This window comes from Dama dama, chromosome 15, assembly GCF_033118175.1.
Source record: "Dama dama isolate Ldn47 chromosome 15, ASM3311817v1, whole genome shotgun sequence".
In the NCBI taxonomy this organism is placed as follows: domain Eukaryota; kingdom Metazoa; phylum Chordata; class Mammalia; order Artiodactyla; family Cervidae; genus Dama; species Dama dama.
Window position 1 is genome coordinate 97,190,710 of NC_083695.1, and position 71,054 is coordinate 97,261,763.

Below are 71,054 nucleotides of genomic sequence, written 5' to 3' on the forward strand. Positions count from 1 at the left end.
AATTTGATCTCTGGTTTCTCTGCCTCTTCTAAATCCAGCTTTAACATCTGGAATTTCTTGGTTCATGTACTGTTGAAGCCTTGCTTGGAGAATTTTGAGCATTACTTTGCTAGTGTGTGAGATTAGTGCGATTGTGTGGTAGTTTGAACATTCCTTGGCATTTCCTTTCTTTGGGACTGGAATGAAAACTGACTTTTCCAGTGCTGTGGCCACTGCTGAGTTTTCCAAATTTGCTGGCATATTGAGTGCAGCACTTTCACAGCAGCATTTTTTACATTCAGAATAGCAAAGTATTAACCATTATGGAAACCGGCTGATAGGTAAACAAGGATTTATTATACTATTTTTCCCACTTCTTGTTTGAAGTTTTTGCTAATTAAAAAAAATTTTAAAATTACCTAAGATACAACAGTATCATCTGAAGAGTGCCGTGCCTTTGATGCAAAAGAAAGGAAAATAGAGCCCTGAGTACTACAGAAAGACCCAGTGAGAGAGCACTCAATAAAACCATGAGACTTAATTGAGTTTAACCATAGGGTTAATTTCTAGGACAATTAAAATCTGAGTAAAGGTGATAGATGTAAAAGTCAGACTGCAACAGTCTGGAAGCAGTGGTGAAGAATGAAATGGCAAAATATGTATAGACAATGTTTGTAAGGTTTTTAGGCCACCAAGTTCAATTCAGTCGCTCAGTCATGTCCGACTCTTTGCGACCCCATGAATTGCAGTATGCCAGGCCTCCCTGTCCATCACCAACTCTTAAATGCCATAGTAAGTGCCACTAAGTCAATCACATATTTATAAAAGTCACTATATCTTCAAAAGTATTATAACATGGAGAAGACACTAGTGTAGCAATCAAATTCTAAATTCAAATTTAAAACATTAACTGTAGCAGTGTATGTTTTGGTAGGGGAAAAAAGTAATTTTCCAAGTTTAAAGTTGTAATAATGCAATAGAGATAATTCATATGTACTCCGTTATACAAAGTGAAGCCTTTGGAGGCAGATAGAAGCACTTACAGGTCAGAGCTGTGGGCCCTGGAATTCATCCTCACACTTGATCTTTTCCATTAAACTTGCCTCAAACTTATTCACTAGATGTTTCAGGCTTGTTTAACATTTTGAAGATGCCCAACAATTCAATTTAGCTAACATCTGGAGACAATTAATAATAGGGGACATGGGCTAAGACAGCATCAGCTTTCCCTGCAGCCCGACTAATAAATTACTTCCTTGCAGTAACCAGAGGCAGACCGCACTCCTGTCTGCACCTCATTATGTGTTTCTGTTTCTGGTTTGAGGCTTTCCTCTGACCCTCTGCTCATTTATTAAGCAGAAGTGGTTGTTCTGTCCCAAGCCCGCTGGTTAAACAAGAAGTGCTTTCACTCTCCTAAGCCCCAGATCCTCTCTGCTTTTAAGGCATCTTGGGAAGCTGTATCAACTGTATCAAGTGGTAGTTGCTCAGTCATGTCTGACTCTGCTACCCCATGGACTGTAGCCTGCTATGCTCCTCTATCCATGGAATTCTCCAGGCAAGAATACAGAAGTGGGTTGCCATTTCCTTCTCCAGGGGATTTTCCCAACCCAGAGATCAAACCCAGGTTTCCTGCATTGCAGGCAGATTCTTTACCATCTGAGTTACCAGGGAAACCCACCTTGGAAAAAAGATGATCCAATCTGTGTGCATTTTTAATTTGCTCAATTGCCCTGTCTTCAGCCTCTAGTATGATGTTGGTTAGAAGTGGCATGAGTGGACATCCTTGACATGTTCTGATCTTAAGGGGAAAGCATCTAGATTTTCACCAAGAGTGGTGGGATCTGTGGATTTTTTAGGTGCTTTTTATCAGGTTGAGAAAGTTCCTTTTCATTCCTTGTTCATTTTTATCATGAGAAAATGTTGAATTTTGCCAAGTGCCTTTTCTGCATTTTGAACTGGTGTGAGCAGTCTGACTTGAACCCTAACCCTAACCAATCATGGTACAGCCATACAAGGTGTTCCTTCTTGTCATTTAAAGGGCTGAACCATTGATATACATGCTATAATATGGATATATCTCAGAATAATTTTGGTAAGAGAAACAAGAAGACCAAAAAAGAACACATACTATATTGTTCCATTTTTATAAAATTTTGAAAAGCAAATGTATCTGTGGTGATGAAAAGCACATAAGTGGTTATCCTGGAAGGGAAGGTGGAGGTTGGTGTGGAAGAAAGATACAACAAAGAGCAATGAAGGACGTTGGGGGATAGAGGGGTTCATCAACTGACTATGGTTTCACAGGAATAGATTTATGTCAAAATTTACCAAATTGCACATTAAATTTGTGCAATTTATTCTGTGTAAATTATGCTTCAGTAGACTGTTTCAAAAAGAGATTTTGGACCTTAACCTAAGACTGAAATTGTAAATTCATAACATTTCTGGAAGTAAGGTTAGAAGAAAATTTTCATATCTAGGACATATTTCTTAAAGCCTCAAAGGTACTAATTGTAAAAGAAAACAGTTCAGTTCAGTTGCTCAGTCATGTCCGACTCTTTGCGACCTCTTGGACTACAGAACTCCAGGCTTCCCTGTCCATCACCAACTCTTGGAGCTTGCTCAAACTCATGTCCATGGAGTCGGTGATGCCATCGAACCATCGCCTCCTCTATCATCCCCTTCTCCTCCTGCCTTCAATCTTGCCTAGCATCAGGGTATTTTTCCAATGAGTCATTCTTTGTATCAGGTGGTCAAAGGATTGGAGCTTCAGCTTCAGCATCAGTCCTTCCAATGAATATTCAGGACTGATTTGCTTTAGGATTGACTGGTTTGATCGCCTTGCAGTCCAAGGGACTCTCAAGAGTCTTCTCCAACACCACAGTTCAGAAGCATCAATTCTTCAGCGCTCAGCTTTCTTTATGGCCCAACTCTCACATCCATACATGACTACTGGAAAAACCATAGCTTTGACTAGATGGACCTTTGTCAGCAAGTAATGTCATGAAAAGGACACAACTATTAAAAGCAAACAGATCAAAGCTAAATTAGAGTTCATCAACACAAAGACTTTTGCTCTTTGGAAGAAGTCTTTAAGAAAATGAAAAGGCAAGGCATAGAGTTGAAGAAACAGACTGTATGTCTATATACAATACAGTGACACTTTTTCATAGTCCATATTTGACAAAGGACTTCTTTCCTGAGACTATAAAAGCCTTCCACATTTCAATAATAGGGCAAGCCCCGCTCCACCCATGGAAAAATAACATTTGTACAGACACTTCATAGAATTATATATATATGGTCAATAAGAACAAGAAAAGTGCTTGTCATCATTATTTGTGAGAGAAAGGCAAAGGATTCTAGAATGGGGCAGTCAGCTTGGAAGACAATTTAGCTCAGTGCCTTATAACCCAGCAACTTGTTTCTAAGTGTGCACTCAAAGCAAATAAAAATATATATTGGCACCAATAAAAAGACTGCCTGAAAAGATTCATAGCAACTGTTCATATAAGGTTTAAAACTAGAGGCAATACAATGTTTATCAATAGATAAATAGATTTTTTTGAAAATCATAGTTTGTCCATACCATGAAATACTACTATCAAGAAATATGAACACATTCCTAACACTTCGAAAAACATGGATAAATCTCACAGATGTTTTATTTATTTATTTAAAGTTGGAGGTATTGCATGATTCCATTTATGGGAAATCCTAGAAGAAGCGAATAGAATTTAGATGTAAACGCAGTGGTGCTGGGGCAGGAAGCAAGTGGCTGGGGGTGAAACTGAAGCCAAGGGCACAAGACAACACCCAGGAATGTCATGGCTGTTCTCTCTCAAGTGCAGTGGTGGTGACATGGTGTATATAAGCATCAAAATGATAACCTGTGACTTTCAATGTTGATCGCAGTTCACCTTTGAGCAACATGAATTTGAACTGTGTGGGCCAGTTACACCCAGACATTTTTTCAGTAGTAAATATTACAGTCGTTACTAATGATCCATGGTTGGTTGAATCCACAGATGCTGATATTGAGGCTGACTGTAAATTATACTCAGAGTAACTCCCACAGGATTCCTGGATCAACTAGATGTCTCAATAAAGTGGATACAAAATCTTCACTTCAGCGCCACTCAATGGCTCACTTTAAGGTGGGTATTTCAAGTTGCGGGAATTTCATCTCAATAAATGTTTAAATTAAAAATAAAAGAAAAGGAATAAAATCCTCACTAAATGGAAAGAATGATGAATAATAGGTAAATTTAGTCAAACCACAACCACACTGAAGGCCATTATGGGATAAATTGAAGTGCTAAAGGAACATCGTTTTAGGAAGTTTTGGCAATTTATTAACTTGCTTGTGTAGGAAAGGTAGTTATATACATAAAACATGCAAAAATACTCTAGGGATAGATCCATATTATCATGAATGAGTTTAACTGAGGTATTATTAGTAGAAGGCACAATTAAGACAAAAGAGCCTCAGTTGACTTGGTCTGAACAGGGGCTTCCACACAGGCCAGTGTGAGGCTGTGATGCCAGCATGTTGCAGGTGAATGTGGGGAGCGGGGGTCAGGAGGGATGGTCTTCATGGAAGGGCTGTGCTCGCCCTTATGGAGGGAGGCTCTTGCTGCCTACATATCTCCTCAACACCTATTTGGTAGGAAGCTTTGGTCAGGAACCCTCGAGCCACGTTTAATTGTCCCTGAGAGTTTTCTCTTCCACTTTGCCTCCCCAGGGTCCCCAGGATAAACACCTGGCTTGATCATGGAAACACAGAGGTTTGCTTGAAGACCAGTCAAACCTCAACCCAGAGGTGCAGTCAGGAGGACCCTGCAGAGTGACTTCTCACAGGACAGAGAGCATCCGTGGTCTGTCTTACTTACAAAGTGCTGACTTTGGAGCCGCTGTCCAGAACATCCACTGAGGCCACCAGGAGCCAACAAAGGGGAGGTAAGCATGGCTGTTCTAACATGAGTTATTAAGAGAACAGATATTTACTTCTCACTACAAATGGAGTTTTGTCACGGTTCTTGGAACTCAATGTGGAGTTCTGGCACTGTATTCTAAGTGAACTAACACTTCTTCAAATTTTTTTGGGAAGTTACTGATCAAAGATAAGGATATGGTAGAAAAGTTTGGTCTTATGTTCCATTATATAAAAGAATATAAATTATATAAAAAATCCTTTTTTAATGACCATTTTCATTCATACATGTTATTTTTACCCATGTTCAAAACCTGGTTTTCTTACTCATCTGTAATGCAATAAATCTACTTTTGAAATGAAGCAAACTTTGAAGAATCTAACACCCAAATCTATGACTAGGCAAGACTTAGGGGTCCTCTCACTCAGTCTTGGCCTCCAGAGAACTCTGAGAAACTGCTGTAGCAGCAGCAGCCTCTGACCCCTTGTCAACAGTCCCTGACCCTGCCTCTCAAGGAAAGAAAAATACTGACCCAGTCACATCAGAGCTCACCAAGCCCCTGGATGACAAGAAACCACCTAAATAAACATTCACATCATTTGACCTTCAAGTCAGAGCAAAAACCAGGAGAGAAAGTTCAGAGAGGCCAGGACAGTGATAAGAGGGCTGGGCTCTCGGGTGGGGCACAAAGCTTCCACCTTGGGGCTGATGGGCCCTGGGGCATCTCAAGTTGAACAGAACTTGGGCCCAAAGCAGCCATGTTCTGCTGGATCTCAGCTCTCAGGTGGGTGGTCAGCCCTGTAGGATCATTCCCCTGTTCAATGCCTGTGGGCTGTTGTGAGGCTGCCCCAAGCTCCATGAAAGTACCACTTCATTTCCAGACAGTTGGCGTCCTCTCTTGCATGGGGCAGCCCCAGCAGCTCAACTCTTGGCCTTCTCTGGATGGACATTTCAGAGCCCAAGCTCTACTCCCAAATAGCCTGCATGAGTGTGAAGTTCCCTCAAAGTGCATCCAGAGAATCCTTCGCCTGGTCCTCTGTGTGTTGGGGCTGGGGAGCACGTGATTCATACCCTCTGGATGTCAGTTCCTGTACCTGAAATACAGGGATAAGAATACTTACCTCTCCTGCCAGCAGGAAGACAGGCATTAAAATAGTCTCTGTTCAGGAAAATGGACAGGAATCAGACCAATTCTTGATTTTTTTTAAATGAGTCATTCTAATCTTATCATTTAATCTAAGCTGTGTATACAAAATATTATACAGAGAATACATGAATTTTGGCAGGTGGATTAGCCCAGGCAAGGCAGTCTCCCAGGCCAGGTCCAGGCAGGGGGTGGCCAGTGTCTACTGGGGTGAAGTTCCCAGTCCATTCCTGACGTCTCTGATGTAATTTCCACAAGGCACTGGAAGAAGCAGGCAGACTTCCTCATCAGCAGAACTGCCTATTGCCACTCGGCGAAGGTGATAAAGGGAACTTACTGTTTACCTCTCTGACTAGCAGATAAAATGTGGGGAAAATAATCCAAGTAGAGACTAGGTAAAAGCCCTGCCTCTGGGTCAACTTTCACTCATCCACCAATTTTTACAATGACTGATGGTCTGGGAGTCCCTTTTCCTATGAAATTCACTAGCTGTATATACTTTAAGAACATATTGTCCCTTCTCTCAAATTATTTAACGTTAAGTGTAGATTCACGAATCTTTCTCAGTGGAGTTTAGTCCTTTCTTAACATTATTTATTTTAGTTCTCAAATGGGTTAAGACTTTACCAGTTGGAACCCTGTCAGACTGCCTCTGTCTCCTTTTGATGTATTGTCATCAATCTTTGAGCAATTTCTCACATTTTGGCACAAAGGAAGATATTCTGAACTCATCTTGTGCTTTCCTTGCCCCACTCATGGAATCAAACTTGGGTCTTTTTACTGGAGACTGATCTTTAGGGATAAAAGTTTGGATTCTCATAGTTACTCATCTCTCCTTGCTTCAATTGGTCTCAGAGGACAGAGGTAGAAAGGGTGTGCTGTGTATACACACACACACTTATTCCTGTGTCCATCTATGCTTTAAGACATGAGATCACAGGAGAGTGGTGATGGCTTCACTGACATACACATCAGTGAAAAATTTTCAAATTACACCTTGATAGAGTTGCCCCAAAGGCATCAGTGCCTGGGGTCTCCAGGCTTAACACCGCACCATGCAGCCGTTTGTCTCTCCCTTCTCAGCAAGTGGCTCCCATCACCCCTTTGCTGAGGCCTGAGACATACAGAAAGCAGTTTCAGGGTGGATAACCTATGCCATTTTAAAAATCAAACATAAGATTTATTTGCAGTTTCTAAGGGAAATTGTTGTTTAGTCACTAATTTGTATCTGACTCTTTGTGACCCCATGGACTTTAGTCCACTGTTCAGACTCCTCTGTCCATGGGATTTACCAGGCAAGAATACTGGAGTGGATTGCCATTTCCTTCTCCAAGGGATCTTCCCCACCTAGGGATCGAACCAGTGTCTCTGCATTGGCAGGTGGATTCTCTACCACTGGATTACATAATGAAATGCATGCATCGTAGATGAACCATGTGACAGATGTTTTGACAAGTGCAATGCTAAGTAGCCCATCTCTGTCAAATGCAGGACACTTTCTTGACTCAGAATTCCTGCCATGCTCCTTCTTGGTCAGCCCCACTCAAGCCCTCAAAGGCAAGCACTGATCTCATTTTTTCCTGTCAGAGATCAGTTTTGCCTGTTCTAAAATCACATAAATGGAGTCACATAATGTATTTTCTTTGTGACCAGCCTATTTTCACTCCCCTTTGCTTTGTGATCAATGTTATTATGTATTTAGTTCAGTCTCTTCTGTGGCAATGTTCCAGTTTTATGAATATACCTCAGTTTGTTAACCCATTTTTTTCATTGATGTTCCATATTTGGGCTATTGTGAATAAATGTGAGGTGAATATTCTCCATCAAAACAAACCCTATAAAATTTCAGATTTCAGCTTGTCTTACCAGACTCACATCTGCACAGGCTTGTGAGTAGCCTTAGGTGAAAAGCCATAAAGCAGAAATCTTCAGAAAGATCCCTCCTTCCCCAGGTAGATTCCCACCTGACACCTGCCTCCTTCTGAATGCTCTTTGAAGATTTCAAGTGGTGGTTTTAATATTTGACTACAGATGATGCTTATTAGCTGAAGAATGGCCAGTGTGATCACTGCTCTGTTGTTGGGAGCAGAACCCACCACCCACTTGTGCGTTACTGCCTGACCAAATTGACTGTGATGCAAAACCTGGGTTTCCTAGAGCTCCTTAGGCTGGTTCTTGTTGTGACTTTGATTTTGCTAATGAGAGGCATTAGTGTGAGATTTTCAAGTGGTAATGAAGTGGAAGCAATTTTCCATTTCTGTGACAGCAAGGAAGCACGGTCAGACAGACGTACTATCTGTATGGGCAGGGGTTGGCCTTGGCACACCTTCAGCTTGGGTGAGAGCATGCGGGAGTGATAGCGATGCGGCAGCAACAGAGTCCCGATTCTGGATGGAAGCCACCACAGCATAGCTGCCAGATGCTGCCAGGGTCTGCTGAGTACCACTCCTCCCCCCAGTTTCAGTGATAACAGAGCCCCTGATGGCCTTGGTGGAAACACTTTCTATTTAAATTTCTGGCTGGTAAGGGACGAGTTTGGGGTCAGTGAAGAGCCCAATATGGTCATGAAAGTCACTCATTCATTTATTGTTTGAACCTTGATTGAGAAACGCTCTCTGTTGATCTCAGAGGTCAGCATTGAGATAGGAAGAAAAATGGGCTGTGGATCCTACTGTGGAAAAGCCTTTAGAGAAAAGAGTCAGTACATGGAAGACAATGGAAGCTTTTGAGGGCTGTCATGGGAACTGAACAGCAAAAGCTCTTGGGAGAAAAGTGGGGAGAAGATGAGTTTTCTTGAGATGATCATGAGGATGGGAAGAGCTTCCTGAAGTAGGACATGCAGTGACACACCTTGAAGGATGAAGGTCTTTTTCCTGCGGGCAGAGTAAGAGGAGGTGGAAACCAGAGGGTATTTCCAGGGAAGAAGCTGTGTGAAGAACTGGCACCTCCAGGGATTATCAGTTGAGGGTTGGGGTGGGTACTGATGCCTCAGTGAGAAAACCTGCAAGAGGGGTCACGGGGCCATCTCAAGAGGTAAGGAGCATCAGCTCACCTGTTAAGTTCAGTCACACACTTGTGTCCGACTCTTTGTGACCCTATGGACTGCAGCATGCCAGGCTTCCCTGAAGCATCACCAACTCCCAGAGTGTGCTCAAACTCATGTCCATTGAGTTGGTGATGTCATCCAACAATCTCATCCTCTGTTGTCCCCTTCTCCTCCTGCCTTCAATCTTTCCCAGCATCAGAACCTTTTCCAATGAGTCAGTTCTTCACATCAGGTGGCCAAAATATCAGAGCTTCAGCATCAGTCCTTCCAATGAATATTCAGGACTGATTTCCTTTAGGATTGACTGCTTGGATCTTCTTGCAGTCCAAGGGACTCTCAAGAGTCTTCTTCAACACCGCAGTTCAAAGGCACCAGCTCTTCGGTGGTCAGCTTTCTTTATGGTCCAACTCTCACATCCATGCATGACTACTGGGTAAACCATAGCTTTGACTAGACAAAGTAATATTGGCAAAGTAATATCTCTGCTTTTTAATATGCTGTCTACCTTGATTCTAGCTTTCCTTCCAAGGAGCAAGTGTCTTTTAATTTTATGGCTACAGTTACCATCTGCAGTGATTTTGGAACCCAAGAAAATGAAGTCTGTCACTGTTTCCACTGTTAGCCCATCTATTTGCCATGAAGTGATGGGACTGGATGCCATGATCTTCATTTATTGAATGCTGAGTTTTAAGCCAGCTTTTTCAGTCTCTTTCACTTTCATCAAGAGGCTCTTCAGTACCTCTTGCTTTCTGCCATAAGGGTGGTGTTATTTGCATATCTGAGGTTGTTGATATTTTTCCCGGCAATCTTGATTCCAGCTTGTGCTTCATCAAGCCTGGCATTTCACATGATGTACTGTGCATAGAAGCTAAATAAGCAAAGTGACAATAAACAACCTTGACATACTCCTTTCCCAACTTGGAACAGTCCGTTGTTTCATGTCTGGTTCTAAAAGTTGCTTCTTGACCTTCATACAGATGTCTCAAGAGGCAGGTCAGATGGTCTGGTATTCTCATCTCTTGAAGACTTTCCCACAGGTTCTGTGATCCACACAGTCAAAGGCTTTGGCATAGTCAATAAAGCAGAAGTCAATGTCTTTCTGGAACTTTCTCTCTTTTTCTAAGATCCACCAGATGTTGGCAATTTGATCTCTGGTTCCTTTGCCTTTTCTAAATCCAGCTTGAACATTTGGAAGTTCTCGGTTCACATACTGTTGAAGATTTGCTTGGAGAATTTTGAGCATTACTTTGCTAGTGTGCGAGATAAGCACAATTGTGTGGTAGTTTGAACATTCTTTGGCATTGTCTTTCTTTGGGATTGAAATGAAAACTGACCTTTTCCAGGCCTGTGGCCACTGCTGAGTTTTCTAAATTTGCTGGCATATTGAGTGCAGCACTTTCACAGCATCATCTTTTAGGATTTGAAATAGCTCAACTGGAATTCCATCACCTCCACTACCTTTGTTCATAGTGATGCTTCATAAGGCCCACTTGACTTCACACCATCATGGTTATCTGGGTCATTAAGATCTTTTCTGGGTAGTTCTTTTGTGTACTCTTGCCACCTCTTATTAATATCTTCTGCTTCTGTTAGGTCCATACCATTTCTGTCCCATACCATTGTTGTGCCCATCTTTGCATGATATGTTCCCTTGGTATCTCTAATTTTTTTGAAGAGATCTCTAGTCTCTCCAATTCTGTTGTTTTCCTCTACTTTTTGGTATTGAGTACTGAGGAAGGTTTTCTTATCTCTCCTTGCTATTCTTTGGAACTCTGCGTTCAGATGGGTATATCTTTCCTTTTCTCCTTTGCCTTTAGCTTCTCTTCTTTTCTCAGCTATTTGTAAGGCCTCCTCAGACAACCATTTTGCCTTTTTGCCTTTCTTTTTCTTGGGGATGGTTTTGATCACCGCCTCCTGTACAATGTCACGAACCCCTGTCTATAGTTCTTCAGGCTCTCTATGAGATCTAATCCCTTGAATCTATTTGTCATTTTCATTGTATAATTGTAAGGGATTTGATTTAGGTTATACCTGAATGGTTTAGTGGTTTTCCCTACCTATTTAATTTAAGTCTGAATTTTGCAATAATGTGTTTATGATCTGAGCCACAGTCAGCTCCCAGTCTTTCTTTTGCTGACTGAATAGAGCTTCTCCATTTTTGGCTGCAAAGAATATAATCAATCTGATTCTGCTATTGACCATCTGGTGATGTCCATGTGTCTCTTGTGTTGTTGGAAGAGGGTGTTTGCTATGACCAGTGTATTCTCTTGGCAAAACTCTGTTAGCCTTTGCCCTGCTTCATTTTGTACTCCAAGGCCAAACTTGCCTGTTACTCCAGGTATGTCCTGACTTCCTACCTTTGCATTGCAGTCCTCTATGATGAACAGGACATCTTTTTTGGGTGTTAGTTCTAGAAGGTCTTGTAGGTCCTCATAGAACTGTTTATCTTCAGCTTCTTCAGCATTAGTGGTCATGGCATAGACTTGGATTACTATGATGTTGAATGGTTGACCTTGGAAATGAACAGAGATCATTCTGTCATTTTTGACACTGCACTCAAGAACTGCATTCCTGACCTGTTGTTGACTCTGAGTCCTACTCCATTTCTTCTAAGGGATTCTTGCCCACATTAGTAGATATAATGGTCATCTGAATTAAATTTGTCCATTACAATCCATTTTAGTTTAATGATTCCTAAAATGTTGATGTTCACCCTTACCATCTCCTGTTTGACCACTTCCAATTTACCTTGATTCATGGACCTAACATTCCAGGTCCCTATGCAATATTCTTTACAGCATCAGACTTTACTTCCGTCACCAGTCACATCCACAACTGGACATTGTTTTCCTTTTGGCTCTATCTATTCATTCTTTTTGGAGTTATTTCTCCACTCTTCTACAGTAGCATACTGAGCACCTACCAACCTGGGGAGTTCATCTTTCATTGTTATATCTTTTTGCCTTTTCATGTTGTGCATGGGGTTCCTTAGGCAAGAATACTCAAGTGGTTTTCCATTCCCTTCTCCCATGGACCATGTTTTGTTATAACTCTCCATCATGACCTGTCCGTCTTGGGTGGCCCTACAAGGCCTGGCTCATAGTTTCATTGAGTTAGGGAAGGCTGTGGTCCATGCGATCAGTTTGGTTAGTTTTCTGTGATTTTTCACCTGAGCACTCTGCTAAGTCTTGGTGAGCTTCACAGAGGGGAATGAAATGTTAGGATCAGGTGTTCATCCCAGGGCATCACCGTTAACCCAGTTGGGAACATACCGGAGGGTGTTGGAGGGAGAAACCGGACATACAGGTGGTGACAAAAAGCTTGAAGTTAGGTACATATCTGTGAATGAGAGATGGAGCATCTGTGAACATTGTGCAGGAAGCTCTGCCTGCAGGCCTCAGGAACCAGAGGCTGAGAAGTAAGAAAACCATAAAAGGCTCCTGGAACAAATATATTCTGAGAACCTCCCATGACCAGGAACTAAAGCTTGATGTGGTCCAAGCGAGGTCCTGTTGCCCCAAAGCCTACACCCAGGGTTTTGGGTGGCTGGGTGACTAGGAGGATGGGTGAGTTACCTTCTGCTGCTGTAAAACTACACGATGAACACATTTGGGGCAAGGGCCAACAGTTTAGGCTTGAATTTTGAGTTTGAAAGCCTGTAGTTTGAGGCAGAATTGCAGTTCACGGGTCTGGGGTTGGGGGTAGATAGGAGTGATGTCGGACTGAGGGCAGGATCAGCCACAGAAGTAATCCTGAAGTACAAGTTCAGAAAAGATGGAGATGGGAACCCAGGGGGAACAGCTGAAAAGCAGCAGTATGTCCTTTACGGAGATGGGGCTGGAGGCGGGAGCATGGGCCGGGGGAGGGGCTCAGCCGTGGCGCCTGGGAACTGGCTCAGCTGTAAGTGGCTCACAATCAAGGAAGTGAGGACGGGGATGGGGCTAGAGGCACTAGAGGACAGTGTTTCTCGGAGTACAAAATGAAAAGGGAAGTAAATGAAGGGTATATGGCTTTCGGAAGAGTGTTGGGTTTGGAAGTTAAGGAATAAACAGATTCCTGTGAAGCAGTCGGGTCAGCCCTCCCTTTCCAAGACCCGGCTGCCTTCTGAGATGGTCACCTGGGTAGAGTCTGGCGCCAGCGTCGTGTAATCTCTGTCACAGGTCTGTGCACACATGGAGCACGGCCTTGGGGCTGTTCCCGGCTGGGCCACAAGGTCCAACGAGACTCTGGTGACAGAATTCGTGCTTCAGGGCTTCTCGGAGCACCCCCGCCTGCAGCTGCCCCTTTTCGGCTGCTTCTTCTCCCTCTACACCGTGGCGCTCACGGGCAACGGTGTGATCATCGCCGTGGTCAGCCACAGCGCCAGCCTCCAAAGCCCCATGTACTTTTTCCTCTGTAATCTGGCTACCATGGATATTGTCTGCACCTCATCTGTGTTGCCCAAGGCGCTGGCGGGCCTGGCCTTCGAGGAAAACACCATCTCCTTCCCGGGGTGCATGGCCCAGCTGTTCTTCCTCACCTGGTCCGCATCTTCCGAGCTGCTGCCGCTGACGGTCATGGCCTACGACCGCTACGTGGCCATCTGCCGCCCGCTGCACTACAGCACGTGGATGAGCCCGCGGCTGTGCAGGTTGCTGGCCGTGGGCGTGTGGGCCCTCTGTGCCCTCAACGCGTCGCTGCACGCTGGGCTGATGACGCGGCTGTCCTTCTGCGGCCCCAACGTTATCGCACACTTCTTCTGCGAGATCCCCCCACTCCTGCTGCTCTCCTGCAGCCCCACACTTGTGAACAGCATCATGACTGTCTTAGCCGATGCCTTCTATGGAGTCGTCAACTTCCTGCTCACTCTGGCTTCCTACGGCTGCATCGTTGCCAGCATCCTGCGCATGCGCTCGGCTGCCGGCAGGCGGCGGGCCTTTTCCACCTGCTCCGCCCACCTTCCGGTGGTCGCGGTGTACTACTCCGCAGTGTTCTGTGCTTGCATCAGTCCGGCCTCCAGCTACAGCCCTGAGAGAAGCAAGGTGTCCGCAGTGCTCTACACGATGCTGAGCCCCACCCTGAACCCCATCATCTACTCCCTGAGGAACACGGAGGTTAAACATGCCCTGGGGAGACTTGTGCAAGCCCTTCTCAGCCCTGGGGTGCATGGGCTGCCTCCCTGAGACCAGCTTGGAGGAGAAAGAGCTGGCTATCATCCTCTCAGTACCCTTACCCTCCAGTTGGGGCCCTGTGCACCCAATAAGGCCTCAGCTGCAGAACTGTAGACCCAGGTCCTGGGAGGTGGCCTTCTTGCATCCAGGTAAACATCTCTCCACCCCTGGGTGGCCTCCGGGAACCTGACCCTCAACCTTCTTCAAGGCCCCTCTCAACTCAGCTTTTCCTTGGTTGTCCCAACCTGCCACACAGTACTAGCTCCAGCTGAAAGGGCCACTGGCTGTATCTTCTCACCTTCTGTGGTCTCTGCATAGACCCTCCCTCAGTGCACGGTTGGGTCCTGATCTTCAAGTTACCCTGCCACATCCCTCAACTTCCTTCATCTTCCCCAACAGCCCCTCCCTCTGCCTCCTGCAGCTGGTTACCTGGCATCACATGGCCAGGTCCTGTTTTACCTGGGCCTTTAGAGCTTGTCCGCATATCTGCCTGGAGCCCACATAACTCATCCACATTCCGCTCAGCCTCACTCAGCCTGTGTCATGTTCTACCTGGGCCTCATGGAACTATCCCTTGTTTTACCTGGGCTCAGAGGCCTGTCACCTGTTCTGCTTGACCACACAATCTGACTCCTAATCTACCTGGCCTTACTCAACCTTCCCTGGTTCTACTTTGAACTGTAAATCCATGTAACAACTGTCTCTTTGACCGCGTCTTAGTTCTTTTTTATTTTTTTGCCTGTACCACAACCTTGTGGAATTAGTTCCCCAACCACAGAATGAACCCAGGCCAAGAGCAATGAAAGCACCAAGTCCTAACCCCTGGGCCACCAGGGAATTCCCTACATTTTAGTTCTTGTTCTTGGTGTTGCATAGATGAATAACGGGTCTCTTCAGATAAACATGTTCAATCAAATAAAACTTCCTTCAGAGAATGTAGGGAGATTGATGTTTCATTCCCAGTCTTTCTTCTATTCTAAACCTTTTATCATCGAGGCAACATCAGTAAGTCTTAAAGTGGTCATATATCATGAAAGAAGAAAACAAAGGAATAACAAAAAGTCTGAGTATGCAGCTTGGAGTTAAGATAAAATTCCAATGCTCTTATCAACAACCAAACAGTCAAGCTTTTTGAGGCCAAAGGCAAATCCCCAGGGGAATCTGAGGCTGGTGTCCAGACAAAGAGCGGTTTCCCCCACCCCAGGGAAGATCGAAATCCTTGGCCTTGGAGAAGCAGAGCAGGCATGCAGGTGCAGGGTCCCTTAGCAGGCTGGATGCAAGCTGCATCATAGCTCAGGGATATGAGGTTGGAGAGGCCCATGGTTTACCCCCAGAGTAGGGGAGCCTGTGTGGTCAGCCTTACCTGGAACTCTCTCTGCCCAACAGTAGAAGTGACTGTTTTCTGGATGTCCATGGCTTAGACTTAGTAATGGAGAAACTTAACATTTTCTAAGGAAGGGGTGAAAAATAACAGAGAGGCTGCAGGACCTGAGAAGTCCTGTTCCTGAGTTGAGGAAACTCTACTTCCTTTCAGTTTGTGTCCTGGTCTCAGCTCAGACAGAGCAAACCATTCACAGACAGCATCAATGTGTGCACCACAGCTGAAATTGCACGTATGAGCCATAAAGCCTAGTTAACTGTCCCGGGATGATTAACATCTATATGGGAAAAACAAATTTTATCCTTAGCCCCTACCATATGCAAAAATCAGTTCCACATGACTTAAGATATAAGTACGAAAGGCAGAACTTTAAAAATGGCAACTAGCCTTCTGATCTTTCTAGGGCAAAGACAGATTTTAAAGTAAAAAATGTGCCAATTCCAAAATAAAAGACTGATAATTTTAAACTGTTTATAAGAAAAATTCGACAAATAGTGTGAAAACATAGCCCAAAGAGAAGGAAAAATCAATGCAATACATAAAACTTAAGAAGGATCATTAACTAGGATACATATACATTCCTACAAACAATGAGAGAAAGAAACCACAAAGGAAGAGTAAGTACATGAGTAGGCATTTTACAAAAGAAGATACAAGTTTGAAGAATAAACATTCATGAAGAGATTCTCTACTTCATTCATAATCAGAGAAATGCACATTGGGACCAGGATTAACTACCATTAATCTGTTAGATGGGTAAACATTAAAAAACCCATTAGTACTTAGTGTTGCAAATGGACAGGACCACTTGGACAGCTGATAAGAGTTTTTATTGTTGTTTAGTTGCTAAGTCATGTCCAACTCTTCCCAACCCCGTGGACTGCAGCACACCAGGCTTCCCTGTCCCTCACCATCGCCCAGAGTTTGCCCAAGTTCATGTCCATTGAATCGGTAATGCCATCCAAGTATCTCATCCTCTGTCTTCAATCTTTCTGCCTTCAATCTTTCCCAGCAGCAGTGTTTTTTCCCAATGAGTCAGCTGTTCGCATTAGGTACACAAAATATTGGAACTTCAGTTTCAGCATTAATCCTTCCAATGAACATTCAGGGTTGATTTCCTGTAAGGTTGACTGGTTTGATTGCCTTGCTTTCCAAGGGAATCCCAAGTTTTCTCCAGCACCACAGTTTGAAAGCATCAGTTCTTCAGTGCTCTGCCTTCTTTATTGTCCAGCTCTCACATCCATACATGACTACTGGAAAAAAAACATAGCCTTAACTATATGGACCTTTGTCGGCAAAGTGATGTCTTTGCTTTTTAATAGGTGGTGCTAGTGGTAAAGAACCCATCTGCCAATGCAGGAGACATAAGAGACACAGATTCGATCCCTGGGTTGGAAGATCCCCTGGAGAAGGGCATGAAAACCCACTCCAATATTCCTGCCTGGAGAATTCCATGGACAGGGGAGCCTGGCGGGCTATAATTCATGGGGTCACAGAGTCAGACACAACTGAAGCAACTTAGCACTCAAGTTTGACACAGCTTTCCTGCCCAGAAACAATCATCTTCTAATTTCATGGCTGCAGACCCCATCCACAGTGATTTTAGAGCCCAAGAGAAGAAAATCTGTCACTGCTTCCACCTTTTCCCCTTCTATTTGCCAGGAAGTTATGGGACCAGATGACATAAGTTCAAATACTTAGGAAGTCACATGGTGTCATGTATCATGTAGCCCTTGACACACCTGATCTAGAGATGCTCTTGCAAAGTGTTCCAGGAAGCATGCATGAAAATGGTCTGAGCAACACTCTTTGCAGCAACAGAAACATGGGAGTGATCTGATGGATAGTGGACCACCCTGGTCACTAACTGGCACCTGCAGCTCACAAGGTGCATAGAGGTTATGATGGAATCATGTCTAGAAACACAAAAGTAAGAAAAATGAAACAGTACAAGTAATAAAACTATTGAGAAAATTAGAAGGGAAATTTGGGACAGTGGTCACCTCAGAAGGGAGGCAGGGGGATAGGCAGGCAGATGCAGTTGGAGGGGATGTGGCAGTTCTGGTTAGCAGTGGATTGCTTGGTGTGGATTATGTTTTTATACCTTAATTTGCATCAAGCATTTCTTGTACATTCTTTTCAACTTAGCAGTTAAGATATCTAGGTTAGTGACCACACCATTGTGCTTATCTGGGTTATTAAGGCCTTTTTTGTTCAGTTCTTCTGTGTATTCTTGCCACCTCTTCTTAATCTCTTCTGCTTCTGTTAGGTCCTTACCGTTACTATCCTTTATTGAGCCCATCTTTGCATGAAATGTTCCCTTGTTATCTCTAATTTTCTCGAAGAGATCTCTAGTCTTTCCCATGCTGTTGTTTTCTTCTGTTTCTTTTCATTGTTCACTTAAGAAGGCTTTCTTTTCTCTCCTTGCTATTCTTTGGAACCCTGCATTCAGTTGGGTATATCTTTCCTTTTGTCTCCTCTCCTTTTCTCTGCTATTTTTAAGGTCTCCTCAGACAACCATTTTGCCTTGTTGCATTTTTCATTGGGATGATTTTTGTCACCACTGCCTGTACAATGTCACAAACCTTTAGCCATAGCTCTTCAGGCACTCTATCAGATCTAATCCCTTGAATCTATTTGTCACTTCCACAGTATAATCATAAGGGATATAGTTATCATTCATACATGAATGACCTAGTGGTTTTCCCTACTTTCTTAAATTTAAGTCTGAATTATACAAAAAGGAACTCATGATCTGAGCCACAGTCAGCTCCAGGTTTTGTTTTGGCTGACTTCTCCTTCTTCTGTTGCAAAGAATATAATCAATCTGATTTCAGTATTGACCATCTGGTGGTATCCATGTGTAGAGTCATCTCTTCTGTTGTTGAAAGAGGGTGCTTGCTCTGACCAGTGCATTCTCTTAGCAAAACTGTTAGTCTTTGTCCTGCTTCAATTCTATACTCCAAGGCCAAACTTGCCTGTTACTCTAGGTATCTCTTGACTTCCTACTTTTGCATTCCAATCCCCTATGATGAAAAGGACATCTTCTTTTGGTGTTTGTTCTAGAAGGTCTTGTAGGTCTTCATAGAACCATTTGAATTCAGCCTCTTCGGCATTAGTGGTTGGCGCATAGACTTGAATTACTGTGATGTTGAATAGTTTGTCTTGGAAATGAACCAAGATCATTCTGTCATTTTTGAGACCTCACCCAAGTACTACATTTGGAACTCTTTTGTTGACTATGAGGGCTGCTCCATTCCTTCTAAGGGATTCTTGCCCACAGCAGTAGATATAGTGGTCATCTGAATTAAATTTTCCCATTCCTTTTCAATTTAATTCACTGATTTCTAAAATGCTGATGTTCACTCTCACCATCTTCTGCTTAATGACCTGGGTAACCACAGTGGTGTGATCACTAACTGAAAGCCAGACATCCTGGAATGTGAAGTCAAATGGGCCTTAGGAAGCATCACCAAGAACAAAGCTAGTGGAGGTGATGGAATTCCAGCTGAGCTATTTCAAATCCACAAAGGTCATGCTGTTAAAGTGCTGCACTCAATATGGCAGTGAATTTGGAAAACTCAGCAGTGGCCACAGGACTGGAAATACTCAGCTTTCATTCCAACCCCAAAGAAAGACAATGCCAAAGGAAGTTCAAACTACTGTACAATAGCATTCATTGCACATGCTGGTGAGGTAACGCTCCAAGTCCTTCAAGCTAGGGTTCAGCAGTACATGGACTGAGAACTTGAAGATATATAAGTTGGCTTTAGAAAAGCTTTGTTCATAGCGATGTTTCCTAAGGCCCACTTGACTTCACATTCCAGGATGTCTGGCTCTAGGTGAGTGATCACACCACGGTGATTACCTGGGTCATGAAAATCTTTTCTGTATAGTTCTTCTGTGTATTCTTGTCACCTTCTTAATATCTTCTGCTTTTGTTAGGTCCATACCATTTCTGTCCTTTATTGAGCCCATCTTTGCATGATATGTTCCCTTGGTATCTCTAATCTTCTTGAAGAGATCTCTAGTCTTTCCCTTTCTATTGCTTACCTCTATTTCTTTGTATTGATCACAGAGGAAGGCTTTCTTATCTCTCCTTGCTATTCTTTGGAACTCTCCATTCGGATGGGTATATCTTTCCTTTTCTCCTTTGCCTTTAGCTTCTCTTCTTTTCTTGGCTATTTGTAAGGCCTCCTCTGACAATCATTTTGCCCTTTTGCATTTCTTTTTCTTGGGGATGGTTTTGGTCACCGCCTCCTGTACAATGTCACGAACCTCTGTTCATAGCTCTTCAGGCTCTCCGTCTATCAGATCTAATCCCTTGAATCTATTTGTCACTTTCAGTGTATAATTGTAAGGGATTTGATTTAGGTCATATCTGAATGGTCTAGTGGTTTTCCCTTCTTTCTTCAATTTAAGTCTGAATTTTGCAACAAGGTGTTCATGATCTGAGCCACAGTCAGTTCCTGGTCTTGTTTTTGCTGACTGTATATAGAGCTTCTCCATTTTCGACTGCAAAGAATATAACCAATCGGATTTTGGTATCAACCATCTATCTGGTGATGTCTGTGTGTAACAAAGAACAAAGAGCTTCAGCAGGTGTTTCTCCTTTTGCCTCTCTCTGGCGCCCTCTGGTGGGTGTTACAATGGCTGGTCCCCGCTCTGAGTCCATCCTCCTTCCACAGACATCACTGTCCTAGGCAGATTCTTCTCTTGCCACGTCAACCTGCCACTGCCTGCCCCCCACCCCGCTCCCGCCGACCCCCCCTGCCATTCTCCACAACTCTGTGCTGGCATCGCCGTTGGAGTCTTAGGATGCTGCAACCATGCCCCTGGAATCCAGGAGGGCCCCTTCCTCCACCTGGAGGGTTAAAACTTCTGCACACAAGTAAACAGTTTTGCTTGATCCGCGATCTTCAACAGCAGCTCTGAGATGAAGGTAGAACCAAGGGCAGATAAGAGAACACATGCTTATGCTCCCCAGTTCCTTTGATGTGAAAAGTTTTGTTCCTGGTCCAAGCCAGCTGGCCCTTTGTACCTGGGAAATTGTGTGTTCTCTATTTTTGTTTAACTTGGAAGAGATTTTTGGCTTTTGTCAAGGTCATTCTTTTTAGCCTAGAGTGCATTACATGTTACCTACTTGCCTGCCCACACTTTAATTTGTCTGTTCTTGATCCTTTTACATACAAAGTAAGAGGGAATTTTCAGGAGAGCTTCCTTAAAGCAACTCTTTGAGCATATTTTCAACTCAGTCTCTATTTTACTCCCTTCTTGCTTATCTATTGCCTTTTGGGTACCCAGAGAAGTAATATTCTACTTTTCACCTCTTCAGTCTAAGGATTCATGACTGCTGGGTTGCCTCTTAAGGAAATTTGGGGATAGCTGTATGTCCTTCCTGTGAGTAGGAGGGAAGGGAGAACCAGTACACTACATCAACCTGATAGAAAACACTGTTGCCACTGAATCTACTGCTCAGGGGAACTTGACCCATGGAGGAAGGTCAAGGAGCCTGTGGGGAGAGGCCACAGCCAGCAGCTGTCTTGCAGAGAAAAGGCTCACTAGAGATTCCAAACGTGTCCTCCATTCTCTCCCCATAAGCCCTGGCTGAGTGTAAATTTACACTTCAAGGAGCAGGAATCCAAGAAATACAAAATATGATGTAGAATAAGCAGGCAAAGAAACCAGTAAAGTGAATATTTAAATACAAATACTGACTTGATAAGATGACTATAAATATTAATGTAATTGCAAAAGTTGACTTACAAAAACAGAAGAAAATACATTTGGACAAATCTAAAACTAGTGTTATGAAACTAAAATTCCTAACATTTGGGAAGGAGTGGTGTATTGCTTGGAAAAGAAAGAAAGAAAGAAAGAGAAGTCTCTCAGTTGTGTCCAACTCTTTGCAACCCCGTGGACTATAGCCTACCAGGCTTCTCAGTCCATGGAATTTTCCAGGCAAGAGTACTGGAGTGGGTTGCCATTTCCTTCTCCAGGGGATCTTCCCAACTCAGGGGTTGAATCTGCATTTCCTGCATTGCAGGCAGATGCTTTACCTTCTGAGCCACCAGGGAAGATCCATTGCTTGGAAAATAGATAAGAAAAGTATGCTAAAGGTCTCTTTTTGATCAGATTAAGTGATATTGATTAACTCTTCAGGTTAATAAGTCTATGTACTTTCAGACTTAAGGGTAATCATTAGTAGAATATCAACAGGACAGAAATACACCAAAACATCAAGGAAGAAAAGGGACAAACAAAATATGACAATCTCAGCAAGTGATAGAGAAAGATATATACCATAAAGCCATATTCACCAGCAGTCACAAGAAATGTGATTCTCCTGTTAAAAAGAAAAACTTTAGTTGTGTCAAAGCTATAGGATGGTAGAGGTGTTTCTCAAGGACAACATGACATAGAGATACTTAAAATGCTGGGACAAACAAAATACCTGGTTATATTTATCAAAAGGGACAAAAATATGTTTATGCTGCTAAAAAGTACAATTCAGTAAAAGACAAATCAACAGTTTTAATGTGCATTGAATGTATCAAAGTAGCTTTTCAAATAAAGCATCTTCTAATAAAACATGATTATAATGTGAAAAATCAGCCCATCTTACTTAGAAATGACAAGACGTGATTCAATTCATCATCAGTTCGGTCGCTCAGTCATGTCTGACTCTTTGTGACCCCATGAACTGCAGCATGCCAGGCCTCCCTGTCCATCACCAACTCCCGGAGTCCACCCAAACTCATGTCCATTGAGTCGGTGATGCTATCCAACCATCTCATCCTCTGTCATCCCCTTCACCTCCTGCCCTCAATCTTTCCCAGCATCAGGGTCTTTTCAAATGAGTCAGCTCTTTGCATCAGGTGGCCAAAGTATCGGAGTTTCAGCTTCAACATCAGTCCTTCCAATGAACACCCAGGACTGATCTCCTTTAGGATGGACTGGTTGGATCTCCTTGCAGTCTAAGGGACTCTCAAGAGTCTTCTCCAACACCACAGTTCAAAAGCATCAGTTCTTCGGCACTCAGCTTTCTTTATAGTCCAACTCTCACATCTATACATGACTACCGGAAAAACCACAGCCTTGACTAGACAGACCTTTGTTGACAAAGTAATGTCTCTGCTTTTTAATATGCTGTCTTGATTGGTCATAACTTTCCTTCCAAGGAGTAGGCTTCTTTTAATTTCATGGCTGCAGTCACCATCTGCAGTGATTTTGGAGCCCCCAAAAATAAAGTCAGCCACTGTTTCCACTGTTTTCCCATCTATTTGCCATGAAGTGATGGGACAGGATGCCATGATCTTGGTTTTCTGAATGTTGAGCTTTAAGCCAACTTTTTCACTCTTCTCTTTCATCAAGAGGCTCTTTAGTTCTTCTTCACTTTCAGCCATAAGGGTGGTGTCATCTGCATATCTGAGGTTCTTAATATTTCTCCTGGCAATCTTGATTCCAGCTTGTGCTTCTTCCAGCCTAGCGTTTCTCATGATGTACTCTGCATATAAGTTAAATAAGCAGGGTGACAATATATAGCCTTGATGTACTCCAAGACATGATTAAAAAGCAATTAACAGAGACAACAATATAACATCAATGTTTGGTAATCTCAAAATGGAGTTCTTTTTAAACATGATCTAAATTCTGAAAGAACATTTCCCTGGTGGCTCAGATGGTAAAGCATCTGCCTACAATGCAGGAGACCTGGGTTCAATCCCTGGGTTGGGAAGATCCTCTGGAGAAGGAAATGGCAACCCACTCCAGCATTCTTGACTCAAAAATCCCATGGATGGAGGAGCCTAGTAGGCTACAGTCCATGGGGTCGCAAAGAGTCGAACACATAAATTCTGAAAACCGTAAAGGAAAAGTTTTGTCTTACTTTCTTAATTGAGGTGATATTTCTAATTTTTATAAACAATTGTCTAACTTCAATAACATCATACGAAATGCTGGACTGGATAAACTACAATCTGGAATCAAGATTGCTGGGAGAAAGATCAACAACCTTAGATATGCAGATGATACCACTCAGATAGCAGGAAGTGAAGAGGAATAAAGAGCCTATTGATGAGGGTGAAAGAGAAGAATGGAAAAGCTGGCTTGAAACTCAGTATTAAAAAAATGAAGAGTAGCCTCTGGTCCCATCACTTCATGGCAAATGGATGGGGAAAAAATGGAAACAGTGAAAGATTTTCTTTTCTTGGGCTCCAAAATCTTATTAAAAATCAGAGACATTACTTTGCTGGCAAAGGTCCACATAGTCAAAGCTATGGTTTTTCCAGTAGTCGTGTACAGATGTGCGAGTTGGACCATAAAGAAGGTTGAGTGCTGAAAAATTTGTGCTTTCTAATTGTGGTGCTGGAGAAGACTGTTGAGAGTCCCTTGGACAGCAAGGAGATCAAATCAGTCAATCCTAAAGGAAATCAGCCCTAAATCTTCACTAGAAGGATTGAGATGCTGAAGCTGAAGCTCCAATACTTTGGCCACTTGATAGGAGGAGCCAACTCATTGGAAAAGACCTTGATGCTGGGACAGACGGAGGGCACAAAGAGAAGGGGATGACAGAGGATGAGATGGTTGGATGGCATCACTGACTCGTGGAGATAAGTTTGAGCAAACTCTGGAAGATGGTTGGGGACAGGGAAGCCTGGTGTGCTACAGTTCATGGGGTCACAAAGAGTTGGATAGGATTTAGTGACTGAATAACAACAACTTCAGTAAGTCCTTTACATATTGTTTAACCTGTGATTTCTCTCAAAGTTTCGAAGTTCAGTTAATTTCCTAACAACTTAAAGTATCCCAGGGGCTTCCCTGGTGGTGCAGTGGAGAAGAACCTACCTTCTAATGCAGAGGACGTGGGTTCAACCCCTGGTCTGTGACGACCCCACCTGCTGTGGTGCGACTAAGTCCATGTGCCACAACTTCTGAGTGCGTGCTCCAGGGCCACAGGCTGCGGCTAATGAGCCCCTGTGCTGCAACTACTGAAGCCTGCGAGCCCAAAGCTGTGCTCTGTAAGAAGACAAGCTGCCACGATGCAAAGCCCGTGTACCACAACTAGAGAAACCTGCATGTACCAAGAAAGACCCAGTGAAACCAAAAATAAATAAATAAAACATTTTAAAATAATTTCTAAAGTATCCCAGACAATAGAAAGAAGATGAAGATAATTTCAGTCGTTTCTAAAGTTAGCACTATGCTAATAGAAGAACATAATAAGACATAAGAATCTGAAGCCCAATTTTATCTATGGATATAGATGCAAAAGTACTAAAAATACTGTTCAACAAGTTGAATCCATCAGCATGTAAAAAAAAAGTGTGGCTCCATGAAATTCCTGGTTGTGAAGCAAAACTGTAAGACTGCTCATACACAAAGCAGTGTTTTCATCCAGCATCGTACCAGCAGATTTAAAAAGAAAAATCCTAGGATTGTCTCAGTTAAAAAGGTATTTCACTATCTCAATATTCATCCCTGCTAAATATTCCTTGTTAACTAGAGAAAGAAGAACATTGTCCCAATATGATTGCCTTTTTGCCACAACCAACCAACCTCACACTTGATGGAGAAGTATCCTTTCCCCTCATCCCACCTCTGTCATCTTGATGGAGAAGTACCCATTCCTGCCAGGCAAGGGCAAGGCCACCTCTGTCATCCCAGTTAGTCAACACTGTTTGAGAGGGTGCAGGCACCTAAATAAAATATAAGACAAATAAAAAAAGACTTGCTCCTGAAAAGATATACTCAAAAATGTCATTACTTTATAAAGACTTCTGTATCTACATTTAGAATTTGTTGTTTGGCCATCCAAGAGCATTTCCACAGAGGACCTAGAATAGTAGGGCCTGGCCCCAGACCATGTGCTGCATCCCTGGGAGGTCTAGGCTCACCTGCACCTGCCCTTGGGCCCCCTGTCCAGCATGCACACACTCAGATAAGCTGCCACATGTAGTTATTTTGGCCTGTGGGAGCCTGGTTTGCCTCACACACATCCTGTCCTCATGCCCAACTGTCAGGGCTTGACCTGGAGCCCCAGGGAAGGCTGACCCTGCCTGACCCTCCAGCACAAACAGGAAGGACAAACCAAAAAGAAAAATGCTGTGTGGACACGTCTGCCTGGCAGGGTGGAAGAAGAGGACAGAGGGGTCAAGGTGGCTCTGTCTCCATTCTGGGGATGGGGCCCTGCCATCCCACATCAGCCCCTGGGAGGGGACGATAGAGCACACGAACCTCGACAGGGCCCTCAGCCCACCAGCCCACAAAACAGGCCCGAGACTCCTGCCGACATCAACGCCCCTTCACAGCACAGGAAGATAACAAGTCGGACACCAGTAACATGGCTATCGTTCTAAATACAGAACGATCAATGGACTGTCACACTGCTAATAGACTGGGAGGGAGAGTGGGCTGGAACTCAGTGTGTGGAATGCAGCCTCAGTTTTAAGTATGTGCAAAGCACATGTTCTACCATAGAGCTACACCCCCTATAGAGGTGATTTTTGTTCTTTTCACTTTCCTTCATATTTTGTATTGTACATAGAGATGGATCACTTATTTAAAAGTATAAAATTAGAAACTATTAATTAAGATCTTCCTATGTCACCAGATAGAGGACAGAATTAAATCACACAGAAAACCTCTGTAAAATACCCAGAACGTTATAACAGAAACAACTTGGAGCTCTGTGGTGTCCTGCACAAATAAAGCTAGGACATTTTAAAACATAAAATCTACTCAGATAGCTCATTGATTTTAACATACACAATAAAAATTCCAATATTTTTGATTTTAGAATTTGACAAAATGCTTCTAAACAGTAATTATCCCCTAATTTTCTATAATGAACATGCACCTTTTTTAATAGTAGGAAATTAACTTTTTCACAATTGGTCAACTTTTTTTTTTTTTCCCCTCTACTGAATCTGCCAGTTGATTTGACAAAGTGGACTAACATTCGGGTGCTGAATTTTCCTTCTCTGGCCAGGAGTTTGGCTGCTGGTGATTCAGTACCATTGGGGCTGCTCAGACAAAACTCCTGCTCAGGGGTTGAGGATTGCACCAGGAGGTCAGGCACTCTGCCATGGAAATGATCAGCACAGAACTGATGTTGCCTTACATAAATCTTACCAGAAACAAACCCATGTAAACAGGACCTTACTCCTCCTTGTCCACCCAATGTCAAAGGGAGGACAGGCCCCCACCCTACGTTCTGACCTATGGGCTGGTGGAGCTCCCCTGGATGCTGTGTTTACTGATATTGGTGCAGGTGCCAGCAACCAGTGTTGGCAGAGCCCAGGCATGGCCATGTGGGTTCCTGGATGAAGTTCTAATGAGTTGCCGCTGAAGGGATCAGCCTTTGAAATGATGGCCAACAGCAGCTAATAATAAACTAATATCTTGGGCTGGAGGACAAGGAAGGTGGCATTGGTCAGCTGCTCACCCTCCTTCTCAAGAATGCGTTATAAGAGCTTCGCCTCTCCACAGGAGCATCCTCAAAAGTCAGCAGATCCTCCAAGGGCACCATGGCTGCCCTGGGCATCACGGTCGCCCTGCTGGTGTGGATGGCCACCCTGCTGCTCATCTCCATCTGGAAGCACATCTACAGCAGCTGGAAACTGCCCCCTGGCCCTTTCCCACTGCCCATCATTGGGAATCTTTTACAACTGGATATTAAGAACATTCCCAAATCCTTCACCAGGGTAAGAGAAATATTGTTGATTTGAGGGGGGAGATTTCAGAAATTAGATGTAATATGTGTGCATTCAACTCACTCTCAGACAAATTATAATTCAATACTAGCTTGTTGTGAATCAACTTAATTACCAGTACCACCCAAGAGTGATAATCAAAATGTTAAGCTACTGATGCAGCTTGGGCATGGTGCTCAGTGGGCACGGGTCACGGTTGGCCCCAGAGGTTCTGCTTGAGCAGTGTTAACTGCCTTGTCGTTGGGTGGCTTGGCCAGCCCAATGTGGCCACGGCTGCCGCTGTTTGCCGCTGCTATGCAAGGAGGGACCTGCATTGACACCTGATGCACACTTGCTGGGTGTCAATCTGTAGTTCTTCTTAGGTGCCAAAGAACAAGAGGAAAAGTGAGGTGTTTGACCCCCCTGCACACACCTCTTACTGCATTTGTTGTGATCAGTGAATGAGCTCATAAATCTAAAAACTAAATGCGTTGATGAATCTAATAAAAGAGTTAACAAAAGAATGTCCTAGGGCACAGAGCCACTTTAAAAGGCATTGACGAGCTTCACTCTCTAGGGAGGTTCAGGACCTTGACTGGGGACAGTAGACTGGAGGAGGTGGGGGCAGTCACGCAGAAAGACCTCAGGGGGACCAGGGGAATCAGCCAGGCCTTCTGAGTTAACTGTGTCTGGGAGGGAGGGGGAACTAGGTGCACCCAGGTGCGTGGGCCAAGTGTGCTTGCGCCGGGATGTGCTCCCTGTGGAAGAAGCCACCATGGGGAGGGCCTTCCCCAGGTACTCTGGGCTCTCCCGGTCAACAACAGCAGCCTTGGGGATCACTTTAAAGTATGGGACTCCTCTTGGAGTCGGCGCTGGCTCACTCTGCGGCCTGTTGTCTCCGCAGCTGGCAGAGAAGTACGGGCCGGTGTTCACCCTGTACCTGGGCTCTCGGCGCGTCATGGTTGTGCACGGCTACAAGCCCGTGAAGGAGGTACTGCTTGACTACAAGAAAGAGTTTTCCGGCAGAGGAGAAAACCCCGGGTTCCAGGTGCACGAGAACAATGGTGCGTCCTACTTGGGGTCGGGGTGCTGGGAGAGATGTTGGGGGAGGCCCTGAAGTGACAGTAACAACTTGCTAAAGACAGAATGCTGATGCAATCCGCAGACAAGTCAGGTGATGATTGGGTCATTCAGTCCTTGCTCTGTGTGTTTTGATGAAAGCTACTGTGTGAGCCTTGCACACCAGAGTGGACAAGACCTGGAACATCTACCCACTGACCAGCAAGACCGACACTTTCGTAGAGGAACAAGGTAGAGGAAGCTGCCTCTGCTGTCTGGCCCAGCGGTGCCTCCCTCCACAGGCCTTTCTGCCCCCCTGGGTCCCCAGGCTCTCCTGGGAGCTGTTTCCACTCACAGCTGCAACCGCTCCAGGAAGTTGGGCTCCATCTACTGAAGTCCCTCACCCATGAATGGCACCCACCTGTCCATTGAGGGGGTCTCTGATGTCCCACCCGGGGCTGTTCTTAGATCAGGAAGAGGGTGCTGAGATGTCCCTGTGATCCTTCTTTCCTCTGCCCCTCCCAGCCCCCAGGCTCCAGACCTAGGAGTTCCCCTATGCAGGGGAGGAAGCCTGGGGATCTAACTGGTCTTTATTGGAGTATTTTCCAGAGTCCTGACTTTAGACTCCACCGTCTGCATCTCCTGGGAAGTCATGGAGCCAGGGTGGGGGACACCGGCTGGTGGGGGTGCCCCTCCTGCCCTCCCAGCCCTGAAGGCTCCCAGCCCCCCTGCTGTCCTCTGACCTCAGCCTCTTGTCCTTTGCTGCTTGCTCTCCCATGTTTAAGTGAGATTCTAAAGCAGATTAGGGTGAAACAGTGTTCCTTTTACCTACAAAACTTGGAACCCTCGTTCGTCCTGAGTGACTTTTGGTGATGAGCTTCTGGAAAACTCTTATTCATTTTATGGAGAATTTCCAAACTGATGTGCTTACAGTTGTATATGGACTTCTTGCCTTAATTTTCCAGTCTGCATTTCTGAGGCATTTGATCGTCTTTCTTAGATACTGTGCTTTTGTTTTTCTTCTTAGGAGCTCCTGAAACCAAATTAAACACCTAAGCTTTGTCATTTACACAGAGGAGGTTTACTGGAGGAGAGCCCTGGCAGGGCAGGAGTTCTGGAGTCAAAGAGCTTTATCATGGTCAGGGGCATCCAGGGAGCCCTGGTACAAGTCATGTGCCCCTGAAAGTAGTCAGGCGGAGCCGGCTTCCACATCCTGCAGCTGGGACACAAGGGGCCTGACTACCCCCTGCCTGTCCCACACTGTGGGACACGCACTGCATGTCCCACACGGCCTAGGGCTGACCCTGCACATCAGCCAGGCATTGGAACCAGGTCTGTGGTCCCCAGGAATAGTGACATGAATGTTTGGCATTACATAGTGTGGAGCAGTGGCTGCATATCAATGTGCTGAGAGGGCCGCCCATCACTTCAGTCAGTCTGTGAAGCTCTGGAAGGGGAGCTTCCTTGCCTCCGTTTCAGCCTGTTTGATCCCAAATGATGGCGCTCCTCTGGGATCTGTCTCTTCATCTGTCTCTGCATCTCACCATCTCTGCCTCTCTATCTCTCTCTCTCTTTGTCTCTTCTCACATTTTTCTGTATCTTCTTTTCTTTCTACACAATCCTCCCCCAAACATTTTTAAACTCCACTCCCTTCTTTCCTGCCCCTCCCTCCTCAACCACCTCCTCTCCTCACCACGTGCTCTTCAGAGCGGTCCCCCAGCACGTCTCCTTCCTGCCTTTCCTCTAGCATCTCAGGCCCTCAGGCCTCGGGGCACAGCCTCTGCCCTGTCCTCCAGTCTCAGCACACACTCCCTGATCCCTGCCACCCTTGCTTGTCCAGCTTGTGTCCTGGGCCAGCAACATGGAGGGCCAGAGCTGCCCGAGGCCTGGCCTGGCTGAGGGCCTAGACACCCGTGAGTGTGGAATGCCCCTCCCCTAGGTGCCCTCTTGGGCTGCTATGCTGCATACCCAGCTTCCACTCGGCCCGTTATGCAATGTCCCACAGGAGTCGGTTGGCGCCAGGACACCTGAATACACGACCTTGGCTCAGTCCTACCTGTGTGCTGGACTTGGTGAAGAGTACCTGTGAATGGGCCTCCTCGACGCCCTCACACCCGTCACTGGCCATGCTCTCCATCCATGGGCTTGTCTGCGTGGCTACCTCCTTGGGTCACACACCTCTTCTCCCAGCCCCACTGGTGCTTCCTCTGCAGGCCATCCAAGTGTCCTCTCAGGCCTGGCCAGACTTGCTTTGGGAAAGACTGGGACCATGGCCTTCCTCAGACCTGGACACGCAGGAGGGAAGCAGCTTGAGGGCTTCCCAGATCTCACGGTCTGCTGGCCCTGTGACTTTGGATTTTAGTAAGGACTTTCTCTGAAGCCACAAAGTGCAAGTTGAGGTATCTGTAATGTGAGGGTCAAAAATGATTGAAAACAATGTTATGTGCCAGCCTGGATGGAAGGGGAATTTTGCAGAGAGTGGATACATATATGTGTATGACTGAGTCCCTTTGCTGCTCACCTGAAACTATCACAGTGGTGTTAATTGGCTATGCTGCTACTCTCATGTGAAAGTTGCTCAGTTCTGTCCGACTCTTTGCAACCCCATGAACGATACAGTCAATGGAATTCTCCAGGCCAGAATACTGGAGTGGGTAGCCATTCTCTTCTCCAGGGGATCTTCTCAATACAAGAATCGAACCCAGGTTTTCCACAGTGCAGGCGGATTTTTCACCAGCTGAGCCACATACCCTAATACAAAATGTTTTGGTGTTAAAAAAAAAAATTACCAAAAGCAAAATGACCTCAAAGGGATTAGTCAGCAGGCAGGAAAGAGGTGGGAGGCACTTCTTGGTAGTCAGGCATGGTCCCCCTCTCGTGGGGGGACGCAGGACATAGTGAGGGAAGCAAGGAGGCTGTGATTGAGGAGCTTACCTGAGCAACAGAGAAAACCAGGCTCCCCACCAAAGGCCTCTCTGCAAACCGGAGCGTTGGTCCCTATGTGGTCAGTGGGCCCCTCAGTGACCCCTGCAGGGCCGAGCCCATCACTCCTGCCCTCCTTCGCCTGAGAAAAATGTCTGTGGTAACTGCTCTCCTGCTCCCTCTCCTTAGGGGTCATTTTCAACAATGGACCAACCTGGCGGGACACCCGGCGGTTCTCGTTGACCACCCTCCGTGACTTAGGGATGGGAAAACAGGGCAATGAGCAGCGGATCCAGACGGAGGCCCGCTTCCTGCTGGAGGTGCTCAGGAAGACCCAGGGTGCGTACAGCCTGGGGCTCACACCCACCCCTCCTCTGACAGTTAGCCCACAGACACCATTTCAGGAGTCGGTTTCCTCTCTGATCCCGGTGGTATGGTGGTCACTGAGGGTGTAGCTGGTGTGTCCTGAATCACTGACAAGTAAGGAAAACCCAAGTGGCTCACACTTCCACCACCTCCCAAGAATTCTCACGGTTCTAGGGTGTTTCCTCACAAGCACTGGAAATGTCCTTCCTGCCGCACCCATGAGTCAAGTGCCCTCTCAACTCCCCTGTTTTCCAGGCCAGCCCTTTGACCCCACATTTGTCATTGGCTTCGCGCCTTACAATGTCATCTCTGACATCCTCTTCCACAAACGCTTTGACTATAAAGACAAGACGAGTTTGAGGTTGATGAGTTTGTTCAATGAGAACTTCTACCTGCTCAGTACCCCCTGGATCCAGGTGAAGCACTTTCCTCTCTCTTGCCTGCTTTGCACCCTTGCTTCAATTTGATGGTTTACAGCAGGAAAAGGATAAGAAGGGTCATTTGTATGTGTGTGGACAGACGGGCACACAAGACTAGATAGCAGGAACGCTCCTTCTGGAGACTTCCATGGGTTCCGCGGTTCCACCCAGCTGGTCTTGGGACACTTACAGTTTCACTCTTTAAATTGATCCTCACCAGACAGGTGGTACTCTGCCTATGTGCTCACGTTCCCACCACAGAACTCACACGGCCTCATAGCGTGGTGCCACAAAAGATACTTTCAGCCAAAATGTTCTAAATAATACAATATTGACAGCCATAAATTTGAGTTTGGAGAAGGTTATCATCCTGGTACACAAAACGCTATTGCATCCAGAAAAAATGTGTATAGTAAGAAAATTCTCTCCCTTCCTCCCGCTCTTTCTAGCTTTATAATAATTTCCCAGACTACCTACAGTACCTGCCTGGAAGCCATAGAAAGCTAAAGAAAAATGTGTCTGAAGTAAAAGATTACGCTTTAGAAAGAGTGAAGGATCACCAGAGGTCCCTGGAGCCCAGCTGCCCCCGAGGCTTCACTGACACCATGCTGATAGAAATGGCGAAGGTACACTTGCAGTTCACAGCTTCCGGCCCAGGTGAAGCTGAGCGCTCGGCCGTTACGAGACGGGTTTGCAGGGCAGGGGGTGCTTTCTTCAGATTTGTATGATGGCTTGCACTGTGGTCTCCACGCTGCCCACACTGGGTGTATTCTGATGCTCTCAGTTCTACACAGATGCGCTGGCTTCAGCGTAACCACACATACACTGATACTCGGCCAGCCTGCCGGGCCACGCTGCACTCTGCTGTCTGTTGAGCTCACCAACAAGATATCTTCTCTTGGGGAAGCTGTCTGGGGGGTGTGGATTGGGGTGAGTGGGACCTTCACCCTGGCTCCCTCCAGCCCATGCTTTTTAACCACTTCTCATGTGTCTCATCTGGGGAGAGGCCCTCAGCATTCCTCCTCAGACTTAACTCCCAAATTGTGCACGACCTCAAGGGGGTACAGCCCTTCCCAACACAACCTCCCTGACATCCTCTTGGGTCCCCACCCAGATCGGCCACACTTCTCTCTCCTTGGCACCACAGGTGGCTCTGGAGCGCCACGCCTGGCTTCCCTGGATGACTTGCTCCAGTTGTCTGAGAGCCTCCTCCATCTGCTGGGCCCCCTCCCACCCCTCTTCCCACCATAACCTGCTTCCTGGGACCGAAAGGCCCAGCTGTAGGGGCAGTAGGAGGCCGAGGGCAGCCCTGCAGGAACCCCACAGTCAGCCCTGGGCTGCTGGAGGTCATGGCACAGGGCCAGGGAGGGCCTCAGCCCCCAGGAGGGCCCTTGGTGGCATAGAAGGATTGCCAGTCTCATAGCCAGGTGAGGCTACCGCCCTGCCCACCGTCCTTTTCTGGGAGCCTTGGTTCCCTCACTGTGCGATCGAGTTGACGGTTCTGTGCAGGATGGGCCCGAGGAGTGGGCAGGGCCCCCCGAGGAGCTGGTGGGGCGGGCAGGTGCTCCTCTGCTCAGGGACACAGGATCTCTTTTTCATCCACCTAAAGATGTTCCCTCATTGAGTTCCTGTCTCTCACCCACAGGAAAAGCACAGTGCAGACCCCATGTACACCTTGGAGAACATCGCTGTGACTGTGGCCGACCTGCTCTTTGCGGGGACAGAGACCACCAGCACCACCCTGCGATATGGGCTCCTGATTCTCATGAAATACCCAGAGATTGAAGGTAGGGCAAGTAACAGGCCAGGACTCTGGACATTGCGGCTGTCACATGTGGACAGAGACCCTATGTCCCTCAGGCTGGAACATTTAGGCTTCTGCTTCCTGTCTGCAAAACAGGGAGTGACGCTGGGATCACTGGAGGAATGCTTTGGGGGAACGTGTTCTTGTACATGACAGGCACCACACCCACTGACACACCCAGACTGCAAAAGAGAGCCCAGTGAAGAAACGCCATACTGCCAGAATCCACTCCAGGACATGATCTGTTTATGAGAGGGTTAACATGTGCCCATCACCCTGAGACCCAGCCTTTCAGGAAGAGCTGGGAGGGAGGAGCGGGCAGGGGCAAGACCTGCTGGCTTGTCTCACCAGATTGGAAGGGGGATCAGAGGAGGAACCCCAGGTAAAGCATTGCAAGTCTGCCTGCCACCCTGGGTCCAGCCCTCCTTCTCAGGGCTCCTCCCCAGCTCCTGGACCAGGTGAACTTGGGGTGGGTCAGGCATGGCTTTGGGGGCCGCATGCACAGAGCATCAGGCATTAGAAACACCCCTACCCCGGCCCATAGGTGAGCAGTACTGTATGTTAGCAGGCTGGTCAGCACTAACCCCTAAGGAAAGAGGAGGTAGGAGCCAACACCAGCTGTCAGGCCTGGAGCCCCCACCTTTCACTGGGCCCAGAGCTGCGGTGGGGGTCCCCAGTGCAAGGAGCCCCTCACCACCTCAGCCATGCTTGTTGCTGATGATAATTATTTGGTTCCCACTGTGTGCCAGGTGTGGTTATTAGCCCTTTAATACACTGTGGTCTTAAAGGCTGATGTGAAAGGGCATGAAGTTATTTCCTCAGGAACATGGGTATGTGACCCATCCAGGGTCAGACTTGGTCCATCTGACTCCAAGGCCTTTGCCTTTCTACCAGACAGACAAGTAAGGGGAAGGAGCCCAGAGTCCACAGAGCAATGGCCCTATGGGTTCCGTGGCAGTTTTGAAGGAGCTCTGACCACTCTGCGCTAGGAGATCCACAGCCTCCAAAATTGTTTTATATTATTAATTATGACAAATTTCCAGTATAGAGAAAAAGAAAATAAATATGACAGTCATCTATACATCCATTGCCAAATTTAACGTGTTACCATTTTGCAGTACTGACTCAGAGCTCTTGAAAAGAAAGTAGATTGCAGAGCCAGCTGAGGACCCACCTCACCTCCCTGGCTTCCCCGCCCACCCCAGACTGCAGTCTTCCTGGAGTGCTGTGTAGGATCCCATATAGAGCTTCTTACATTTACCAGTTGCTAAGTATTTAGTTAGTATTTACCATTTACTAAGTAATAACATCTGTATTGTTATATGAGCTGAAATTTTTTTGCTTGGTTACCATACTGCAGGGAGCTGTGTAGCTCTCTCAACATATTACAAAGGCCCACAGGCAACCTCAAACCTAGCAAGGCCAAGCAACTGCCAAAGGCTGCTGTTGCCTTTGCCAGGAGAGGGACTTCCAGAGTCCTTCCTCCAAGGCCCTTCAGGAGGGCACCATGCTCGTCTTTCCATTCTCCATTCGCCTCCATACTCCGAAGAAGCATGCAATAAGCCAGCCTGGGGTAACAGTTAATACAGAGTTCCCTCCTGCTAGAAATCCCCAAGATCCTTTTTTATTCTCTACTCCTGGCGTGAAGACAAGCACTGGCCTAGCCATGACCATCTAAGAGAATGGAGTCCATAAATAGACATGTGAATGCTGTAGACTGCATATAACTTCACTGAGCTTAGCTCTTACTGATACGTGTGGATGAATTGTCCAATAATCTGAAGCTCCATAAACATCTTCTGGGTCTATGGATGGGTGTTGGGCCAGCCTGGAGTCATGCATTTATTCCATGCATGTCTTGGCAGAGAAACTTCATGAAGAAATTGACAGGGTGATTGGGCCAAGCCGAATCCCTGCCGTCAAGGACAGGCTGGACATGCCCTACCTGGATGCCGTGGTGCATGAGATTCAGCGATTCATCGACCTCATTCCCTCCAATCTGCTCCACGAAGCAACCCAGGACACAGTGTTCAGAGGATACGTCATCCCCAAGGTCAGATGTGAGCCTGCAATGCACACCCAGCAGATCAGCTGCCTTCCAGGGAACAGGATGGGGCCAAGGGCACCCCGTCTTGGCCAGTGTTGCTGAACACTAGGGGCTGGGCCAGCATCCCTGCCTGCAGAGTGCCCCTTCCCCAGCAGGCCTGGCGTGGGCCTGGTGACCCCACAAATGAGGCCGTCTGGGAAAGGGATTCCTCAGGTGGTGCCTGGGGTGGTGGTGTGTCCCAGAACCAGAAACAGACAACAGTACCATCCAGCCCTGGATGTGTCACTCAGAGAAGCTACTGGCCCAAGAAGATGAGAGCTCTCCTCACCATTTAGTCATGACTCCACCTGCTGTCTATCTGCCCTTAGGTGAAAAACTCCTCCAACTGGAAATGTACCATTTGTCTAGTGTAAAATTCAACTGGGGGCCCCTGGATGAAAGCCTGTGATATGTTCACCAGACTGACCAAGGTGGCCTGTGTTCCCTCCAGGGCACAGTCGTAATTCCGACGCTGGACTCTCTCTTGTATGATAAGCAAGAGTTTCCTGAACCAGAGAAGTTTAAACCAGAGCACTTTCTGAATGAAAATGGAAAGTTCAAGTACAGTGACCATTTTAAGGCATTTTCTGCAGGTAAGAAGCATTCAGAGGCAGCACCGGGGTGCTGGGGTAACAAGCAAGGCAGACCCGGGATTGTCCCTGATTCCTACTCTCTGCTCCACATGTGATCTGCATCATGCCCCTTACTTCTGTCCCTAGCCTGACCCAAGTGTGTTCTTCCCTGTGCAGAGAGGTTAAATGACATCTTGTCACTGGAAGTCCTGAGATTGAGTTGAGGATGAGTCATTTTTTTCCCTCAGATACTTCATTTAATAGAACTTGGTGAACTCTTTCACAGCTATATTGCCTGCCTCTCCATAATTTTAAACAAGGATCACTGAGCAAAACCTAGTACTCGGTCACCTGGACCCCATCATAGGGCTGTCTCCCCTCCCCAGGGAAGGCCTCCCCTCGGTGTGCTGTGAGGGAAGGTCTGTGACCAACTCTGTAACTGTAACCCTCAATTTGAGAGCACTGGCTTCCACGTGGGCCCCCCTTCTTCCTCTGGGACATCAGGCTGAGCACTGGCAGAGTCGATTCTCCCAACCTACCACAGGTTTATGCAGTTGAGTGCTGGTGGTTGAGGCCCTGATCCTCCTACACTGAAATCCACTCTGGGCTCCCGTTCAGTGGGTAGATGGGGCCCAGTTCTGCTTCGGTGCCATGACATATGGCCCCCTTCCACCCCCTCTCCCCCTGCTACCTGGCCTGGGGCAGAGTCTCAGTGTCATTGTCGCCTCCAGGAAAGCGGGTGTGTGTTGGAGAAGGCCTGGCTCGCATGGAACTATTCCTGTTATTGGCCGCCATCCTGCAGCACTTTAACTTGAAGTCGCTTGTTGACCCCAAGGATATCGACCTCAGCCCCATTGCAATTGGGTTTGCCAAGATCCCTCCCCGTTACAAACTCTGTCTCATTCCCCGCTCAAAAGTGTGAGGCACAAACACCCTGAAACCCTGGGCTCCCCTGCATCCTCTCTGGGAGGACAGCCCAGGCTCCAGAGGGAACCAGCTGGGCCAGAGACACTGCTTTCCAGGCCACATTCCTCAGACAGAATTTGAAAGGAAAGTGCAAAAAGATTGTGTCAAACTAATTAAACTAATTAAAGTAAACTATGACTTAGCTTGTGTTGGAGTTCCTAGAAATCATGATAAGTAAGAACATATCAGTATAGTTTAAACTTCTGAAAAAATAGAGCTACCCAGTCACCAGAGTCAGTATGTCTTATAGAGGAGTCACAAGGAGGAAAACAAATGCTATTTTGTTGTTCAGAAAAAATAAAAATAATATAGCTTTGGCCATCTTCCCTAGGATATGAAGTTCTTCCTTCAGGCTCACTAGTAGCATCATCCTGTGTTATATTTTAAGACTGAAATATATCTGAAGAGTCAGCATAGACATCTGCTATTATCTCTTAATAGTAAAGTCTGACTTTGTGCCTGCAAGGGGAAGTTCTAAGCATGTGGAGACTCTAGTGTGAAATGAGGCAGAAACTTGGAAATCATTAACCAGCTCCATAACCTGAATCTCAGAAGAATCTGTGAAACAGAAGAATAATTTGGGACAAGAACACTGTCCCCGTGCACTGGGCACACACCAGGAAAACCACTGTATGCCCAGCTCTCCTGCCTTGACTTCCCTGTCAGTAAAAGGGGCGTGAGAGCAGCCCCTCCAGGGCAGAGCTGTGAGGGCTGAGCGGGAGCAATGCAGAGCTCTGGAACCCTGTGTAGCACCCGAGTCCCGTGTGTGTCCCAGGTCCCTTAGTGCAGTGAGTCACCCCAGCCTCTTCCCATCTCTCACTGACCCTCTTGCTTCTCACGTAGGAGGATCCTGTGATAACATCGTGCCCACCCAGGTAACCCAGGACCATCTCCTGTTCTCAGGGTCCTTACACTAATCCATTACATATTCGAAGTTCCACCTTCCATGTGAGGTAGCTTACTTATAGCTTAGAAAGAAGAAAGGGGTGTCATGTTCCAAGCAAACCCAAAACCTAGCAGAGCAAATTACGAGATCTGAAAGCCTGAGGATCCCTTTTGGCTTGAACCTCTGTCTGCTGAAGCCAGTGGGACAGAGGTCCCACCCTTGGTTCTCCGCTGGGCAGGTGTCATGCCCCTAGGTCTTTGTCAGACAGCCCTGCCTCCAGTAGTTCAGACAGGAACAGTCTATCTTGTTGGAAGCAAATCAAAGATTCCCATTTTTGAAACCAAGGAATTGGCCCTGACAATCTGAGTCACCTTTGGAGTCATGCATCACTTGTCTAAAAGCATAACACACTTCACAGCTGAATAGCTCTATCATCTCATCCTGTAAAATCCACGAAGGCCAACAGCATTTATTGGTTGCTTCCCATCTTCACTCCAAACTGGCAGTTTTCCTGCTGAGGTAGCTGATTAATTCCCAGTTCACACCCAATACTAATCTCCTTATCCAAGGGGCACTGAGTCACACCCTTGATGTTCTCTTTAAAACATGAATATATTTTTTTCAATCAGTGCAGTTTAGTTCAGTTGATCAGTCGTGTCTGACTCTATGACCCCAGCACACCTGGACTGCAGCACACCAGGCCTCCCTGTCCATCACCAACTCTTGAAGCTTGTTCAAACTCATGTCCAAAAGCCCGTCTCACGCCATCCAACCATCTCATCCTCCGTTGTCCCCTTTGCCTCCTGCCTTCAATCTTTCCCAGCATCACGGTCTTAACAAATGAGTCAGTTCTTTGCATCAGGTGGCCAAAGTATTGGAGTTTCAGCTTCAACATCAGTCCTTCCAATGAAATTCAGGACTGGTTTCCTTTAGGAACGACTGGTTTGATCTTGCAGTCCGAGGGACTCTGAAGAGTCTTCTCCAACACCACAATTCAAAAGCATCAATTCTTCGGTGGTCAGCTTTCTTTGTGGTCCAACTCTCACATCTATATATGACTACTGGAAAAATCATAGCTTTGACTAGATGGACATTTCTCAGAAAAGTAATGTCTCTGCTTTTTAATATGCTGTCTAGGTTTGTCATAGCTTTTCTTCCAAGGAGCAAGCATCTTTTAATTTCATGGCTGCAGTCACCATCTGCAGTGATTTTGGAGCCCCCCAAAATAAATTCTGTCATAGTTTCCATTGTTTCCCCATTTATTTGCCATGAAGTGATGGGATGCCATGATCTTAGTTTTTTGAATGTTGAGTTTTAAGTCAGATTTTTTGCTCTCTTCTTTCATTTTCATCAAGAGGCTCTTCAGTTCCTCTTCACTTTCTGCCATAAGGGTGGTGTCATCTGCATATCTGAGGTTATTGATATTTCTCCCAACAATCTTGATTCCAGCTTGTGCTTCATCCAGCCCTGCATTTCACATGACGTACTCTGCATATAAGTTAAATAAGCAGGGTGACAATGTACAGCCTTGATGTATTCCTTTCCTGGTTTGGAATCAGTCCATTGTTCCATATCCAGTTCTAACTGTTGCTTCTTGACCTGCATACAGATTTCTCAGGAGGCAGGTAAGGTGGTCTGGTATTCCCATCTCTTGAAGAATCTTCCACAGTTTTTTGTGACCCACACAGTCAAAGGCTTTGGTGTATTCAATAAAGCAGAAGTCGATGTTTTTCTGGAACTCTCTTGCTTTTTAAATGATCCAACAGATGTTGGCAATTTGATCTGTGGTTCCTCTGCCTTTTCTTGGTTCACATACTGTTGTAGCCTGCTTGGAGAATTTTGAACGATACTTTGCTAGCGTGTGAAAGTGAAAGTTGCTCAGCTGTGTCCAACTCTTTGCGACCCCATGGACTCTACAGTCCATGGAATTCTCCAGGCCAGAATACTGGTGTGGGTAGCCTTTCCTTTCTCCAAGGGATTTTCCCAACCCAGGGATTGAACTCAGGTCTCCTGCACTGCAGGCGGATTCTTTACCAGCTGAGCCACAAGGGAAGCCCATTGCTAGCATGTGAGATGAATGCAATTGTGTGGTAGTTTGAACATTCTTTGGGAATGCCTTTTTTTGGGATTGGAATGAAAACTGATCTTTTCCAGCCCTGTAGCCACTGTTGAGCTTTCCAAATTTGCTGGAATATTGAGTGCAGCACTTTAGCAGCAGCATCTTTTAGAATTTGAAATAGCTCAGCTTGAATTCCGTCACCTCCACTAGTTTTGTTAGTAGTGATGCTTCCTAAGACCCACTTGACTTCGCATAACAGGATGTCTGGCTCTAGGTGAGTGATCACACCGTTGTGGTTATCTGGGTTATTAAGATCTTTTTTGTACAGTTTTTCTGTGTATTCTTGCCACCTTTTCTTAATATCTTCTGCTTCTGTTAGGTCCATACCATTTCTGTCCTTTATTGTGCCTATCTTTTCATGAATTATCCCCTTGGTATCTCTAATTTTCTTCAAGAGATCTGTAGTCTTTCCCGTTCTATTGTTTTCCTCTGTTCCTTTGCACTGATCACTGAGGAAGGCTTCTTATCTCTCCTTGCTATTCTTTGGAACCCTGCATTCAGAGGCGTTTATCTTTCCTTTTCTCCTTTGCCTTTCACTTTTCTTCTTCTCACAGCTGTTTGTAAGGCCTCCTCAGACAACCATTTTGCCTTTTTGAATTTCTTTTTCTTGGGTGGGGTTGGTCTTGATGACTTCCTCCTGTATAATGTCACAACCTATGTCTATAGTTCTTCAGGCACTCTATCTATTAGATCTAATCCCTTGAATCTATTTGTCACTTTCACTGTGTAATCATAAGAGATTTGATTTAGGTTGTACCTGAATGGTCTAAGTGGCTTTCCTTACTTTCTTCAATTTAAATCTGAATTTTGCAATAAAGAGTTCATGATCTGAACCATAGTCAGCTCCTGGTCTTGTTTTTGCTGACTGTGTAGAACTTCTCCATCTTTGGCTGCAAAGAATATAATCAATCTGATTTCTATGTTGACCATCTGGTGATGTCCATGTGTAGAGTCTTCTCTTGTGTTGTTGGAGCAGTGTGTTTGCTATGACTAGTGCATTCTCTTTGCAAAACTCTGTTGGCCTTTGTCCTGCTTCATTTTGTACTCCAAGGCCGAACTTGCCTATTACTCCAGGTATGTCTTGACTTCTTACTTTTGCATTCCAATCCCCTATGATGAAAAGGACTTTTTTTTTTTTTTTTTTTAAATGTTATTTCTAGAAGGTCTTGTAGGTCCTCATAGAGCCATTCAACTTTAGCTTCTTTAGTATTACTGATTGGGGCATAGACTTGGATTACTGTGATATTGGATGGTTTGCCTTGGAAACGAACAGAGATCATTCTGTCATTTTTGACATTGCACCCAAGTACTGCATTTCCAACTCTTTTGTTGACTGTGAGGCCTACTCCATTTCTTCTAAGGGATTCTTGCCCACAGTAGTAGATATAATGGTCATCTGAGTTAAAGTCACCCATTCCTGTCCATTTTAGTTCACTGATTCCTAAAGTGTCGAGGTTCACTCTTGCCATTTCCTGTTTGACCATTTCTAATTTACCTTGATTCATGGACCTAACATTCCAGGTTCCTATGCAATATTGTTCTTTAGAGCATCGGACTTTAATTCCATCACCAGTCACAACCACAACTGGGCATTTTTTTCACTTTGGCTTCATTCTTTCTGAAGTTATTTCTCCATTCTTCTCCAGTAGCATACTACTGACTGGGGAGTTCATCCTTCAGTGTCATATCCTTTTGCCTTTTCATACTCTTCATGTGTTTCTCAAGGCAAGAATACTGAAGTGATTTGCCATTCCCTTTTCCAGTGGACCACGTTTTGTCAGAACTCTCTACCATGACCTGTCCACCTTGGGTGGCCCTACATGGCATGATTCATAGTTTCATTGAGTTAGACAAGACTGTGGTCCATGTGGTCAGTTTGGTTAGTTTTCTGTGATTGTGGTTTTCACTCTATCTGCTCTCTAGGCTAAGAACCTCCCAAATATTTAAGTTCTTGCTCCTTCTTGTTCAATGATCCTATCTTTAAGTCATTCTTCTCTTCTTGCATTTTATTATAAGCAATTAGAAGGAGCCAGTTTGCTCCATCAGTACTATAAAAGTGTGACCAACAAACACGTTGTTGGTCTTCAGTCACCAAGTCTTGTCCACTCTATGCTATATGTCCAGCTTCACTTGTAAACCATTTAAACAGTTCTGCCTTCCACAAAACACTGCACCTTGAACACAATTAAGCCAAGTTCTTTACCACTTATAACAAGTATCACCTTTTCTCCATTGTCCAATAAACTTATCCTCATTTCCTTCCAAGACCTTTTCAATATGGTGTTTATCACTCATACATCTGGCAATATTTTGTACATGAATGTGAAAAATGCTCTAAGAAGTGAAAGTTTTCTCTACAACTCTCCCCTCCATTCTGAGCTGTTACCAGAGTTACTTTTAAAAGCCCCATCACAAGTGCTATAGATGGACCATGTGTACCTCCCCCAAATTCATATGTAGAAGCCCTAGCCCCCAGTGTGACAGTGTCAGGAGTTTCAACCTTTGGGAGCTGATGAGGTCAGAGTTCTCCTGACTGGGATTAGTGCCCTTATGTAGGAGACCCCACATAGCTGCCTTCCCCCTGCCGTGTGAGGACGCACTGAAACTGCCTTCTACAAGGAAGCAGACTCTCCCCAGACACTGAGTCTGCCGGCTTGTCGACCTCGGGCTACGCAAGCTCCAGGACTGTCAGAAGCAGATGTCTATTGTTGATGTTCTCAAGCTGGGAAGGGCCGGCTTGCGCTTTGCTTGGAGTGTTGCATGGTCAGAAGAAGGTTTGCTGTGGACTGCTGGGTGCCTGCATCTGGAGGCTTCATGACCTGGGAGTGGAGTTCAAGGTGTTAACAAGGCTGGGGCTGGCCTGAGGACCGAGCGAGCGAGCATGGGAAGCCGGCAGGCCACGTTCACTGTCCAGCTCTGCCTGGCAATGTTGTGATCCTCTATGACATTGAAAGAGCTTCCCTGGTGACTCAGATGGTAAAGAGTCTGCCTGCAATGCAGGAGGCCAGGGTTCGATCCCTGCATCAGGAAGATCCCCTGGAGAAGGAAAGGGGTGCCCACTCCAGTATTCTTGCCTGGGGAATGCCACAAACAGAAGAGCCTGGTGAGCCCCAGTCTGTAGGGTCGCAGACGTGGACACAACTGAGCGACTAACACTTCACTTCACTTTCTGTAACATTCGGTTTGCTCATCTGTAGCCCGAGCACCTTTAAGGACTAGTGAGCTGCACCCAGCTTCCCAGAGAAGTCAATGTGAAGTGCAGGCGGAGTCTTACTATGTGGCAGTTGTTTGTGGGGTCTTTTCAGCAGGTGAAGTGTCAGGTCCCCTAAGGCACTGTGTAGCCTGCTGAGCACTCCAGGTTTCATGTACAGTTTACACAGGACCCAGTTTTCAAGGACCGTGAGTGCCAGGAGGGATCGTTGGGCTCTGGATGGCCATCCTGTTTTCCTGGAATAAGGTAGCTATTATGAAGCATGAAGGGGAGGTGCCCTAGGAACAGATTTATCTCAGAAAGACAGCCCTACGATCTGAACCCTCTCATTAGCGCTTCAGAGCAGAGGCAGAAAAACCACAAAAAGGAGAAGATACTAGCTTTGCATAGCCAAGAAATTATCAATGCTTCTGCCCAGAGTGCATGAGATTTGGGTAATAATGGAAGGTGTGGAGGTGGCTCAGTGGTAAAGAATCTACCTGCCAATGCAGGAGACACAGAAGATGCAGGTTTGATCACTGGGTGGGGAAGATCTGCAGGAGGAGGAAATGGCAACCCACAAGTATTCTTGCCTGAAAAATCCCATGGACAGAGGAGCCTCGTGAGCTACAGTCCACAGGGTCACAAAGAGTAGGACATGACTGAGTGACTGAGCAGGCACACAGGCAGGGAAGGACTGGACCAGTTTTCAGAAGGAGACCTGAACTGGGCTGAGAGGGGTTGTTATTTAGTTGCTAAGTCGTGTCCAACTCTTTGAGACCCCATGGACTGTAACCCACCAGCCTCCTCTGTCCATGGGATTTCCCAGGCAAGAATACTGAAGGGACTGCCATTTCTCCAGAGGCTCTTCCCAACCCAGGTAACAAACCTGCATCTTTTGTGTCTCCTGCATTGGTAGGCAGATTCTTTACCATTGAGCTTGGCAAAGGCTAAGGAAATGTTACTTATTGGAGAGATCCTGAGAGTGTGGTCTGGGATGGAGGGATAACCTGTCACAGCTGAAAGAATCTGTCTACAGTGTTCCCTAAATATTCCCATTCCATCATTCTGCACTCATTGTTTCTGTGATCTGAACACTATCACACCTGTTATACCCTCAAATTTGATATCCAGGGGTAAGGTGATGCTCTCTCTTCCTGGTGGTTCTTCCTGTTCAGGAATGGTTTGTCAGGGTATTTCTGCCTTATAAAAAGGATTGGGGAGTGAATAGGGTTGGGTTAGGGGTGGGGAGAGAAAAAAGAACTTGAAGACATGAGTGATTGGCTAGGCTCACGTGATTTTTTGTATACATCAGGTATCTTGACTTTTGGATATTATCCAATCTGCCACCATTAAGCCAAAGCACATGTTTATTTTTGACATTTTTGAGAAATGCAACCAACTTAAGACAGGAAAGAATCTGCTTGCAATGCAGGAGACCTAGGTTTGATCCCTTGGTCAGGAAGCTCCCCTGGAGAAGGGCATGGCAATCCACTCCAGTACTTTTGCCTGGAGAATTCCACAGACAGAGAAACCTGGTGGGCTATAGTCCATGGGTCTCACAGAGTGCGACATGACTGAGTGACTAACACTTTCACTTTTAAGAACAAATAATTTCTAGAAGACCTTGCTTTAAATATGCTTATCCTTTTTTTGTTAATACTTTCTGTGGACTAAGTGGGCTCCAAGGGCTAGTAACATGTTTCCCATTTAACATCTGTTCTTGATAATCATAAATTTTGTAGCACAGTAACAGAAGTCTATTTTCAAACAAACTAGGAAAATTATTTTTCCTCTTAGAGTGAATCACTCTTCACTCTAATTGGCTCCAAACTGATTTTTAAAAATGTAAATAAAACACAGCATATACCCCCATAGAAATAACAGACTCATGATTTGAAATGTTGAAAAGTAGAACCATAGTTCTCTGGTCTTTTTACAGCTGATTTGTAAAATTCATGTGGTTTCTTCATTGCAACAATCTTACTGAGGTCCATCCAAGTGACGCTTGTTTTCTTTTCAAAAATTCTACTTATGGTTATGAAGTCCTATTGATTGTATTCACCATGTAATATAAGACTTCCTTCTCTGCATAATTTTGTTAAAAACATTGAGTTTGGGGTCTAGACATATCATTTAGAATTTGCTCAGTAATGAACCAACACAAGTTTACTGACTTGAAAAATAAAAAATAATTAAAAAGTTTGTTCCAAGTTCTGTGGTTAAGCATTTTGTTTTGTTTTGCTTTTTTCAAATTGATTTTTATTGGAGTGTAGTTGATTTGCAATGTTCTGTTAGCTTCTGCTGTGCAGCAAAGTGAATCAGTTATACAGATATCACTCGTTTTTAGATTCTGTCCCCATACAGGTCATTACAGAGTACTGAGTAGAGTTCCCTGTTATGTACAATAGGTTCTTATTAGTTATTTACTTTATATATAGTAGTGTGTATATGTCTGCCCCAATCTCCCAATTTATCCCTCCTCTGCTTCTTCCCCCCTTGGTACCTTGTTTGTTTTCTACATCTGTGACTCTAGTTCTGTTTTATAAACAGTTTCATTTGTACCATTTTTTTCTGATTCCATATACAATCCTAGGTGTGTGGTTTAGCATATTGGGCTCAATTAATTGGTCAGTTCCTATGCTAGTTTGGTTAGTTCCTATGTCTGGTTCAAGAGTGAAGCTGTAGTCATCTGGTGCCCTGACTGAGGAAGCTGTTTGGTTTAAAACGACTTCATTTACTTTGGTAGTTTGTGCTGGCTGTTGGCTAAACCACATGTCCCTAGCAGTCTAGCCCCAGGTTTCTTCATGAGATGACAGTATTCACAGAAAGCAGGCTTTAGTGAAAAAGTGTTTTTCATCTATGTTTGCGTCATATGTTCTTATAGCTAACACAAGTCAGATGGCAAAGCCCATGTCATTTGTAGGGAACGTCACAGGGCAATCAATACAGAGAGGCAGCCATTGTTTAAATAAAACAACAACCATTATTTAAATAAGCATCTTTAAAAATTTCAGTTGACATGCCTCCATTAAACTTCTCTCTCAACAATATTTCTAGAGTCCTCTATGTGTTTTTAAGAACAGCAGGAAATGAATACATCTCTGGTGAGTTGCTTTTTTCCTCAACTTGTTTTATATTTTGCTATATAAGCTTTTTGATGGTCCTTAAAGTAAAAAGAGGAAGTGAAAATAAGTAAAATTCAGCTTCAGGGCAATATACATAAATGAGATAAAGGTGGCTTGTGAATATAGGCAGGTGATATGAGCTTAGAGTCATCCAAGGTGAGTGCAATGGCAAAAACACAGATACAACTATTCCCTTATCAGAATAGACCCTTAGAAGAAAGAGTGCTGCATTCTCTTGAGACATGATAACTTGTAGGCACAGAAATCTGAAGTGGAGTGGACAGTGTTTCACTGTAAGTCAGTCTGGAAATAAACACTTAGCATGCATTCAGCAGTGCTGACAGTTACCTAGTGTTGAAGGAGAACTTGTTGAAAAGATTTTTCTGGAGTTGCTAAAATAGTGTGGCCCAAGACAGCTTTTGGAAGGCCCTACTTGGTGCACAGACAAAATGTTGAATGTCTGGAGGATTGAATTGACTCAGGTTCTTTGAATAATTCTCCATACATTTCTCTCAGCTAGTTGATATATGCAGGTTGTATAGCACACTGTTCAAGGTTATATTTTCTGGCAAATGTTTCCACTGCTCTTTTGCACCTTAACCTAGTTCGCATGGTTCTTAATTCATTTCTTCTCAAGCTCACCAATATCCTAAATTATAGTTAGTTTTGATGTCTCTATGCTATAATAATCTTTGCCTTACTTGAATCTTTGGCCATCCTGAAGCTACTGTCCCTGGTCTCCTGGAAATTCTTGCCCATTAGCTTCTGTCATGGCCTCTCTGATGATTTCTTCTCTGTATTCCTGTATTCTCAAGAGTCTTCTCCAACACCACAGTTCAAAAGCATAAATTTTTTGACACTCAGCTTTTTTATGGTCCAACTCTTACATTCATACATGACTACTTGAAAAATCATAGCTTAGATTGGATGGACCTTTGTCAGCAAAGTGATGTCTCCTTTTGTGAGAAACCAACACAGTTGAATCTCTACAGAACTGACTTCCCGGAGCAGCAGCATGAATGTAATCAAAGTGGGAATAATTTCTGAAAGAAATTACATTTCACAGCCTCAGAGAATTAAATTAGGAGACAGAACTTTTGAATGTGATGTATGTGGTGAAACTTTCTATAAAAATGTAATCTCTCTAAACATCAGAGAACTCATACAGGAGAGAAACCATATGCATGTGATCTATGTGGGCAGCTCTTCTGCCATAAATCAGACCTTACTATTTGTCAGAGAATCCTCACAGGAGAAAAGCCCTATGAATGTAATGAATGTGAGGAATCCTTCTTCCAGAAATCAACCTTCACTGCTCATCAAAGGATTCACAATAGGGAGACACCTCATGAATGCAATGATTGTGGTAAAACCTTGCATGAGAAATCAGTACTCACTGCACATCAGAGAACTCACACAGGAGAGAGACCTTATGCATATAAAGAATGTGGGAAATGCTTTGGTCACTGGCCTGCCCTCACAGTACATCAGAAAACTCAAACAAGAGACAGATCTTATAAATGTAATAAATGTGGGAAATCCTTCTATGTGAAGCGAAAATTCACTGTACCTCTGAGACTTCACACAAGTGAGAAACCATATGAATGTAAAGAATGTGGTAAAACTTTCTACCAGAAGTCAAAACTCATTGTATACCAGAGAGCTCACACAGGTGAGAAATCTTATAAATGTAATGAATGTCAGAAAACCTTTTGTGGAAAGTCAACCCTCAGTAGACATCAGAGAGCACACACAGGAATGAAGCCCTATGGATATAAAGAATGTTGGAAAACTTTCTTCTAGAAGTTAGCCCTCACTGCATATCAGAGAACTCACACAGGAGAGAAGCCCTATTAATGTAATGAATGTGGAAAAACCTTTTGCCAGATCACACCTCAGCAAACATCAGCTAACTCACACAGGGGAGAAATTGTGTATATCAGACACTGGCTGTGTGTACACCAAACTCACTTTCTTTTTCTATTGAGAGCACAGTTAACCTGCATTTCTCTGCCTTCCTTTTCTGTGAGTGGGACCATAAAACTGAACTCTGGCAAGGAGAATTTGAACACAAATGATAAATAGTAATTCCAGGCCAGCTCCCCTGCACCGCCACCCAGATTTCATGCATTCCTGCTAACTTTTTATGCCCTGTAGTTCTGAAGTACAAATTCCACCCCTACCCCTCCCCTTACCTCCAGTTTGCCTTGGGGGCATTGGGTGGAGATGGCACCCATGGCTTAAGACAGGAAGGATTAATTATGGAGAGCAGAGATTTTCCCAACTCCACACACACACACACACAAAGTTCATTTGTACTTTACCTGAGTGAGAAATATTCACTGTTATAAATATCCCATGTGTAATCTATTTACAACATTACCAGTCCACTGTGGCCAGTTCATTTTATCAATATGAGACAGACTTCTGTGAGAAGTTACCGATCTTTGTGCAGCTGATTCACACAGGATAGAACCTGTGTTGTCATCTTTCATTCCCAGTCAATTGATGGAAAAACCAAATCATATGAAGAGACAAGAACGCAAGAAATATAGAAATGCCTTTATCAGGCAGGTCAAGCTCATTGAACACTGAGAATAAAGTAAAAATTTATAAATATCTTTGATGTGTCAAAGTTTTAAATGAAACTTACAGCTTTATGTATATCAGAATTTCTAATGAAAAGAAAACTATCAGCTTAGGTAATGTGGATGAAAGTTTTCAGACAGAAATATTAAATAATGTATTGAAAAAAATACTCCTGGTACCAGCACAGTGACATTTCTGCATTTTCATATTCAGAGCAGTTGCAAGGCTTCGGAGGAGGGGAGAAATAGATTCTTCCTCTTTGATGGGAATGGGGCAAGGGCACTTTGCAGAAGAGTGTGCAGGATGGGACATGTTAATGTGGCCATCTTTGAAAGATAATAGTATGACACTGTTCACTTCATGGCCAGAGTTCACATAGCTTTTGCATACAAAAAAATACTCACACTGAGTCTCCTGCAAATCTCATTTTTAAAAAGCCGTTGGCTCGAAAATCCAGGATCTTGCCATCTATTGGGCTTGCCAAAAGGTTTGTTTGGTTTTTTCCAGATGATGGCTCTAGTAGCATTTAGTTGTCTTTAACTTCATTTGAAACAACTGTTAGACTGTATTGTGACAGCTGTCATATCAGTGTACCTTTTTAAAAAACATCAAAATTGGTGAACTTTTTTGTAGACATTTTAATTTTGAAGAAGGAAGAAAACATTACATTTTGGTATATTATGTTTCATTATTTCAAGAAAGGTAAAAATGCAACTGAAATGCAAAAGATTTGTACAGTGTATGGAGAAGGTGCTGTGACTGAATGCCAGAAGTGGTTTGCAAAGTTTCAGGCTGGAGAATTCTCACTGGGCAATCAATGCTTCATGGTCAGATACACCAGTTGAAGCTGACAATGATCGAGATGTTCACTGAGAACAGTCAGCATTATACCATGTAGAAGATAGTTGACATACTCAAAAATATCCAAGTCAAGTGTTGAAAATCATTTGCACCAGCATGGTTATGTTCATCACTTGATGTTTGGGTTCCACATAAGTTAAGAGGAAAAAAAACCTTCTTGACCATATTTCTGTATGTGATTCTCTGCTTGTAACAAAAACATTCTGGTTTTAAAACAAATTGTGACAGAAGATGAAAAGTGGATACTGTACAATAATGAGTGAAAATTTTGTGGGGCAAGTGAAATGAACCACCACCAACCACACCAAAGGCTGGCCTTCATCCAAAGAAGGTGATATTGTGTGTACGATGATGTTGAAAGGAAGTCCTCTGTTATGAGCTCATTCCTGAAAACCAAACACTTAATTCCAAAAAGTACACTCCCAATTAGACCAAACTGAAGGTAGCACTCAACAAAAAGCATCCAGAATTAGTCAGCAGAAAAAGCATAATCTTCCATCAGGATAATGCAAGATCTCTTGTTTCTTTGATGACCAGACAAAAACCGTTAAGGCTTGGCTGGGAAGTTCAGATTAATCCACTATATTCACCAGACATTGCACCTTTGCATGTTTGTTTGTTTTGGTCTTTACAAAAATCTCTTAATGGAAAAAATTTCAATTCCTTGAAAGACAGTAAAAGGTACCTGAAACAGTTCTTTGCTTAAAATGATGAAAAGTTTTGGGAATATGGAATTATGAAGTTGCCTGAAAAATGGCAGAAAATGAAAAATATCCCTTTTATTTTAACTTAAAAAAGCAAAATAACTTTTTGGCCAACCAAATATATCAGGTCGAGGTACACACAGGCTCTTTGGATGCAGTTCTGTGTTCATGGTTTCTCTTATTCTGAAGATGGGTGACCTGAATTGTGCAGTTATCTGCCTTGCAAGCACTCAACAGACAGTGGTAGCACAGAGATGGGATACCAAGAGCCAGTCCATTCAAAGGGGTGGCAGACTGGGGGACATTTAGCTATCACTGGCTAATTCTAGCAGGACATACCATTAGTACCTTGATTAGGGTGCAGTGGTTCAGGGAATGATTTCCAAGACTCTTCACTGAGTCATCTTTCATTTTCCATGATTTTGTACCTAGTTGCTTCAGTCCTACTTCCTACTTATCGGGCTCTTTTATTTTTAATTATTTTTATTTTTTTTTTGCCACACTACACAGCTTGCAGGATCTTAGTTCCCTGACCAGGAATGACATTGAAAGGAAGTCCTCTGACCAGCCCTGAACCCAGGGCTCTAGCAATTATAGCACCAAGTCCTGACCACTGGACTTCAAGGGAATTCCCAGAAGGGTCTTTTCATTTGAACAATTTTTAAACCGTTTATTTCAAATGAATTGAAATCCTTTTTTTTAAAAAAAAGCTTTCTGGATTCATGATACATCAAATTGTGATCCACTCCACTAGATGAAAGCCACACTTGCATTTCTTTCCTTTACCTTAAACTGAGAGTGTTGTGGGGATGGTGTCCCTAAGGTTTGTTGAAGACTATTTGCCATCTGTCTGTGAGGGTTCACAAGGCATACTCTTAAGAGTCTCAAGAAAGGATCTTACAGCAACACCCTTGATCTGAGATTTATTCTGAGGCTACCTTGTATGGATAATGTCTTGAAATTATCTTTGACCTGAAGTTCATTTCATATTTATGAGAATCTTTCCCTGACTGGAGAATCCAGACAGGAGGAACAGTTTCATTTTAAAACCTAACCTAAGTCCTGGCTCCTTTGCTTTCTGTCTAGATAATTCTTCAAAACTGAAGCTTTTCTCTTTTTGAGCTCATCTCACCTCGTACTTGAGGCATGTGCCTGATAGCTGTGAAGGTTTTGGCCTCAGCTAGAAGCCTGCCCTTGGCTGCTCCGTCTTTCCACGCTGGGGCTACACTTCTCCTTTCTCTGCTGACACCATGCTTGGCTTTCCCAGAAAAGGACCTGGAGGGATATCATGAGCCTTGCAGAGGGATGGTTCTTTCTTTGGGAGATATCCAGGTGTCTGCGAGCAGGGAATGGGGAATTGGGGCAGGGATGACTAATTTTGCTGTTGGTAGAGTATCAATTCAGTTCAGTTCAGACACTCAGTCGTCTCCAATTCTTTGAGACCCCATGAATCGCAGCACGCCAGGCCTCCCTGTCCATCACCAACTCCCAGAGTTTACTCAAACTCATGCCATCGAGTAGGTGATGCCATCCAGCCATCTCATCCTCTGTCATCCCCTTCTCCTCCTGCCCCCAATCCCTCCCAGCATCAGGGTTGGTAGAGTATAGTAGATAATATATAATGGCATACTGGACATACAGCAAGTCCAACCTGAGATAGGATACCTTTGCTCATTAAATAAGCTTGAAATGTAAAAGCTCTTTTCTAGATATGGAAGGCTGCACAATGCCCCTGAAGATATCAGATCTCAATTCTTGGTACCTGTGTATGTTACCTTATATGGAAAGAGTTGTACAGATTAAATTAAGGATTTTGCAATGAAATTATCTTGGATTGTCCAGGGGGAGCTTTAAATGCAATCACAAGTGTTCTTGTAAAAGAGAGGAAGATTTGACACTTAGAGAAGAGACTTCTGAGACCACCCAGGGGTGGATTATAGATCAATGTGCAAGAATGCCAGCAGCCAGCAGAGGCTGGAAGGTGTACATTCTCCCCTAAAGTCTCTGAGTTGGGCCATGCTGACGCTTTGGTTTCAGACCTGTGACACTGATCTTAAACTTTTGTCTCCCAGATGTAAGGGAATACATTTCTTTTTGTTAAAACTCTTATGTTTGCAGTAATTTCTTACAATAGCAATAGGAAACCAGAATCCCTTGCAGTTAAAATCCTGTATCTGATTCAGGTTCTTCGAGCAGATGTATCCAACATTAAGTTACAGCTCTTCTGAAAAATGGGACAGGAGGACTTCTGACTCTCCTGGTGGTGATATTGACTCTGCTGATGACTGCGTTGGGATTGCTAGCTTTGGGAGCTGTCCACTCCTTAATTTTGAGTGGGGGTTAAGCAGGTATCAATTTATTTCTGGCTGGAGTCCCTATATTTATCTTTGACTAGATCAGAGTAGGGGTTGTGTTGTCTTGCTTGGTTTTCCTGTTGTCTTTCATCTTGTATTCTGAAACACAGGTGAGACAAAGCTTGTGTAAAGAGTATATTTGGGAAGTGACTACAAAAAGCAAGAATGAGGGAGTGGGGAAAATGACACAGGGGAGGATGAAAAGCCCATAAAGTGTGTGCTACTGAGCTGGTGACCACTGTGAAGAAGCTGAAATCCATCCTGTTGGGTACTCAGGGTCATGTGCCTCTCAACTGACTCTCTAGGCATGGAAAGTGGACACCTTTTATTGTGACTTAACAACTGGCCATCACCTCTCTGATCCTGCTGTGATTCTGTTATTTTGCATGAGGTTGGTGACACTGGACACAGATCAAGAGAGAGAATCCAGAAAGAGATTTACAGTTTAGTTACAATTTCCTGGGAAGAAATGGCACATCATGCAGGGCCACTCAGAGATAGAGCAGAGACTGAACCGTGTACCAGTGCCTGTGCTATGGATTCAGCAAGAAGGGAAGGGACAGGCATGGCAAACAGGCTTGGGATTGGCTAATGTGAATATTTTCAGTACACTCTGGGGCACTGAGGCTGTCCCTGACTGTTCTGTTGCCTGGCTCTGGGATGACTAGGGCAGTTGTACAGTAGTGAAGTGTGAGGGTGCAACTCAGAAGGTGCCTGGGAGTATGGCCTTAACGGACTGTTTCAGAGGGTAAACTCATCTAGCTAGGGTCACAAAATTGAGTCAAGACTGAGCTCAATTATTTGGGGTATTTGAGTGGCCTAAATAAATGATGAGACTTTTGGAGTGTAGAACATACCTTGCACCAAACAGCAAAAGTCTCAGTTTCGTGGTTCCGTGTGGCAGGTCTGGCCACTATGTTGCTGGGGAGTATAGATTGATAGTGAAGTCAGTGCAAAGACTCGTCATAATTGTGTGTTACCAGTTGAAAGTGGCGGTCATGGTGCTTATGGTAGGAAGAGTCCAGGTGGGAGTTTGTGGTGGAAAGCTGGAGCAGGGAGTAGGAGAGGCACTGAGGAGTGTGCTGTGCTTTCCACAGCAGGTTGAGGGATTGACTGACAGATGGCAGTTGTCTCCTGGGAAAGGCAATAGTCTCCATTAATTCCTAGAATCGTACAGACAGTAGTGAACTTCTCTGGTTGCTCAGAGGTAAAGAATCTGCCCCCCAGTGCAGGGAACACGGGTTCAGTCCCTGATTCAAGAAGATCCCACATGTCATGGAGCAACTAAGCCTGTGCTCCACAACTACTGAGCCTGTGCTCTAGAGCCTGGGAGCTGCAGCTGCTGAAGCCCTCGTGCCCGAGAGCCCACGCTCCACCATGAGAGAAGCCACTGCAATGAGCAGCTCATGCAGCACAACTAGAAAGGAGTTCCCACTCATTGCTACTAAAGAAAAAAATCATGTAGCAATGAAGACCCAGCAGAGCCAAATAAATAAAATAATTTTTAAAAAGTAATGGCATGTGGACCTGCATTCACCATGTTGGTTTAAACAGTGGCTTCCTTGGAAGGTTTGGGACTCTGGTTAGCAAACCAATAAAAGCACCCAGACTAATAGTAAGGAGACCAACATTCAACAGAGTGGTGTACAACCCACTTGACTGACTTTTGTCATTTGACATTGATTATCCTCCAGCATGTATCACTAACAAGTAGAGGTTTTCTGGTTTTATCCTTATGTGATATGGCTTTGATTTTATTGTAATCTCTAAATGTGAATTTCACTTACTAAGTGGAATTTTCTATTTATCTATTTGGTAGTCCACACTGCCTGTGAGAATGGTCCTAGAGTACATGGAGATGTCAGTCAATTTTTAGTTGAGCATGTGGTCTCATTTCCTGCTACACGATAGAAAAGAGCAAATACTGAGACAACAGTCTTTTGCAGAAAAAAAAAGGCTTTATTGTAGAGTGCCCAAGTAAGGAGATAGGAGGCAAACTGGTGTGTTTATCTTGGAAGGAGGGAGAAAGATGGGCAGGGAGCTCAGAAATGATTGGTGGAAAGTAAGTTTAACTTTCAATGGAAATATTGAGTTCTCTGCTGTTCTGCTCTTCTGCCTCTTCATGTGTCATATGTGCAAATTTGTTGTATTTTGTATATAACTGGAGGTGGATTTTTGGCCTGTGCAATCTAAAGTTCACTGTCAGTCACTCTAGTCCCTCAATGCATCTGTGCATCAGCAAGTTGTTTCCTATCTGCAGTTTCCCTGGTGTTCTTTTTTTTCAATATTTATTTATTTGGCTGCACTGGGTCTTTGTTGTAGCATGCAGATTCTTTAGTTGTGGAATGTGTACTCTCAGTTGTGGTACATGGCATCTAGTTACCTGACCAGGAATCAAAGCTGACCCCTTGCATTGGGAATGTGAGTTTTAGCCACTGGACCACCAGGAAAGTCCCTCTCTGGTGTTCTTGGTGTATCAATTTGTTTCTACTATATGGACCTTGTAAGTTACAGGGTACAGTTTCACAAGGGGACTTGAATGAAGAAATTAAGACCTGGGATAAGACAGAGACCCATATAGGGGGTCCATTTGTTGGAGTGGAATTTGAAAAATTGTCTGAGGAGGCCATTATGTCTCTCAATTAAACTAGCAATCAAAAGCCTATTAGGAAGCTAAAAGTGCTATTGAAGGCCTTTTAAAAAAGCCTAGCAGAGTGTATTCTGAGAAGTGAACTATGTGACTTGGTTAATATCACTAATGACTGCAACTCCAGACGGGATGAGAGTAGGGATACATCTGGATATGGATTCACCTTCCCTGCACACAGTACTTTGGCCAAAATTGCCTTCTGCAAACTTAAGAATTCCTATCCAGCACCACGGTGGTGCTGGTATTCTTCCACACAGCATTACTTCTGATCAAAAAGCTCCCTTAACAAAAAAAGTTCTGCAGAAGGCCAAGCTCTGATGGAATCCACTGGTCTTACCATGCCCCCACCATCCCAAAGCAGCTGGCTTGACAGAATGGTGGAATGGTCTTTTGGAGACTCAGTTACAATGCCAGATAATTGGAAGTACCTTGCAGAGCTGGGACGGGGTTCTCCAGAAGGTTGTGTATGTTCTGAATCAGTGTCTGATTTATGGTGCTGTCTCCTGTGGCCATCATTCAAAGGTCCAAAAATCATGGGGTGAAATGGGAGTGGTAACACTCAGTGTTGTCCCTAGTGATCTGCTGGAGACTTTTGCTTCTTGTTCCTACAACCATATATTCCACTGGCCTAGAGGTCTTAGTGCCAGAGGGAGGAATGCTTACATTGGAAGATATAATGATGATTCCATTGAACTGGAAGTTAAAGACTGCTGCTCAGCCACTTTGGCCTTCTTATGCCTGTGAATCAACAGGCAAAGAAGGAAGTTACTGTGCTGGCTGGTGTGATTGACCCTGACTACTTTGAGGAAACTGGACTACTTCCCTACAGTGGAAGTAAGGGAAGCAAGGCTGTCAGGCAGGAGACACCTTAGAGCTTCTTTCAGTACTACCATGTCCTGTGATTAATGCCAGTGAAAAACTTTAACAACCCAACCCAGCAAGAGTACTAACACCCCAGATCTTTCAGGAATAAAGGTTTGGGTCACTCCACCAGGTAAAAGTGCACAAACAACCGAGTTGCTTGATGAAGGCAAAGGGATACAGAATGTGTGGTGGAAGGTGAGGGAAGTTATAAATACCAGCTATGATTCCATGGCCAGTTTGTTTTTGTTGTTCAGTCACTATGTTGTATCCAACTCTTTGCGACCCCATGGACTGCAGCACACCAGCCTCCCTTGTCCTTCATTATCTTCTCGAGTTTGCTCAAATTCATGTCCATTGAGTCAGTGATGCTATCTAACCATGTCATCCTCTGTTGCCCCCTTCTCCTTTTGCCTTAATCTTGCCCTGACAGTTGGTAACAAATCCGCCTCCAATGCAGGAGACCCTGGTTCAATTCCTGGGTCAGGAAGATCTGCTGGAGAAGGGATAGGCTACCCACTCCAGTATTCTTGGGCTTCCCTTGTGGCTCAGCTGGTAAAGTATCCACCTGCAGTGCGGGAGACCTGGGTTTGATCACTGGGTTGGGAAGATCCCCTGGAGAAGGGAAAGGCTACCCACTCCAGTATTCTGGCCTAGAGAATTGCATGGACTGTATAGTCCATGGGGTCGCAAAGAGTCAGACATGACTGACCAACTTTCACTTTCTTCCAGTGAGTCAGCTCTTGGCATCAGGAGCATCAATTTTTTGGCACTCAGCCTTCTTTATGGTCCAACTCTCACATCCATACCTAACTACTGGAAAAACCATAGCTTTGACTATATGGACCTTTGAGTTGCAAAGAATTGATGCTTTCAAATTGTGGTGCTGGAGAAGACGCTTGAAAATCCCCTGGACAGCAAGGAGGTAAAAACCAGTCAATCTGAAAGGAAATCAACCCTGAATATTCATTGGAAGGACTGATGCTGAACCTGAAGCTCCAATACTTTGGCCACCTGATGCTGGAAGTAGAAGGGGGTGACAGAGGACGAGACAGTGGATGTCATCATGAACTCAATGGACATGAGTTTGAGCAAATTCTGGGAGATAGTGAAGGACACAGAAGCCTAGGGTGCTGCAGTCCATTGTGTTGCAGAGTTGGAAGTGAATGAACAACAGCCTTCTTTAGGTCCAACTCTCACATCCATACACGACTACAGGAAAAACATAGCTTTGACCATACGGACCTTTGTCAGCAGTGATGTCTGCTTTTTAATTCTCTGTATAGGTTTGTCATAACTTCCCTCCAAGGAGCAAACATCTTTTAATATCATGGCTGCAGTTACCATCTGCAGTGATTTTGGAGCCTTGGAAAATAAACACTGTCACTGCTTCGACTTTTCCCCCTTCTATTTGCCATGAAGTTATGGGACCAAATGTTATGATCTTAGTATGGTTTTTTTTTTCAATGTTTTAAGCCAACTTTTTCACTCTCCTCTTTCACTCTTATCAAGAGGCTCTTTAGTTCCTCTTTACTTTCTTCCATTAGAAAGTTACAGAAATGGATATAAATGGATATAAATCCATTTCTGTAACTGGTGATGTATACAGAAATGAGAATTGTTGAGGTTATCTACCTCCCTATGTTCACTGTCCTACCTGAATGGGGAAGCCTTTCAAGAGAAGGAATCTCCTTGTACCTATGAATTCACTGTCTTTTGACTCAAGAGCACAGACTTTTGACTCTCATCATTGCCCTTGAGTTGATGCATTCCTGTGGATTTGAAACATGCCATAAGCACACAACATTCCTAGAATGATTGACTCCCAGAACACTGAGGATAACATACTATGTTCTTGTAATAAGTGTCCCAGGTATAGATTTTGTGCCCGTGAGGGCACAAATTACATTTAGGCTCCGATTATAATTCTTTTTCTCAGCTAATCAGTGGGTACTGTGGGTACAGAACTGACTGACTGAGAACCCCAGCACTTTGGTCCTCATTGTTGATATTTCTGGGATTCTTTGTGGTCCAGGCCTGAAAAAGGAATGGAAGACAATCACAGGGTGGGTGTGCAGAACCTGTGGGCCTATTGTGAGATGGTCTCAGTCTTGTATCCCTCTGCGTGGGGACCCAGAACAACATGTCAAGTGCTAGAGATGAGCAGTCAGGGGACTGTGAGGTTAGGGAAACATTTACTGAGTGCCTGCTGTGGGTCTCTGGCTGAAGACAAGAGGCAGAGTGTGGCCAGGCTTTCATTCAGACTCAGGTGCCGGGTGTCCCAGGATGGATACCCCTCCTCCCCGAGCCTAGCACAGAGTCAGCTGAGGCAGTTGTACTGAAGTAGCGCCTTTATTTACTGAAGTCCAAGTCATAAGTTCCAATGCACGGTGGGTTCTCCTTGCCTCAGGGCACCATGCGTTACTTGGAGGGTGGCTCTGGGTCTTTCGCCTCACTGACTCCAAGGGGCTTGGGATTGGCCTGTAGGAGGTCAGGGTTTGAGGTAGGAGTCTCCTCAGATCCCTGTGCCCACACCCTCCATGTGTACTGTCCCTCCTCACCCCACACTGCCCGCCTCTGCACTTTTGCCTGGGATGTGTCCCATTGGAAATGCCCTTCCTGGAGGACCATCTTCTGAGGTGCCTTCCCACCCACAGCTCCTCTCACAAGCTCTCTCTGCTCCCTGCTCCAGATTCCAGGACTCACAGCTTCTCCTAGGCCGGCCTCCTCCTCCTGCTTGCTCTGGGCTTGGGCAGGGATGTGTACCCCAAGTTTTTCCAGTTCCTCCTTCAGCCTGGATAGAAAGAGGTTGGAAGTGGGGTAGGAGGATGTGGAGGGAGAAGAGTAGGATTGTAAAGGGACCAAGAGACAGAGTCTAGGAGGGAGCAGAGACTCCCTCGGCCACCTTCATCTTGGGGGCTCGGGGGAAGGGTTCCATGCCCACCTATGCCTCTTCTGCTGCAGCTGCTGACACTTCTGTTGCAGCTGCTCCTGGCGCTGGGCAGCGGCCTCCAGCAGCTCCTGGGCTTTCTTGTTCTCCTCCTCAAACAAATGACTGAGGGTGGGGCCATGGGTGCTGGCAGCTCCCTCCCTCCACTCATTCCCCCCTCCCCATCCCTGTCTTACACCACAGCTGCTGCCTCCTGGCTTCGGAGGAAGAGCCCTTCACTGATTGTGTGGCCCTTGGCTCCAAACTGCGAGCACAGACGATGCTTCACATCCTCCAGCTTGGCCTCCATCAGCTTCTCTGCAGCAGGAAGGAACAGATGGGCAGGGCAGGGAAGGGCAGGGCAGATCAGGGCATCCCCATCTTCCAAGCCTCACCTTCCTTAAGCAACTGCTCCTTGCTGCTGTCCAGGGTGCCAATCTCCAGGGCCAGCCGCTCTGGTTTCTGATGGATAGAAAGGAGACCTGTCCACAACTCCTGGCTTTCTCCCATGTGCCTCAGAGAAGCCGATCTGGATCTAGTCTTTATTTATAGGCCTCACTTCCTGCGTGCCAGGCACAGTCCAACCTCAGGGCCTCGGCATTGGCCGTTTCCTCTGTCTGGAATTGTTCTACCCCAGATACCTATGGTGCTATGCAGGAGAAGCTCATAAGGCAGTTAGTGTTCAGGAATTCTGCAAGGAGATCCTGCAAACACCAAAATTCAAGACTGTTCTCTGGAGAGTCAGTTACCAGTCCAGCATTGTAGCTCCTGCTCTTCCCTCCATGTGACCTCATTGAGTCCATCCATCCTGACTTTCACTCTCTCTGCCTATTTTCTTGTTTGGGATCCCTATGTGGCAAATAGTGGCCTGCTTATTTCCCCACTATCTGCCCTGTGTCTGTGATGGCCCCAAAGACATCCATGAATCTCCTTAATGGATAGCCCCTCCTCGGTTCTTCAGAGCTCCTGTTGAACTCTTAAGGCACCTGGGAGGCACCAGAGATGGGTGGGCAGGGTCAGTAAAGATGGCAACATCTGGTGGCAGTGAGGGTGATGAGGAGCTAGGTTCAGTGTGATTATGACATATGGCTGCCTGGGCTTGCTCAGGAACTGGGTGTGGCAATTGACAGGAGGGAGGCCTGGAGGATGACACTGAGTTTTGGGCCTACTGCAGGGAAGATGTGGAAGGTGGATAGAGTAGCTCTGAGTGACTCACGTGGAATTCCCATAGGTCCTTATGCTGGCCCATCAGATCCTCCAGTTGCTCCTCGAAATCCAACCTGGGAAGCAAACACACAGGATGAGGGGCTGTGGGCTGAGACTTCCCTCCCAACCTGGCCCACACTGGCGTCTTTATGCACAGATGTGAGGGAGCTTGCCCATGCTCTTCGCTCTGCTGCAAGCACCTTTGCCTCCTTGACCCTCCAAGCTTCCGCTCAGCCAGGCCCTCTTCTAATCCCCATTCCTAGTATTACCTCCTCCCCGCTCACAGCCCGTCCTGCCCCCCAGGCCTCGGGAGGTGGACTTTACCTCAGCTGCCTCTGTCTGTTCTTCTCTTGCTCAATCTGGGAGCTCAGGGCAGAAATCCGCTCTTTGCACTCCTGCAGCATGCTCTGCTTCCTGGCAAGAGGCAAGGCAGTCACCATGCTTTCTGAATAATCTCTCCCTAGGAGGGACCTGGGGTGGAGCTCCCATCTCCTTCTCCTGACATCTGTTCTAGCCTTCCAGACTGAGTTCCTTTTTGTAACTTTTGGGGTGGTATGAACTCATGCCCTCTGGAATGTCACTGTGAAAATTATGGAGATCAATGTGGGCGTGGTCACACACACAAGCACACACATATTGATCTTATGTGAATTCCTCAAACATATTCAGTGTTGGTATGCTAGGGGCTTGGGGGCCTCTGGTCACAAAATGAGCAATATAAGCATTCAGGAGCTAGAGAGATCAGTGGATAGAAGGATAATGGGTGAATGGGGAGAGGCTGGTGGACAGATGGTTGGCTTTGACACTGAAATGAAGGGACAGATGAAATGATAAAAAGTACAGAATAAAAACCAGCTGAAGGAATTTAATTGACATTCTAGCAAATGAATGATTATCTCAGTGAATAAGATGGTAATCAATACTACCACCTACTGTTGGGAGTCACGGTCTCCCTATTTTATAGAGGAAGAAGATCAGAGCTGTGGGTCTAAGGCCGATTTCCCTTAGTTTTCTTTTCTTTCTTTCTTTTTTTTTTTTTTTTTTACCAGAATGAAGGGGTAGTGCTCACAGGGGCTAGGTGGAAGCTCTTACCTCTGTGCCTCATTCTCCTTATCCTGGCAGTGGAGCCGGAGGATCCTCAAGGTCTCTGCAGGGAGAGGAAGTTAGGACCCTGTGACAGCCCATCATGGCTGAGGTTTGGGCAGGGGTAAAAACACCAGATTATGTGAGGTCTCCTGAAGAGCTGATAGGACTTTGTCATCTACTACATGTCTGGTGGAAGCCACAGGAGGGAGGCAAGGTGATTCAGGCTTCAAAAGGCTTTTACTGCCATACAGTGGGTTTCTGAAAGGTGGCAAAGGCAAAAACCTGGAGATAAAGTAGGTGCAATTACCTTGCTTTTTGCTCAAGATCTCTTTCAGGCGTACTTTCTCTCCACTCACTGGAAAACACAGAAACATGTTCGGGCATTACCAACCACCCACTGTATCCTGAGAGACTGGGCTTGGTAAGCCCTAACCCCAACCCCAAATGCAGACCCCCTTCGAGGTAACTGCCCTTCCCCTCCTGTGCCCATGCTCCCTGTCGGCACCACAGGGCGCTTGATAAAGGGTGGCTGAGAGGACCCTGTGGAATGCCAGTGCAGTCACATGGAGGGAAGAGAAAAACACGGCGCGTCAAGTTGGGTAAAGGCTGTGAAGAAGCACATCAAGCAGTAATGGGCATGTGACTAGGTGGGGGCAGGCTGCTGACTTTGGGTGGGGAGATTGGGGAAGGCCTTTCTGAGAAAGGGGCATTTGAGCTGAGAGCTGAATGATGTCATGAGGCAATAGGAATCTGTATTATACGGGGGAACTGCCTAGCAAAGCTCCTGAGGTAGGAGTATACTTGGAGGTGTTTCAGGAACCCTCCCCAAAACAGAGTGGGATGGGGGAGACTGGTAGGCCCTGTGGTTGGAGAGGGTGCAGGACTGCTTGGCCACAGCAGTGGTGCTGACTGTCTGGAATATTGAGTTCAAGGATGCGTGACATTGTGGGGACCTCTGGGTGATCCCCCATAGGCTTACATGAGTCCAGTTCCTTCTGCAGGGTCTCCCAGACAGTCCGGGCATCTCCCAGCTCCTCACTAGCTTTCTTTTTTGCTGTGCCAAACCGTAGGACATTGTGTAAGTGTCTGTCCTTGCAAACATTTCACATTTGTCTTCAAGTAAACCTAGAGGGGCCCCTAGAGGATTTTACAGAGCAGGAAACAAGGCTTCCAGAGCCAAAGCCCTTCTTGGGCTCAGCTGACAGCAGGGCCAGGTTAATAAACGTGACTGTAGCACCTGTATTTAGATGGACCAATCCATGTTTGGTTTAATGCTCCCATTTCAAAACACTAGTAATTTTGAATAAGGGGCCCTGCATTTTCATTTTGCACTGGGCCCTGCAAATCATGTAACTACTCCTGGCAGACAAGTCAAGGTCCTCAGCTCACCTTGCTGAACCTCATTAATCCGGTTAATCAGGACCTCAACCCTGGGCTCTAGGCTTCCCACTGCAGGGAGAAAAGGAGGATGAGTGAAAATGACAGGGCAGGCAGAGGAAGGTGGATGCCCTCCAAGGGTTCACATTCTGGGGAGGGGAGGCAGGAACACATAGAGATACTGAGTCAGGTTGTGATAACTTCAAGAGAAATAGAGGAGCAACAGATTAAAAAGTGAAAGAGTGGGAAGTGCTTCTTCAGATATGGCAAGACCTCTTGAGGGTCCCAAATCAAGTGAGGAGGGCAGGCCTTGCAGTTCCCTGGGTTGGGGTGGGAGACAGTCAGTACAAAGGCCTACTCTGAGATAGGAACATGTGGGAAGGTAGCTAGCAGAGAGCAGATTTGATGTGGGGGGAAGGAAGGTAAAGATAAAATCCTGGATTCAGTAGAGTACAGAGGGAGCCAAATGGATGGCCAGCAAGGGGACTGAAACTGTATTTTGGGAAAATGTTTTGCATTTTATCCCCTTATACTTAAAATTTGAATCATGGAGTCATATTTTTACTTCAAAAAATTAACTTTTGAAACTAAGAGAGAACAAATGAGTTAATTTCCAAAGGTGGTGAATTTAGGGGCTTAGAATTGATTCTACTTCTGCCTGACCCCAAACCTCAGGCTGAGCTTCAGTTACAGAGGAGATACGTGACCTTTCTGCAACTTCTTCACCATTCCCATCAAGTCTTCAATTTTCTGTGAAGACTTGGCCTGCCCTGTGGAGACAAAACCAAACATTCTAGTATGCAGTAATGAGAAGCCTAAGGAAGGATCTGGTAACTTGGGCTGGGACTGAGGTGGGCTGAGGGCAGGTCTCCAGGCAGAGTGATGCCTCTGCTTCTTGACCTGAGGGAGACATTGCAGAAGAGATGAATCAGAGAGACCCCTTCATGGTCATCTTTTCCTAAAGGGTGATTGACACCACAGATTTCCCCTTAATAAAACTCAGAGTAAGAGAAGGGGTACAAAAGGAGTACATCAAGGCTGTATATTGTCACCCTGCTTATTTAACTTATATGCAGAGTATATCATGAGAAACGCTGGGCTGGAGGAAGCACAAGCTGGAATCAAGATTGCCAGGAGAAATATAAAGAACCTTAGATATGCAGGTGACACCACCCTTATGGCAAAAAGTGAAGAAGAACTAAAGAGCCTCTTGATGAAAGTGAAAGAGGAGAGTGAAAAAGTTGGCTTAAAGCTCAACATTCAGAAAACTAAGATTATGGCATCTGGTCCCATCACTTCATGGCAAATAGATGGAGAAACAGTGGAAACAGTGGCTGACTTTATTTTTCTGGGCTCCAAAATCACTGCAGATGGCAACTGCAGCCATGACATTAAAAGACCTTTACTCCTTGGAAGGAAAGTTATGACCAATCAAGACAGCATATTAAAAAGCAGAGACATTACTTTGTCAACAATGATCCGTCTAGTCAAGGCTATGGTTTTTCCAGTGGTCATGTATGGATGTGAGAGTAGGAGTATAAAGAAAGCTGAGTGCCGAAAAATTGATGCTTTTGAACTGTGCTGTTGCAGAAGACTTTTGAGAGTCCCTTGAACTGCAAGGAAATCCAACCAGTCCATCCTAAAGGAGATCAGTCCTGGGTGTTCATTGGTAGGATTGATGTTGAAGCTGAAACTCCAATACTTTGGCCACCTGATGCGAGGTGCTGACTCATCTGAAAAGACCCTGATGCTGGGAAAGATTGAGGGCAGGAGGAGAAGGGGATGACAGAGGATGAGATGGTTGGATGGCATCACTGACTCAATGAACATGGGTTTGGGTGAACTCCAGGAGTTGGTGATGGACAAGGAGACCTGGCGTGCTGTGGTTCATGGGGTCGCAAAGAGTCGGGCACGACTGAGTGAATGAACTGAACATTCTGCTGGTACTGTTCAAATCTTGGTCAAAGCTCAGGATGTAATAACAGAAAAAAAGAAGTAGTATTAAAAATTGGAAACAAGGAGCTAGAAGTCATTGTAACTGGTAGATTGTCATCTATAATGTCATCTATAATCAACTATAGATTTATAGAGACTGTTACCCAAAGAAACCTCACAAGGAATAGTGAGAAAATTTAATGATGTATCTTTAAACATATAAATACAAATAGCTTTTCTATATATATGTTTCATATTAACTTGCTTATAGTCAACATAGGCATTTATTTTAAAATCCTTAATAAATTAGTAGATCCAGGCAATTATTATTAGTGCTATTAACATGACAATAAAGATAACTGGACATCATGAGCTATTTGATGTAAAAATACAATGGAGGATTCTTGTCAAAAAAATGATGCTAACACTTGTTAAGCCTATAAATCTCAATAACCAATTTAGAAGAAATACAAGGGTAGAGGACCATTTAAGTGGCACACGGGCATGCACTTAGCAACATCCACATGGGGAAACTTCACAGGAAAAATGACTCAGTTTTTTTTAATTTAAAAAGATAAAAAAAAAAAAGACTTTAGGGGAAAAAGTAGACAAGAAGACCCTTACAGACAAAAAGAGATTAAAGAAACATACAGACCAATCTCAATAAATGGACAATATTTGGATTTTGATTCAATACAACATGCTTTTTAAAATATTGATAACACAATCAGGGAAATTTGAAAACTGACTATAGATAGTTGAAACGAAGGAATTATTGTAGCTGTTATTCAGATGTGGGGCTTCCCTGGTGGCTCTGATGATAAATGCAATGAAGGAGACCCAGGTTCAATCCCTGGGTCAGGAAGACTCCCTGGAGAAGGCAATGGTGACCCATTCCAGTATTCTTGCCTGGAGAATTCCATGGACAGAGAAGCCCGGTGGGCTACAATTCATGAGGTCACAAGGAGTTGTACACAACTAAGCAACTAACACACACATTCAGAAGTGGTAATGCCACTGTGGTTACTTTTCTGAAAACAGTACTTATTTTTTAGAGATATACATGCAAATATTTATGGATGATATGTTATGATGCCTGGGATACTTCAAAATAAAACAGTGGAGTAGGTGGTAGGCAGTGGGTGAGGATAACGAAGAAACAAGATTGGTCAAGAGCTGATACCTGCTAAAACTGAAAGATGAGTTCACAGGGTAATTATCCTTAGTTGTTAATTTTTTTTTAAATTGAGTTACAGTTAGTCAACAATGTTGTATAAGTTCCTCCTTGCACAGGAGGAGATTCTTTTCTATTATAGATTATAAAATATTGAATATATTGAATATAGTTTCCTGTACTATACAGTAGGGTCCTGTTGACTATATTTGCATTTCAATTCCACACATAAATGATATCATATGATATTTGTCTTTTTCTGTCTGATTTACATCATTTAGTATGATAACCTCTAGGTCCACCTATGTTGCTGCAAATGGCATTATTTCATTCTTTTTGTTTGTTGCTCATTCACTAAGTCATATCTGACTCTTTATGAGCCCTTAGACTGCAGCACACCAGGCTCCTGTCCTCCACTATCACCTGGAGTTTGCTCAAACTCATGTCCATTGAGTCGGTGATGCCATCCAATCATCTCATCCTCTGCTGCCCCCCTTTCCTTTTGCTTTCTATCTTTCCCAGGATCAAGGTCTTTTTCAATGAGTCAGTTCTTTGCATCAGGTGGCCAAAGTACTGGAGCCTCAGCTTTAGCATCAGACTTTCCAGTGACTATTCAGGGTTGATTAACATTGTATAGGGGGATTCTCTTCTCTCCACAAACTCTCCAGCACTTATTATTTGTAGATTTTTTTTTCATGATTGTCATTCTGATCAGTGTGAGGTGATATCTTAGTGTAATTTTGATGTGTTTTTCTGTAATAATTAGCAATGTTGAGTATCTCTTCATGTGCCTATATTCTTTTGTATATGCTTAAACTTTTCCATAATGAAAAGGTTTTAAAAAAATCACCCAACCAAACAACCAATCAAAGTAGAGAAGGTAAGTAATCATTTCTACAGAAGAATGGAAAAATGGAGAAAACAGGTAACCAAAAACTACACTAATGGTTAACAATATCTGAAAAGATGTACAACCTTAGTCATAATTAAAAAGATGAAAATGACAAGTTGTATCTAGCAGCTTGGTAAAGATTAGTAAGTCTGATAATGCCTCATGTTTATTACAATGTAGGGAAACAGGCACTAATGCACACTGACAGACTGTGGAAACTGATGCAAACTTCTGGAGGACAGGTTGGCTGCATCAACATTTTCAAGACAAAATTTCACTTCTAGGAATTTATCCATCAGATATGCTTCGTTACATATCTATGTCAAAAATGGGAAACTTGAATGCCCATCAGTAGAGAACTTATGATTCATGCTCACAAGAGAATACTGTGCAGACATTGAAAAGGAGGTAGATTTATATGTATTAACAATGAAAGAGATCCTAGATAGACTGAAAGGAAAGGAAGTGCAAAATGGTATATTATAGAATCCCATCTGGCTACAAAAAGAGGTGAAAAAATATTTTGTCAGTCTGAAAATATATGTGTCTTATTTCTAGAAAATTTCTGGCCCAAATCACACAAAAGTATTTTCAACAGTAATTCTTCTGGAGAGTAGAAGTGGAAGGATAGGTAAGAGAATGTTTACTTTTCACTGTATACTTCTGCATATGGTTTTACTTTTAAAAGTTAACAGACTTCCCTAGGTGATCCAAAAATGAATTTATAGTTTTCTTGAGCAATCATTTGCCCAGGTATTATTGTTAATAGACTATGCAGTGAGCTGCACCTTTATTTTTTCTTTATCGCATATTATAAGGTAAGGCACAGAGTGGGAAAGCAGAATATATCTGTTGAACAAGTCAACTAACATATTGCTAATAAAACAAGGGTACAAAGCTGCCTATGTTGTATGAGCCCCCTACTTTTTACTTATTTTAAAATAATTTCAAATTTACTTAAAAGTTGCAGAAATAGAACACATGGCTCTATATGCCCTTCACCCCGATTTTACATTTGCTAATAATCCTGAACTTTGAGAATAAGTTGCAGACACAATTCTTTATTACTCCCAAATACTCCAGTGTGAAGTTCTGAAGTACAAGGACACGCTCCTGTGTAGTAACAATAGTACAACAATTAAAACAGAATAGCAGTGACAGATATTAACATGTGATCATCAAGTGGCATTTAAAAAATATCTCCTACTTTCACTTTTATAAATTAAAAGTTCCACAAGTGTCAATTACATGGTCTTGGTAGAAAAAAACAAATATTAAGATTAAAAACGTTCCTTCACCTTTGCATTGCCCTCAGAAACTAGATCCCTCCATCAGAGTCATCAATTAGGAAAGCAGCCTCCAGACATCTTTCTGCGCAACCTACACAGTATTGCAATTTTTCCATCTTGCTTTACTCTCATAAAAATATCTGTTTTGAAGATTATATTGTATCTGTATGTCTAATAATTTAAAAGTTGACTTGGTTAAGTAGATTTTAATTCCACTTCCTCTTCACTTTAGAAATCCACCACACAGGTATATCCCAGTGTGCATGGGATTTAGCTATTCCCTTCCCAAGTTTTCCTACCACCATCTAGGCGCCAGTGACTATCCAATCCATGCGTCTATGTATGTCTTGTGTGATCCTCTAGGAATGTGACCAAAAAGGAGAAAAAATAATTTAAATGTTAAAATGTGTGCCAGAAGGACTACTGAAAAGCTTTTACCCTTTCTTCCTTTCATCTGAGTATGATATGGTCTGTATCTTTACACTATTGTTAACACTAGATAACACCACTGCCCCCCTTTTTAAACAACCTAATAGATTGAAAATGGAATCTTGATGTTCCTTATTTTCTTTCATTGCTATAGAATGAATGTTTGTGTCCCTCCATATTTCATTTGTTGCCATCCTAAAGTCTGATAAGATAGTATTAGGGGATGGGGCCTTTGGGAGGTGATTAGGTCATGAGGCTGCAGCCCTCATGAATGAGATTAGCACATTATAAGAGAACCTAGAGAGCTCCCTTGCCCATTGTGCTGTTAAGACACAGATGGACATCTAAGATTCAAGAAACTGGTCTTTACCACACACAAGAAATGGTATTTCACCAGTTATAAGACACTGGTGAAGTCAACTGCAGCTTCATCTAAATATGCTAGCTTAATGAACTTGAAACAAAGATACTAAGAAGTTTCTTTAGCACAGTGGTGACCACAGTAGGTGCTTAAGAAAAGAGATCTATATGCATCTGTTCTGTTTTTCTTTTTGTTCTTAGCTGAGGATTATCACTGGATGCCACTTTCTGCCCCAAGCAAGCTTTCTGTGCTAAGTTTATTTCATTATTTAAACTTTCATTTTACTTATATAAAAAAGAAAAGGCCACAAAGCACCTGTCATGTACTAACCAAAACCGCACTACTGCCCACAGGTGTGAAGGATATGACCAAGGGGGGGTCCATGAGAGAATCCTAATACGGGGAGACAGGTAGGCCAAGAAGAGCAGAGTCAACAAGCTGAGGGATGGGTGTTCCTTGTACAATTCTCTCCCCTTTTGTGTTAACACCTAGGAGCATATCCTTCGAGGGGTGAACAAGCCTGGAAATAATTTTTTATCTTTCTTCTCTATGCTAGGCTGTAATTATAGAAAACTTTATAACCGTAATGAGCTGCCATGCCTCTCCTTTCCCGGTGAGGTGGGAGCCATTGCTCAACAGGTCAGTATCAGGAAGGAAAAAAAACTTAATACTATGGGGGGGGGCGGGGGGGGGGAAGTCTGGATCCTGGTTTAGGGGGAGGGGAAATCTGTTTTTGAGGACCATTATGGAACTGGGAAATTCAGGTGTTCGGTGCTGTGAGATGAGAGATATGGGACAGACTCCTTCCCTCGGGTGAGACAGCCTCAAGAACAAGCCCCTTTCTGTTGCAGGAGATGCCTGTGGAGACGCTTAGGATGAGACTGAAAGGATGTCCTCTGCCTACTTTAAGCTACTTAAGCAGAGCAGATGGGGGCAAACGAGGCCAAAGGAAGTGAGTGAACGTGGGACACGGGCCTGTGGGTGAGAGTCCTCGCGGCACCCGGCAGAGCTGCCAAGATTCTTCTCATGGGGCTGAAGGTCATTTTTCCTCACGCCCGCCCAGACTCTGAGGAAGCAACGCCCGCGTACATTCCCTGCCTGCCCAGCCCTCTACAGCACAGGTTGGGGGCCGCCGCTAGGCCCAGCTCTACCTCTGGCCTCGTCAGTCAGGCCCACGGCTTCCGCCGGTTCCGCATTGGAGGATCCCGGCCGCCCAGCCATGTCCTCTCAGCTCGCCCGCGTGGGAGCCTCCTCTGGGATTGGACGGAACCCGCGCCAGGGGCGGGGCGTCCTCAGGACGCCTGCGCAGTGCGCCGCTGCGCCGTACGCTCCTTCTGGTGGACAGTTAGGGTGACGGTTGGGCAAGCGCCAGTGCGCACGCTTGAGTCCACCCGGAACAGATTCCGTGCAGAGCAGGTATGGGTCGCACACGGGTCTGTCATCCAGGCTGGCGATTGGCTAGTTGAGGAGCAGGCGACTGTGCGTGACAGAGATCTCAGGAGCACCTGTCCCA

The 71,054-nt window shown here is 44.7% G+C and overlaps 3 protein-coding genes across 3 annotated transcripts; 2 read left to right on the top strand and 1 right to left on the bottom strand.

Annotated features, from left to right (window-relative positions):
* Positions 1-13,275: 13,275 nt before the first annotated feature.
* LOC133069922 (olfactory receptor 13A1-like) lies at positions 13,276-14,265 on the top strand. Its single transcript, XM_061161360.1, has one exon. It carries the CDS (start codon positions 13,276-13,278, stop codon positions 14,263-14,265), a length of 990 nt encoding a protein of 329 aa, XP_061017343.1.
* Positions 14,266-27,162: 12,897 nt separating this feature from the next.
* On the top strand, positions 27,163-37,516 carry LOC133070807 (cytochrome P450 2E1). The gene is made up of 9 exons (XM_061163203.1): positions 27,163-27,339; positions 28,232-28,391; positions 31,498-31,647; positions 31,930-32,090; positions 32,543-32,719; positions 33,739-33,880; positions 35,763-35,950; positions 36,435-36,576; positions 37,287-37,516. The coding sequence occupies exons 1-9, from the start codon at positions 27,163-27,165 to the stop codon at positions 37,475-37,477; spliced, it is 1,488 nt and encodes a 495-aa protein (XP_061019186.1). The 3' UTR covers positions 37,478-37,516.
* Positions 37,517-59,284: 21,768 nt separating this feature from the next.
* SYCE1 (synaptonemal complex central element protein 1) lies at positions 59,285-70,762 on the bottom strand. Its single transcript, XM_061163204.1, has 13 exons — positions 70,693-70,762; positions 64,169-64,231; positions 63,474-63,533; positions 63,064-63,138; positions 62,392-62,439; positions 62,091-62,145; positions 61,323-61,412; positions 61,009-61,072; positions 60,188-60,254; positions 59,990-60,110; positions 59,808-59,918; positions 59,570-59,657; positions 59,285-59,344 (listed from the first exon to the last, which is right to left on the bottom strand). The coding sequence occupies exons 1-13, from the start codon at positions 70,760-70,762 to the stop codon at positions 59,285-59,287; spliced, it is 972 nt and encodes a 323-aa protein (XP_061019187.1).
* Between the last annotated feature and the right edge of the window lie 292 nt (positions 70,763-71,054).

What these genes read in the sequence shown, in the direction of transcription:
- LOC133069922 (XM_061161360.1), top strand. Translation starts at nt 13,276, where the DNA reads ATGGAGCACGGCCTTGGGGCTGTTCCCGGCTGGGCCACAAGGTCCAAC.
- LOC133070807 (XM_061163203.1), top strand. Translation starts at nt 27,163, where the DNA reads ATGGCTGCCCTGGGCATCACGGTCGCCCTGCTGGTGTGGATGGCCACC. An exon ending in CCAGGTGCACGAGAACAATG is followed by an intron (nt 28,392 to 31,497) that starts GTGCGTCCTACT and finishes CCCTCTCCTTAG; the next exon opens with GGGTCATTTTCAACAATGGA. An exon ending in TTTTAAGGCATTTTCTGCAG is followed by an intron (nt 36,577 to 37,286) that starts GTAAGAAGCATT and finishes TGTCGCCTCCAG; the next exon opens with GAAAGCGGGTGTGTGTTGGA.
- SYCE1 (XM_061163204.1), bottom strand. Translation starts at nt 70,762, where the DNA reads ATGGCTGGGCGGCCGGGATCCTCCAATGCGGAACCGGCGGAAGCCGTG. An exon ending in GCAGAAGGAACTGGACTCAT is followed by an intron (nt 62,440 to 63,063) that starts GTAAGCCTATGG and finishes TGTGTTTTCCAG; the next exon opens with TGAGTGGAGAGAAAGTACGC. An exon ending in CTGCAGCAGAAGAGGCATAG is followed by an intron (nt 59,658 to 59,807) that starts GTGGGCATGGAA and finishes CTTTCTATCCAG; the next exon opens with GCTGAAGGAGGAACTGGAAA.